Genomic DNA, 72,089 nt, shown 5'->3' on the forward strand with positions numbered 1-72,089 from the left:
ACGAGGAAGTGAAGGAATAGTGTTGCCAGGTGCAAAGAAAAGGAAAGAACCTGGGCTTCTCAAATTGAGATCGCACCTCTTGTGTGCTACTTGCACAGACTTGTCTGTCTCTGGCTGGAATTGAGACCCTGAAAACAGGAAGGACTGAAGGACTGGTCTCTTAGAAGAGAGGAGGAGGCTCAGAACAGGGTAGGAGCTGTGTCTGTTTACTGGGAATTGAGGTACCAGACACTTTTATGTCTGTTAGAACAACCCTGTGAGATAAAGGTTGTGCCCACTATACCTGCCCTAGCAAGGGTGAACTAAATCTGCGCTCGCTAGTAGCTACCATGTTGACAGGGGAAGCTGAGAGGGGACCAGAACTACTCCTGTGCTACCTGCTCCTGTGCCATCACGCACTCTACTCCCCAGCACAATCCTCCCTTCCCTCCCCCATCTACACCTTCCATCCCCCAATGCGCTACTCCTCTCAGGTACCTCCCCCAGATACCCACTGCCTTCTCCTATCTGGAATTCCCAATCACATATGTAGCATTTTATTATAAATGATCTAACTCTCAGATTCTTTGGGTTACCACAGTTGATTTGCACAGCCTTGCCTATGTGCAATAAAGTGCCTACAAGATAGAGAAACTCCTGTTTTTCTGAAAGTATTGTTAAAATTTAATGATCCCACAATACTATGAAGATAATCTATGCCGAATGTTTATTTTATTGTAAACAGTCTTAAATTTAAAATATACACTTTAAGTCTGCTAAACTTTTTTTCCCAGCCTATTTCTCTCCCAGCTCCACCCCTCCCTCAAAATTAGGACACACACTAGAAGCAAAATTTCCTACTTTCCTACTTAAGTGTGTTTATGAGGTTCATTTGCATTTCTGTTAAGGTGAGTTTATTTAAGAACAACTGTGGCAGCAGACAGGGTCCACAGGTGTCTACACCAAGCAGTTGATAACTAAAATGGGAGTGAGCTAAAAGACCTCTAATATACTTTACAAATTTAGAATTCTGTATCATTTGGACATAATGTTTTAATGGTCCAAAGCGATGGATCTTTTCTTTTGTGGTTTACTTTCTTTTGTAAAAAGTTTGCACACTAAAAATTAAAAAGAACAAAACTTCCACCCCTTACCGAAGTAAGCAACATGAAGCGAGAGAATGAACATTCACGTTCTACCCCTAGCACAGCCGAAGTCTGGCCATGTGCCCTTGGCAAGTCGTTTCCCCTCCCTGAGCCTCAGTTAACCCGTTTGTAAATGGCAGATTTAGACTAAACATAGACATGCCGCCAGGGTTTTACTGGATTCCGATTATGTATTTCATCTTGCTCAGTGTCTCTGGTCTTAAATGATCAATAACTCCTAGAGGAGCCTAAGGCCTTGGGACGCGATCCCCCACGCCGGTCCGAGGCGCGCAGGGGCGGCCGTTTGTTTGCTGAGTCGCCTGCTGGAGCGGAGAAGTGCAAAGGCAGTGTCCCCTTGTTGCCACGGGGCCGACGCTCAAGGCCAGAGAGGGCTTCTCTCTCCGCGCATTAACAAATCAAAACAATCTCTCTGCCCTGCTGACGCCACGCCGGGCTGGGGCTGGAAATCGATCTGCGATCTTTCTGCTCCAGCACAGCCTGGCCCCTGGCCGATGCGGGCGCGTGGACTCGCGGACGGAACGACGCCGGGCTGCGCGAGAGCGGCCGGCGGGGGCTGCTGACGGCGGGGAAAGGAGCCAGCTCCCGCGACTGGCGTCCTCTCCCCGCGCCTCCCGCCACCGCTACCCAACCCCTGCCGCCCCCGCACAAGACAGTCGCTGAGCCCACGGGGTTGGCTGAAGGGAGGAGGGAGACCCGCTCCCTCACCCGTAGAAGAGGAGGGGAGGGGGCAGGCAGAGCGGCCACTTCTAAGCCCAGCCCTCTACTGAGGCTCCGCCTGCACGGCTCACCAAATCCGCGCCCAGCTCAACCATCTTACAGATAAAGAGGCCAAAGCCCGGAGAAGGACAACAGCTGGTCCCCCAGGGGGAGCGGCAGAACCGAGACTAGAACCAGGGTCTCCTGACCCCTGCTAGTCCTCTGTCTCCAACAGGGTTTTTCAGCCAAAGGGCTTTTTCTTGGTTTCTTGACAACCATGCTTCCAAGTTGTTGTACTGACCTATCAGACTGATTAATAAAAGATCCGAGATTCGCACAGTTGAAACCTGAAGCCCATTCTCTGCTGCGGGGTTTACAGCAGACCTTCCTTGCTTGTTCTACCGGCCATCAGCTCAGAGTGTTTGCCACTTTCTCAGTGTCATCCTCTGGCCTGTGGTCACCCTGGGAGACATCAGAAAACGTCCTGATCATGCTCCCACTGTAGGAGTGTGTCACACAGCAATATCCACCCTGTGGACAGGATGCTAACTGCATCTCTAATCCAGCTGTTAGGTGGCGTGCCTGACTTTCTGTCCCAGTCCTGTCTCATCATCATACATGTGCTGTTTGAAGGTAGCTATGCTGTGGGTGAGCTAAACCAGGTGTATTCTGGGACCAGAGAGAAACAGCAAAGTAACCTTTCCGCTCAATTCAAGTAAGAGGGGAGAGGTGGGGGGCATTGCTATCATCATGTTAAGAACTAACTTTTATCTAGTATCTACTGTGTGCTAGGCTCTGTGATAAATTCTTACAAGATTATTTTAATGTAATCCTTACAGCAACCCCACTATCATTATTCTTGGGTTACAGATGAGATAACAAAAGCACAGAAATTATACAACTTGCCCCAAGTCACCGAGTCATTGTCAAAGCAGAGATTTGAACCCTGGGTTCATTCAGAGCCTGTGCCTTCAACTGTTATGCCCTGTTGTCTCTCATGATGGAATGAACATTTTGATGTTAGGATAAAGGATAAAAGATGGGGAATAAGGAAATTTAGCTTCCATTCTTGCCCTGCTTCTTCACGGAGGTAACAGAGAAGTACCTCTCCACAGGGAGAAAAACCTCAAATCACATAACCTTGCTTTTCAGGTATATGAAACACCTGAAACATATGGAATTATGTGCAGATGTGCATTTTTCTGGGAAGAGCAGACATAGTTTTCATCAGCATTTCAGAGATCCATATAAATAAGCTGTCTGGACTATCTCATCTTTATAGCCCTTTTTTTGCCAAACAGCCCACTCTACACTGTCTTTTAACATTTTAAATAATGATGCAATAGCAGCTTCACACTCTGGGACCTCTCTCTGGTTCAGGGATGTGAAGGGCTCCTGGCTGCATGCTGGCCTTTCCAGCACACCCGCATGTCCAGATAGTGATCACAGGAAGGACGGCATTGGGATGGGATCATCAAATTCATCCTCCACCTACTTGCAACACCTCAGCATTTTTGCTTTAGCCTGTTGTATTCTTTACTTGCAACCAGACTCTAAGTTTATATAGAGGCACCAAGAAAAGATTTCAGAATCCTTTTTTATTATTATTATTGTACTATAAAAAGAATTCCAGTGGTGGAACCTCCACCAGTCTTGGGGCAAAGTGTCCATTCATACTGAGGCTCTGCTATGTCCAGAGCATAGGGCAGTGAAAGAGACCGGATCCCTGACTGCCTGGAGGAGATTCAGAGGGACTAGCAGGGAAATGCTAGGAAGATGCAGAGAGCATTAGGAAGAGGGAGGCCTAGAGAGTCAGGAGGGGCTTCCTTGTGAGGTGATGGGATTTGAGCCAACCCTGAAGGATGAGTGGGAATGGATTAAGCAATATGTGCAGGGCAGAGTGGGGGAAGAGCATTCTAAGCTGAGGAAACAATTTGTGGGAAGGGCCTGAGACAATAAAGAACCTGGCCCTTGGAAGAAGTGAAGGGATGGGCAGACTGGAGCACAGGAAGGAGAGTGGTATAGGCTGTCCCTCCACCTACACAGTCCTAACCGGCAGTGTGATGTTGGCAAGGCAGGCAACATCTCTCTGATCTTCCCTTTCCTTAACTTAAACATGCAAGGTTTGAACTAGATGGTTTCTAAAGTCCTTTCTGGCTCCACTATTGTGTGATTTTGTGACTTTAAGGAAAGTGGAAAAGAGTGAGTCAGTGAGACTAACTGGTCAGAAAGAGAAAACTGGCTCTGGATACTGGGGAGCTGGGTGGTACTATCAGTGAGGCCTTGATGTTTTCCTGCTGAACATATGTAACTTCATAGAACATCACCATCAAACAAGACCACTCTGTGACTATGAAGGACAAAGACAGAAACAAAAGCACTCCACAATCATGTCTGAGCACAGATTAAAAAATAATAATACTAACATTATCCAAACCACAAAAACAACCAAACATCACCCTATCCTGGCTCAGATGGCTACTGCATCTTTACCAATTACAGCTTCAGCCTCATTCTGGTCTCCCTTCCCTTTAGACAACAGTCACTAAGATGCCTTCCCCCAAATCCCCTCACACAAGCCTCATCCTGTAGTTCTTTCTACTACCTTCTCTGAGATGACCCACAGTTCTACTTCTCTGTAGTGAGTAACAAACCACACTTGTCCGACCATAGGGCTGTTCCTCCAAAAGGGCCAGGACGAGGGCCAGCCACAACAAGCAGTGCCTCTCCCATTCTGCACCCTGGGTGCCTCCCTTCCCTCTGTCCTGGTGGTGCTTGGCTGAAGAGCATTGACATAGGTCCCCTCTCCTTCCAAAGCTCTCTAATCTCACCCTACTCTGAGCCTCAGGGTGTTGGGAAGAGGAGCTGTGAAGTGGAGGAGAAGAAGAAAATGAGAGAAATCCAAGAGGACAGCTTCACAGGGGAATTTGCATCCATCAATGGTAAGAGCAGAATGAAAGCAAACATTTCTTCTCTCTCTTGAAGTGCTGGGCCTCCTCCTTTCAGGCCTCCACCCCGCCCAGACCATGCATGGGCTACATGGGAGGTAGTGGTATTTCTGTTTCCCAACCAAACCACACCAATCATACTCTCCCTTAAGGTCATCTTCACAGGAAGGTAGCCGGTTCCCAGGGAACTGACTCATTTGGCAGCATCAAAGGGGGTAAAAATTGTTGCTGCTGGTGATTCAGCATCTCAGCTTGGACTTCCCATCTTTAGCTAGTTTTTTCACTGGGGGGAGTCCCCACCACACAACCCACTCCGTTCTCTTCATGTGAGAAAATGGCAAACAAACAAGACCCCTGATGACTCCTGAGTCAGATGGCAACCAAGGAGAAGAAGTGACCTGTTTCTCTGGTCACAAAACAGGCTGTTGGACTCATTGCTCTAGTTGAAAAGGCTAATGGAATCCGCTCTTTTTAACTTGCAGAAACCGTTCTGCACACCAGGCACATTAACTATTTCCAAAGCTGTCAGCGTACAGTCATAACAAAGATGGAGTTTTCTCTGTGTTCAGTTTAATTCGGGGGTCAGCAAACTTTCTGTGTAAAGGACCAAATAGTAAATATTTTAGGCTTTGTGGGCCAATGTCTGTTGTAACTACTCAAATCTGCCCTTGTAGCACAAAACCAACCACAGATAATACGCAAGTGAATAGGCATGCATATATTGCAATAAAATGTTTACAAAAATAGGTGGGCCAAATCTGATCATAGTTTGCCCCCTGGTCTAGTATAATCAGCACATGGGCATAGCTAAATAGGAACAGGAATAATACCATTACTTTTAAAAGAGCTTGTTTCTCATGATAGAGATTGGGAGAAATCTTAAAAACCAGTTTGGAAACTTCTGAAAGACAAAAGAAAGCAAAAGAGGGAAAGAAGAGAGAAGAAAATCAAAATAAAATAGGATTTCATTTCAAAAGAGGAATGGAGGCATCAAAGTGGAAAGAGCTCTTTGTAAGGCCTCTGTGGCCTCCTCTTACCCTGACCAGGTCTTCGGGAGCCTCTAACAGGCTCAGGACTGGGCAAAGAGACACTGAGAGTGCCCTGGATAGCCATAGGTTGCAGAATGTTCAGGACCATTCCAGCTCCTGAAGAAGAGGCCTTTCTGAGCCCCCAGAAGGGCTGGCAGAGAGAGCAGAAGAGAACAGGGGGTACTGGACAGAGGGGATTTGTGAAAGAGACTTTATTTTTAAAGATTTTATTAATTTATTTGAGAGAGAGAGCATACAAGCACAAGCAGGGGGAGGGGCAGAGGGAGAAGCAGACTCCCTGCTGAGCAGGGAGCTTGATGTAGGGCTCCATCCCAGGACCCTGAGATCATGACCTGAGCTGAAGACAGACGCTTAACCAACTGAGCCACACAGGCGCCCCTGTGAAAGTGACTTCTAATGGTCACGTATAAACAGGATGCTGGACCTTCCTGTCTGGAGCTAATCCACTGGTTGTGAGGAATATATATCCATTTGGCAAATTTGAAAGAGGAATTTAGTAATGAAAGATTTCAGTTTAAAAGTAGAGCTCCCAAGATTCTGCCAGAGAAAGGTAGAAGAGAATGATCACTAGATAGATAAATCCCCTGGCTGGGAGAGAAGGCAAGAAGTGGCCAATCTGTGGTTGATGGTCATTTTCTCTAGTTCACAAATCATGCGTACTTTTTATAGATTCAGAAAGTTACCCTAGCTACAGAGCAATGATTTATGAACTATGTTTCCTGGAATACTGGTGTCATAAAATGTTATCAATTATTACATGAGAAAAATTTCAGAGAAACTGAAGAATAAATTGACAGGAAACTATTGTGTATGTGCTCCAATGTATTTTTGCCTTGCTAGGTTATGCTTAGAGAAAAAAAGTGACAGTGTTGGGAAAAAAAGGTTCATTTTGAAATTATTCTTAGGAACCAGATTTTTTAGAGCCAAGAACAGACTAGTAAACTATGCCAATGCAGATAAAAAAGAATTGTTAAGATATGAGTATATATTAGATACAGAGCTTGAGTATATATTAGATACAGAGCTTGAGTATATATTAGATACAGAGCTTGTTAAAACCAGATTGCTGGACCCCACCCCAGAGTATCTAATTCAGTAGGTCAGGGTGGGATGCAGGAATTTGTATTTCTTTTTTTTATTACGTTCATTAAGCCACTGTATAGTACATCATTAGTTTTTGATGTAGTGTTCAATGATTCATTAGTCACGTATAACACCCAGTGCACACCACAACACAGGAATTTGTATTTCTAACAAGTTCCCAGGTGATGATGTTGCTGGTGGTGGTAGTCCAGGGACTTGACTTTGAGACCCACTGCCCTGTACCCAGCCGAGTGCCTGACAGATGTGAGAATCTATTCAATAACATTACGTTTCTGCCTGAGATTTACCACATTGCAGGAAATGAATTGGATGGGTTTCCACCAGGTGTGAGGGTATGTTGGATAATCCAGCTTCAAAGTCAGGTTTATGGAAACATACATGGCTTTATTTAGGGGAAGGGTTACTGTACTTTGAGATAGTCTTCCTTCAGAACAGCTGCAAGGGCCCAGTGCAGAGTCTTCTCATGGGGGCAACTGAATGCAGCATGTTCCAGGATTTATGTTTTTAAATGATAATTCATGAGTCTCCAACAAGTACAAAGTTGGATAGGCCAGTTATTTCCTGACATTTCTTGCCAGGGGGATGGGGTCCTCCAAAAATGGGAACAAAATTCAAAATGAATTTAACGGGGCAATAGTTCTTCAGAAATAAAATTCAGTTTGAACAACTGCAATGTGATATATCTGGAGATTTTTTAAAATACCAATACAGGTTCTGAAAGGACTGTGAAAACAAATATATATTAGAAAAACAAGCAGAACCTAGATGACCAGAATGTTGATGCGAGTCAGCCAAATTATAGCGTGTGGATAAAAGGCTACAAATATGTCCTGAAATCTGTCACAAAAGGGTCGGGACATAATGCATCTCAACCTCAAGTCAGTCTCAAGCATGGTCCCATTTTTGTTAGCATACTCTAAAGAATGACATGAAGAAGTTAGAAAAAGTTCACAGGATATTAACATGTATCTCTAGAAAAATATGAAATAGCCCTAAGCAGAAAGGTGTGAAAGAAATTTGGATTGTTAAGCCTGGAAAAAAAGGAGGGCAACTCTATGCTACCTTTAAATGAATTAGAGTTTTCTGCATCTGGTCTTTTGCTGCAGTGATAATGTAAGCAAAAAAGAAATGGCCCTAATTTTTAAAATATTTGTGATTTTGGTTAACTTTAAGGCAGAATGTTCTTTAAAATAGGATGGTGGGGTATGTCATTTTGGGCCTTGGATTTTGCAAAAGGCTAACAGCAGTCGGGAATTTCATAGAACTCTTTCATAATTCCTGCACAGATGGGAGCAAACCTGAAGGAAAGACCTGCCATTATCACTGAAACAGCCCAAATGCCAATCGACGGGAAAGTGCATGAATAAACTGTGATCTATTCACACAGTGGGCTATCAGCAATCAAAATGATGAGTGATCGTACACATAATAATATAGATGAATCTTACTAATATAATATTAAGTGAAAAAAGTACGTCTCAGAAGATTACATATAGCGTGAGGCCCTTTTATAATGTTTAAAATTTTAAGGCTTCTTAGGACTACAGGTAAATACAACATAACCACATAAAAGGAAAACAAGAGATGACTGCAGTGAAAAAGACTGCCAATATCACGGGTGGGCAAGGATATGGATCAGTGGAAATTCCCATATACTGCTCATGGGAAGATAAACTGGTTACAACCATTTGAAAAACTTTTTGGTATTACCTACTAAGTTAAACATACACAAACTCTGTGACCCAGCAATTCCACTTCAGGCATGTACTTAACATATCTCACAAAAAGACATATTCAAGAATGTTCACGGCAGCACTATTCATTAAAACCTCAAACTGCGGGGCTCCTGGGAGGCTCAGTCGGTTGCTTTCGGCTCAGGTCATGGTATTAGGGTCGTGAGGTCGAGCCCTGCCCTGGGCTCCATGCTCAGCGTGAGGCAGGCTTGATTATCACTCTCTCTCTCTCTCTGCTCCACCCCCAGCTTGCATGCTCTTTCTCTCTCTCTCTCAAAATGAATAAATAAAATATTTTTTTAAAAAAGATATCATTTATTTATTTTGAGAGAGAGTGAGCGAGAGAGAGAGAGAGCACGAGAGGGGGGAGGGTCAGAAGGAGAAGCAGGCTCCCCACCGAGCAGGGAGCCCTATGTGGGACTCAATGCCAGGGCTCTGGGATCATGACCTGAGCCGAAGGCAGTAGCTTTAACAACTGAGCCACCCAGGTGCCCCATGAATAAATAAAATCTTAAAAAAACAAACAAACAAAAAAACCTGTTCATTAACAGAGGAATGGGTATGTAATGTGCAACAGTGAGAAAAAACAAACCATGGTTACACAAAACAATATAGATGAATCTTGCAAACATAATGTTGGAAAAAAGAAGCCAGACACAAAAGAGTATATACTACATAATTCCATGTATATAAAGGTCAAAAACATGAAAAACTGATTTGTGATGGTAAAGGTCAGGCTACTGGTTACCTTAGATGAGGATAATGACTGGGAGGAGACATGAGTGGGGCCTCTGGGGTTCTGGTTCTATTTCTCAATCTAGTTTTTTGGATGCTGGTTTCATGGATGTGTTTACATCGTGAAAATTCACTTATGATTTGTGTATATGTCTTGATGTCTTATATTGCCATTAAAAGTTTGAGAGACAGAGAAAAGAGAAAAGGGAGGTAAAAATTTTATTAAAAAAATAGAAGATATGAAGTAGTAGTACCCATAAGCCTATGTTTCAAAATATATTTCAAAGTATATTTAGTATGACTAAACAGTAAAATCATTTTTGCAATGTTTTTCCTTCATGTTTAATGTTTATGTCTAATTACATAGCCATCCTTTTAAATAACATTTTACAACAACATCTTTTCTGATTTAAAAAATCATACATTTTGTATAATAATTTTTATTATATTATGTTAGTCACCATACAGTACATCCCTAGTTTTTGATGTAAAGTTCCATGATTCATTACTTGCGTATAACACCAGTGCACCATGCAATACGTGCCCTCCTTACTACCCATCACCAGCCTATTCCAATCTCCCACCCCACTCCCCTCTGAAGTCCTCAGTTTGTTTCCCAGAGTCCATAGTCTTTCATGGTTCATTCCCCCTTCTGTTTACCCCCCTTCTTCTTCCCTTTCTTCTCCTACCGATCTTCCGACTTCTTATGTTCCATAAATGAGTGAAACCATATGATAATTGTCTTTCTCTGATTGACTTGTTTCGCTTAGCATTATCTCCTCCAGTCCCATCCATGTTGCAGCAAATGTTGAGAAATCGTTCTTTTTGATGGCTGAGTAATATTCCATTGTATATATGGACCACATCTTCTTAATCCCAGTCATCTATTGAAGGGCATCTCGGCTCCTTCCACAATTTAGCTATTGTGGACAATGCTGCTATGAACATTGGGGTGCATATGGCCCTTCTCTTCACTATATCTGTATCTTTGGGGTAAATACCCAGTAGTGCAATTGCTGGATCATAGGGTAGCTCAATTTTTAACTTTTTAAGGGACCTCCACACTGTTTTCCAGAGTGGCTGTACCAACTTGCATTCCCACCAACAATGTAGGAGGGATCCCCTTTCTGCACATCCTCTCCAACATTTGTTGTTTCCTGCCTTGTCAATTTTTGCCATTCTAACTGGCGTAAGGTGGTATCTCAATGTGGTTTTGATTTGAATTTCCCTGATGGCTAATGATTTTGAACATTTTTTCATGTGTCTGTTAGCCATTTGTATGTCTTCATTGGAAAAGTGTCTGTTCATATCTTCTGCCCATTTTTTGATTTGATTATTTGTTTCACGTGTATTGAGTTTGAGAAGTTCTTTGTAGATCTTGGATACTAATCTTTTATCTGTAGTGTCATTTGCAAATATCTTCTCCCATTCTGTGGGCTGTCTCTTAGTTTTTTTGACTGTTTCCTTGGCTGTGCAGAAGCTTTTTATCTTGATGAAGCCCCACGAGTTCATTTTTTCTTTTGTTTCTCTTGCCTTTGGAGATGTGTCACGAGAAAAGTTGCTGTGGCCGATGTCAAAGAGGTTGCTGCCTATGTTCTGCTCTAGGATTTTGATGGATTCCTGCCTCACATCGAGGTCTTTCATCCATTTGGAGTTTATCTTTGTGTATGGCGTGAGAGAGTGGTCAAGTTTCATTCTTTTTCGTGTAGCTGTCCAATTGTCACCGCTCCATGTGTGTCCCTCCCAAAGCTGCGTGCTTCGTCAAAGAGGACAACCTTTCCCGATAGAGGAGGACCGTTCTTGGGTCAAGGGTATACAAGTAGCTGCGCTCCCCTGCTAGAACCTCCAAAATCATACCTTTTTTTTAGTTTCAAAAACAAAGAGCAAAACAGGGAAGAAATCCATAATTCTACCACTGAAAACAAATCACTCAACATTTTGATGTGTATCCTCCCAGTCTTTGTTATGATTTTAAAAAAAAATTTTAAAGCATGGTTGGAGGGGGTGGAGAGGAAAGCAAAGAAATGATGAACGTGTGGTAAAACTTCTCATCACAAGAAAAAAAATTTGTAACTGTGTGTGGTGATGGATGTTAACCAGACTTATTGTGGTGATCATTTCACAATACCCACAAATATCGAATCATTATGTTGTGTACCTGAAACTAATGTAATGTTACAATGTCAAGTCTATCTCAATAAAAAAAGTAAAAATATCTCCAGACAATACTAGAGAATCAATGAACAATGGAAGTAATTTAAATAATAAAAGAAGTCAGTAAGGTATCAACATATGTAATTAACATAAGAAAATCAACAGCTTTCATAAACACAAATAATAATCAGCTAGAGGATATAATGGTAAAGAAAGCCCCATTTATAATAGCAACAAAAATAAATACTTAGGAACAAGTTTAACAAAAATGTGCAAAACCAATGAGGGGAAACACTCTTGAAAGACATGAAATTAGACTTGAAACAAAAGGAAGTGCATCCTTGAAGTTCTTGGATAAGACAACTCAACACCATCAAGATGTCAATGTAACACAATCCCCATAAAAATATCTATAAGCTTTTTTTATGGAGCTGGATAAGTTAATGCCAAAGTTTACAAGGAAAAACAAGCATGCAGGAATAGCCTAGAACCCACTAAGAAATAAAAAAACTATAAATGTAGACTAGTCCTACCAGGTATTAAACTATACTATGAGTCCCCATAATTAAAACAGGGTGCTACTGGGGCACCTGCCTGGCTCAGTCGGTTAAGAGTGAGACTCTTCATCTCAACGTAGGTCTTGATCTCAGGGTCATAAATTCAAGCCCATGTTGGGGCTTCATGCTGGGTGTGGAGTATACTTAAAAACAAAAATAAAAACAGAGTGCTACTGCCACTGCCCTAAGAATAGCCATACAGACAAGAATAGAATAGATAAAGGTTGCATCTTCAACCACAGAAGCAAAGATGGGCTATTTCTTTACTTATTTATTTTAAGATGAGCTTTTTAAAAAATGTTGCTGGCACAACTAGGTAGCTACTTGGAAAACAAGGTAAAACCAGATCCATAGCTCATACCATACACAAAAATAAACTCCACACTGATCAGGAAACTAAATGTAAAAAAAAAACAGAATTAGATAGAAAGTAAATTAATAAATTAAAGTGGAAAAATATGTTGAACTCTTCTATAAACTCAGTGTAGGGAAAAGCTTTCTAACATTAATTCAAAATCCAGGGGCAATAAGGGAAATAAGTCACAAATTTGACCACATAAAAAATGTTCTTTAAAGTAGCGTGGTAAAATAAAGTCAAAGAGCTGCCAAATTTGATGAAAATATTTGTAGTATACCTCACACCTTAAGGGCTAATATTCGTAATATATAAAGAACTCTTAAAATTGGAGGGGAAAAAGCCCAAAACTGATAGAATAATGAGAAAGATAAATGAACAGAAAAAATTTTCATAAATTAAAATAACTTAATAAATAAAAATGGAACAGTCACGGACCAATGGTGAGGATGTGTCACCAAGCAAGGATTATGATTAATCCAACTCTATACACCTAAGGGCCAGTTAAAACTCCAGGAATTCCCATAATAGATTTTATGCTGAAAATGAAACTAAGTTTAGTCTCCTAAAAACCTAAAATGCTATTACTAAGTCACACTAGGGGGCACTGACAAATCAGAGGAAAAAAGAAAATGACTTCCCTTCCCTTCCGTTGCTGAATCTCACACAGTTTTTTCCATGAGTTCTGAATTCCAACTCCTACACTTGATAAGAGTGGCCACCATGATACAATAATTGAGGTGTCAGAAGGTTTCAGTGTGAACAAGTTATGCTTCCCAGGTCCCTTCTACCTCTAAAATTCCACATTTTATTTTTTATTTTCTTATTATGTTCAATTAGCCAACATATAGCACATCATTAGTTTTTGATGTAGTGTTCAACGATTCATTAGTTGCATATAACACCCAGTGTAGATTAATGACCTGGCCTCCCAAAACAGCCCCCTTAAATCTACCAACTCAGTTACTGAGGCAAGAATGGCTTTCCCAGACCCCCTTCTTCTCACTGTACAGGGAGTCTTCTCTGGGGACATTTCTTATTCCCCATAGCAGAACCCCCAATATATGTTTTTGTGTGTGTTTATATCCCTATCATTGCTTATAAAAATAAAAGATTTAATAGGGTGAGGAAATGGGGGTGAAATAAGCATGGGAAGAAAAAGTAATACATTGAGTAATGTTAGAACACATAAATGCACTCTTTGGTTTCTATATTATCTGGAGCTGGGCCTCAGATTTGGCCTCAGCTTCATAGCAGTCAGAGCAGAGAAGGAAACAGGAGGAAAGAAAAGATTCATAATAATGTCCATAAAATAATTGGGGCCAGTTTTTCCAAAGACCAGTATTTCCATTTGCTTAGAGCTGTGTCCCAGAAGTATGTTGCAACAGGCTTCTACCAGCCCATGAGAGCCAATGGTTAAATAGCAAGGATTTTTGCAAGTTGGCTATGAAATCACTGGTAGCCTGAAATCTGCCATGGAGGGAATATTCAGCAAACACTACAAATCAGGTCATTTTTTCTTTCATTTTTTTCCTTTTCTCTCTTATTTTTGCCTCCAGAGAGCCAGTTTACCAGAACGCCCCTGCATGTTCCAAAGATCCTTGTGGGGGAACACTTCTAGGCCAGAGTTGCTGCAAGTAGGAGGGAGAAAGGCTTGCTGTACAAGCTTGCTGAGTGCCGCAGAGACATCCTGCGGAAGAAGAGAGCAGGAACACCTATCCCCGAGATCAGAGAATGACTGGAGTATGCATCAGCATACCCCACCCCTCAGTCCTTTCTTCTTTCCAATCTTACCCTTTGGAATTTCATTCCTGGGATTACGAGAAATGCTATGCCCAGTGAGGGACGGACATACCTCCCCATTCAAAAATGCATCCAGAGAGAACGGGTAGGCTCCAGGGAAGGATTGTATACTTTCCATGAGGTTAACATTTCTCAAGCCTGTGTTTCACAGCACTGTTAACAAAAGTCCCATGCTGAAATAAATTTGAGAATGAGTGGGTTAAAGTTATCTTTACTGCAGGACTTCTCAGAGCCTTTGGGAGGCAAATATGTCCTTGTGGCAGAGTGTACATCAATTCCCAAACTTACTTTACCCAAGGACACTGCAGTAGCACATCTTGGGACACCAGACTGAAAAACACCTGGCTAATCAGGGTTCCTTGCAGTTTTGAAAGGACATTATTGCACAGAAATATTTTTTTCATGTACGACTTGAACCTCTCGCATTTTTCTTTATAAAAACATGAGTTGCGTGTTTTTGCTTTTCACCTCAACCATTTCATTAATTCCAGAGGTGTCCACATATCCATCAGCAGAGCTTACTTAAGGCATGAAGGGAATCATTTCAGGATAAAAAAATTTCTTAACTCCATGGCCTGTGTCCCCAGGAACTCACTCCGTCCTGTTGTGGAAACCAGGCATTGGCAATGTCAAAGCCCAAAGCCAGCACACATTTCAACTCATAAGATTCTAGAGCAGAGAATGAGCATTTCTCATCATTTTTTAACCTTGAATTTTTCACCTTCCCTCAACTCCCATTCTATTTCTTTTTCTCTTTTTCTTTTTGTTTCCTTCTTCTTGAGATGGCTTTATAAACTCCTAAGCTGGTTTATGGGGATGTGGGGACCCCACGTATATATATTCACTCACCTAATCATTTACAGAGCCCCTCTGGGTTCTGGGCCACAAACGGGACAGACCAGGCCATGTTGCCGAGGGCTCATAGTACAACATTAATGGATGTTCATTTCCTCTCCTACTTATCTCCTTTATTTGCTTTGTCTTGGCTCTTTCTCCCCATATTGCTTGACACCCCACGCTGTTCCTCCCCACTCTTGTTCATCCTTTCTCCTCCCTTCCTTGATAGTTTTTTCCAGTGACTAACAGGAACCCAGCTCAGCTGGTTTTTATCACACTCCTGTCCTTGCATTTTTCCGACTCAATTAAGCCATTACCAGGGCTAAATGAGGCATGGACTCTCCAAAAGTCACACCTGTTGTCAGGGAGATGGAGGGTAGGAACCTGTGCAGCTGGCGAGCGAACAGCAGGCAGGGCTGGAGGGAGGCAGCCGAGTGTGACTCGGCAGCTCATGTTCCCCCAGTGCTGACAGAGGGCCCTCATTTGAAAACAAGATGTCCCTTGCTTTAATACAGAAGGAATGAGGTCTGACACAGACCTGAGGATTGTCACACTAATGATGACAGATAAGATGTCCCTAATTCTTTAGCAAATGCACACCAGGTGCATATAAAAACCCACATTGGGGATGTGTCCTCAGCAAAAGGTAAAGAAAGCTGTAACCAGAGCCAGGTACACGGGTTTTGTGATATTGGTTGAAGTTTCTCAGGTTTTTCCCTATTCACCCTCCTTAAAATGTATGTGTTTCACCTTTATGCAATGGTGGCTTTACACCTACTGTTACTATTCTTTATGATCAGTATGACAAAAGAGGGCAAAGATTATAGTACAATAAATCACAGACAAATCAATGTACTCACCCTATGTAGATAAATGATTTCTGCTGGAAATCGATTTTGGGTTCATAACCACCTTTTCTCTAGGCAACCTGGAATTTTTATTTCTGCAGGCTAGGAATTAACAAATTGTAGTTTTTGGGTTTGCCATGCCTCTAATTTACTGAGTGGTTTTATGTATGTATGTATGTATGTATGTATTTCTTTTTTGTTTTGTTTTGTTTGTTTTTGTTTTGTTTTGTTTAATGTTTTTTTGTTACATTATGTTAGTCACCATACAGTACATCCCTGGTTTCTGATGCAAGGTTCGATGATTCATGAGTTGCGTATAACACCCAGTGCGCCATGCAATATGTGCCCTCCTTACTACCCATCACCAGTCTAGCCCATTCCCCCACCCCCCTCCCCTCTGAAGCCCTCAGTTTGTTTCTCAGAGTCCATAGTCTCCCATGCTTCACTCCCCCTTCTGATTACCCCCCTTTCTTTATCCCTTTCTTCCCCTACTGATCATACTAGTTCTTATGTTCCATAGATGAGAGAAATCATATGATAATTGTCTTTCTCTGCTTGACTTATTTCACTTAGCATTATGTATGTATTTCTGAGTGGGTCTATGTTTAGAGGTCTATGATTCGGTTTTGTGTAGCTGAAACATAGGTAAAATCACTCTTGAGAGACACAATTTCTGGAAATATTAAAGCCAAGGGACATGAGTCAAGATGGTTTTTACTTTGATGGAAATTGAAATGTTGCAATGTTTGTTGCCTTCTAACCTTGCCCTTCTATCTTCTGTTAATTCAGCCTTGACTCTGGAACTTTTTGGACAAATGAAAGTTCAACATATTTCGATAACTTTCAGCACCAGGTTCGATGTTCAGTGCTGGGAATGCAACTGCGATCATGATGAAGACCCTCCCCTCAGGAACCTTTGGTCTTGTGGGGTGACCCCTTCTCTGTTCTGTCCTACAATTGCCCAACCAACCCCTGGTTTTTACTGGTCATGCTTCATTCATTCATTCAGCAAATATTTGTGGAGCACATACTAAGTTGTGCTGAGTGCCAAGCTACAGTGATGAGAAGAGACAGGCCATACCCTCGGAAGCTTCTGGTCTCCACTCTGAATTAATTCTCTTGGCAGCATCTGCCTCTGTACTCCCTCAACACCTACTTCATGCCTCTTTCTAGTGCTTGCATCACTGTACTTATAATACATATCTTTGTCTCCTTTAAAACCATGAGTACCTTGAAGGTAACAATCTCAGCTTTCTCTCCTGGGTGTCTCACACTCCCTAGTGTCTAACACATAGGGGAGCTCAATAAATGTTTTTGAATGAATAAATAATTGCATGAATTTACAAATTAATGAACCTATGGAGCCACAGATCAACCCCCCATGCCACATCTCTTGGATTAGGAACTCAGTGATCAGTCATCTGTTAGTACTGAAACACTCCTCATGATTTCAAGGACTTTCTGAACATAAAACCAGCTGGTACACGGGTCATTTCTTCTTCCAAATATATTTGCCATTGAGATAAAGAACAAATACTAGCTTCAGCTTGTGTTTACAATACTTTTTTGCAGGAGGGCAAACATGATTATATATGATTTACATGGAATGAACTTATAGTAAGGAAAACAAATGAGTTTACTTGCAACTCTTGGATAGATACTGTTAATATAGCTACAGAAAGAAGAAATATAATAACAATGGCTTAAACAAGCTAGAAGCTTTTTTATCTATCATGTAAAAGTCCAGAAACTGTCTGACATAGAGGTTCTGCTCCATGAAATCATCAGCTCATGGTACCATCATTCCCTAAGATATGGTGCATGGTTCAAGATGGGCTCCAGCTGTCACCTATATCTCCATGCTGCAGAATGAAGGAAGAGGGATGAAGGGACAAAGGATAAACCCTAACTCTTAAGCAGTTTCTTGGAGGCTGCCACAGGCACTTCAGCTTACATCCCATTGACCACATATGATTATTAAGGAAGTTGAGGGAAGTGGCTTTTATTTTGGATAACCACATATCCAGCTAAAAAAAATTTTAGTGTGGCATAAAAGGAGTACAGACATGAAGGATACAATCAGATGTCTCTACTGCAGATACTGCCACTGAAATATTAGTGATTATTCCAGAACTACTGTATTCTGATTACTGCAAGCTGAAGTCACAATGATGAACTCCAATTGTTAATCCACTGTGCTATGATCACAATTGGTACTGTTCTGATTGCCACTATCAATGACAGCAGGAGTGAGATAGAAGGAAAAGAAAGCCTTTGCAACAAGGAAATTGGGGGGCAGTGGGAGTCTGGGTAAGGCAGGGCAAGGGCAATCGAAAGGAGAAGACAGGGTGGAGAAAGATGGTAGAATCAGCAGGACAAAGTGGTTGGATATTGGAGGAAAGGGAGAGGGAGGATCTAGAATGATTTAGCTTTAAAACAAATTAGACCCTAGTAATTGGACTAAACAGGGCGGTTTAGAGACTGCATTAGACTGGGGGAGTTAACTGCTGCAAAATGACCCCAAATCTCTCCTTGATCTATTACTTCACGCCATGAATTTTCTCTTGAATGGACTAATGAAGTTAATAAATTTCTCCAAGTAGTTAATCTTTCACAGGAAAAATTTAACAGGTCTTAGTGACCTACCTTAACCAGTCATAATGTACCCTCTCCTAATTCAGTACACTACTTCGGACTCCTTAAAATTCTCAGTTCTTGAGGCATTCTTAATTCAAGTGCCAGAATTTCTCACTTGAGTAAGCTGAATATATAGAGAATCTATGCCCCCATCTAGAAAGTGGAGCTGGTACTGCAGTTGTGAAATTTAAAATACACTGGATGTTTAAAGGACCTGACACAAGGCCTGGTTCAATAAATGCTAGTTTCTGTGTCCTTCCAAAGTGCTTTCTTTTTTTATACATTCATTCAACATTTATTCAGCAGTTACTATTTCAGACACTGAGCTAAGTGCTGGGGAGCATAGCTGAGTTTAGTTCTTGAAACCAAAGTTATAATATTTTTTTTTCACTTCTGAATGTTGAGGTAAATTCTGATCCTCTACACCAATGTACCTGGCTACTAGACTGGGAGCTCCTGAGGGCAGGGAACATGCATATGTTTGTTACCTTTATATTCCCAGTTCTTAACACATGTACTTATTAAATGTATGAATCAATGTATGACCAAGGTCCAAAAAATGAAGCCAAAAATCTAAATGCAGGACTGGGGTCAGAGAACTACTACATGGTAGTTCTGGATGGATCATGGGTGCTTAGATGTAAGGTCATGGGCATGTTCAGACATTATTGGAGACAATTCCATGAATGCTGAGAGTCTGTGGGAGTACTCCTTCCACGTGGGGGCCAGTAGCCTCTGCTAGAATAGCTATTGGAGGAGGTGGGTTTCCTAAAGGGCAAGAGGCAGCATGTGACAATGATTAAGGGTTCGGGCTCTGGAATCAGACATTATGCATGTAATTATAATCAAGTATGAAAAATCTCCCAAGAGGAGAACTCCAAGATCCAAGATGTAAAAGACTAAAACACTTGGTGGTTGTTTGAATATGAAAGGCAATGATGAGAAGAGGGATGAGGCTAAGATGACTCCTTATTTTGTGTCTTTGTGGATGATACATCATTTGCTGAGATTAGAAAACAATGAAGTAGCAAGAAGTTTGGGAGGAAGGTGAGTGTAGAGCCTGTCAAGTTGGAAGCACCTGTCATCCAGGTGGAGATGGCCAGCTGACAGTTCAGTGCTGGCCCTGAACCTCAGGAGAAGCTGTATAGTTGCCCAACATCAACGTATCGTTGGTAGTTGACCCAGAAAGTGGGTGAGAGAGTGTAGAGAAGAACGAAGATTTCCTAGCAGAAGGACTTTTCCCTAGATCCAGCTGTTGAGCCTTATCAGCATAATCTGACCTTCGATTTAGCTGCATCCTTTACAAGAACCATTTCTCAAAGGTTTATGGAGTGTCATATTATAAACTGAAACAGATCTGTGATAAGAAGGTACAAAAAAGGGAATCTACCATAATAAATGGCCTATTCTGACATTTTTGTTTGATTTAAAGACAGATTTAAACTAAAATATGACTCATTCTGTATTTTCTATAAGGACATAGGTGCTGAATAAAATATCATTTATATTACAATAATGCAAGGAACTGCTTCTACTAAGAAAATTCTATGCATTATCCATGCAGAAGAATGAACGAATTAAAATCCAGCAACAGCATCAGCGGAGGCCTTAGCTTATCAATGACTTCTTTAAAGGGTGGCCTCACACCTGAACACAGTCCTTCTCCAACATGAGCGAGTAAAGTTTTCTGTATCTTCACAAAGTGCTATAAAAATGAGACTCTAAGTCATGCCTTCCTTCCTGCTACCCCTCAGCCTCTCTAAATGGAAATGCTAAGCCATGTCAGTTGCAGTCATCATAACAAGATAGGATTTAGGTTTAGCTGAATTCATTTTGTTTCTCTTTTCTTTTAGAAAGCATCACAGACACCCTTCACATGATGTGGCTTCTAAAGACTCAAGGACCACCCACCTTACTAGTCTGCAATGGGAAAGTCAGAAATGGATATTCAAACACCACAGCCTCCGTTCTGTTATTACTCACTCTGTAGACATATGCCCCCACTACAGGGAGTGAACTGAACCAAGGGGGAAAGTTCCAGGGGCCCCCACACCACCAGCACTCTTGTCTCTCCCCTGGAGAGAAAGCAGAACTATGGCATTTTATAGCTGCTGTTTAACCCTCTTGGCAATTACCTGGTGCACTTCTGCCTATGGGCCTGACCAACGAGCCCAGAAGAAAGGGGACATTATCCTCGGGGGACTCTTTCCTATTCATTTTGGAGTAGCAGCCAAAGATCAAGATCTAAAGTCAAGGCCGGAGTCTGTGGAATGTATCAGGTAAGGAGAGGAGCCAAGTCAGAGTCTCTTCTCTGCTGGTGGTTGTAGAAAAACTGTACCAAACCCAAAGTAATTTTTTCAAACTTGGTTTTCTCTTTTCAAAAATGGTGACTGGTAGTCATTCTGAAATTATTCCATCCCCCTTTTTAAAAAGAAATTTTTCAAAAAGTAAAATGTCAAAAATATTGAGTAGAAAAATCCATGGCCTATTGGGAGTCTGTGCCTGGTCACTTGGTAACTGAATCATCACCGTTCATCTGGCAGGAGTGTTGCCGAATGAAAGACTGCGAACTTAGAAGGAAATTTCTTACAGGTCTTGCAAACTTTAGAAAATCTCCCATTTACCTTAAGTGCCCCAGCTATTAAGGTCAGTAATACCTGAGTGTTGGCTGCCTCTCACTTTTTTTTTTTTAAAAAGGATTTTAAAATTCATCTTCAAAATGCAGGCATCTTCAAAATGCAGCCCACAGGATTCTGGAAGTCCTTCTTATAGAAGGCTAAAATCCTGCTGCCTATCACCCATGGAGAAAACATAGAATCCATCCAAGTGTCTCACTGAACTCTCTCTTCAGCCATCGGAGGACAGCTAACACGTCCCACTGAATCGCTTCTTTTCCAAACTCGTCTCTGCTTTCTGAACAATTACTTCATGACATGATTTCCAGACCCCTCACCATTCTCATTGCCCTCCGTGTAATGCTCCTTAATTTGTCATGACTATGATATGGCATCTAGAATTAGGCACAATTCCTTCAAACAAGATCTGACTTCTGCAGAGTAGAATGGACTGTGTATCACCTCTCTTCACCAGGGTATCGGAGACCATGACTGTACTCCAAGTTTTTTCCCAACTTCTAAGAGAAAATACCACTTTCTCTCTAAGACTTGCAACGTTCAGAAGGGATCCAGCATTTTTTCCTGCTCTTCTGGATTGCTGGAAAATTAAAATGAAAACTACAATTGCTCCAACAAAACTGGATTTTGTTCATATTGTAATGAAAGTTGGAAAATTAACATTTTCACATTTTCCTCATGAATACAGAAAAACTAAGTACAGAATTTCAATTATGCTGATTACATCCCTCACATAACCCATGTGGACAAATATATCCTCTTTGCTGTGACCTCCTGGACAGAGTTGTGCATGTGCTATGTATATACTTAAGATCAAGCACGAAGACCTGAAATACTATATTTTTAAAATTATACTAAAGAAAGATAGTAAAAGCAGTATAAGTGTTTTATGTAAAGAAATACTCTGTAATCTCTCCTAACGTTGCAGGTTTAAAACAAACAACTAAACAAAAAAAAATGACTAGGAGAAAAACGTCATATTAAAAGTTAGGAACCTAAACAATACAGTGGAGCGTAGCAAACTGTACTTCTTACCTCCCGTCACTGAGTTCCTATAACCTACCGCATAAAGAAAGAACCTGCAGACTTGTTACATTTCTTCCTTTGGGCACTGATACACTGATTCAGCACACTTATCTAACCCTCACTCTGAGCCAAATCTTGGGAGAGTGAAAACTATGTCACTCACCCTACTTCTCTTTGTTTAATTTGCTTGATATTTATTTAAAATAATGTTCTTTGAAAAGCAAAGCATGCTCATTTTTTAAAACAGAATATATAAACAAAACAAAAGCCCACAATTTAAAAACCCATCACTCCACCACCCAGAAATAACCAGTTTGTAAACAGTCCTTCTGTATATGTTTGTTAGTTTACAAAGATGAGACCCATCATTTCCCTTTCCCCTCTGACCTCCAGTAATGTCATAATCTAAATTTGTGACTTTGTAAACCTGAACTTATTTTTAGGCTCTCACCTATTAAAATCCTAATCTTATTTATATTTTCCTTAGTCCTTTTTAAAAAAAATCTCTGTATTATTTTTAACACTTCACATCAGCAACTTCAAACTCTTTGCTGAATGAAGCAGATACAAATTATTCATTCTATTAGTTACAATAATCTTTGCTATCATTGCTCCCTCTGTGTAAAGCACCAGGCTGAGAATGTTGCATAATTATCTCATGTTCACAGCCACCATGTGAGGTAGGCACTGTGCCCATTTTACAGAGAGGACTCTGAGTTTCAAAGAACACATCATGAAACCAAAGAGTAACAGAGCCGTGATTCAAACCCAGGTTTACCCGGTCCCTACTCTCAAGTGATTGACCAGAAAGCCTCCCATTTTCTTCCATTTCTTCTTTCTTCCAGGTACAATTTCCGTGGGTTTCGTTGGTTACAAGCAATGATATTTGCCATCGAGGAAATCAATAGCAGCCCAGCCCTTCTTCCCAACATGACACTGGGATACAGAATATTTGATACTTGCAACACTGTTTCTAAAGCCTTGGAGGCCACCCTGAGTTTTGTGGCACAGAATAAAATTGATTCTCTGAACCTTGACGAGTTCTGCAACTGCTCTGAACATATCCCCTCTACTATCGCTGTGGTGGGAGCAACTGGCTCGGGCGTCTCCACGGCGGTGGCAAACCTGCTGGGCCTCTTCTACATCCCCCAGGTACACGCGCCTTCTTAGATGGGGCAGCAGAGTAAGCAGGGATCAGGACTCAAAGGGCTGCCATGCCCACTGTCCATACAGCTCGCTATTTTCCTACCTAAGCTTTACCTTAGCATAAAAGACCTTTTAATTAGTCGGGGCACTGTACCATGACCATTTGGGATTTCTGAGACCCCCATGTCAACCATGTCAACTAAACCTTCACAACTCTTCCAAAATTCTTTTAAACATACCATGTATAAAACTTTGTCTTTTTTTATCAAAGTGTTCAGTTATTTACTTTTCACTCCCTTCCTTTAGTAAATGCCCATTCTTCTGTCTTTACTGAAGGGAATGAGACCATGAGATGTAAACCCCAGCTTTCAAACTCAAAATATCTGTCCCTAATCCTATTTCCTTAAAAGTCTACCTCTCTACCTTCTGGTTGACAGTTTAGCTCAGGTGGAAGCAGAGTATACTTTCTCACAGAACAGGAACTTAACCATTGTCTTGCACATTCTAGAAATGGAAAATACTCCATTTCATTCAATAAATATTTATAGAACACATATGAATAATAGTGTCCACCCTGCAGGAACTCAGCCTAGGTGAGGAGATGTCTATATTTTCAAATACTAGTGAACAGTTCACTGAAACAAGTGCTATAATACACATTTATTCAAAGTTGCATATTTTTCGCCTATGAAGTAAACCTTTTTTCATGTTAATATTCATAGATCTATGACATCATTTTATAATAGTGAAAAATTGGAAACAACCTAAATGTCCACAGATGGGAGAATCAGTTCAATTGTGAACATCCTTTATAACAATTTCTAAATTAAATTACAAATGATAATTGAATTTACCTTTTCAATGTCTAATATTTAAAATTTGTAAGAGTACCTTTCATAAATTCATATTTATATGTTGGGAGTCTCCCTTTCTTTGGTAATAGACATTATCCTTTTATATACATGTGGCAACTAAAAAAGTTTTGTCATCATTTCCCGAATCCTTACTTCAGGGAATTAAAGGTGTTTCCCATGGGGAAGCCCTGACTCTATAACTTTTGTGCAAAATGATCTAACAATGCCCTTATCAGTAAATGTGCTGGGCAATATGCAAATATGCATCTTAAAATTTTGGCATATTGTACAGAATTTTTTCAAAATGACAGTTAAAGTGAGTTGTTGTAGCCAGGAGGCACAAGATATAATTGCCACCAAGTAAATAAAGAACCCAAAGTAAAGGTTTTAATTCTTTGTGATTTGGATGAAAGATGAGGCTAACTGAATTTGAACTAGAAAAGCGAAGACTATACCAATTCTCAGTCAAAACAATGTTAAATGTATCTACAGCAGTGGTTCTCTGCTGTGACTGAATGTTGGAATCACATGGGGAGCTTAACACTACATCAAAAACCAAGGATGTACTGTATGGTGACTAACCTAATAAAAAATTATTATTTAAAAAAAAATGCCGATGTTTGGGTCTCACACCGCAGAGATTTGGGTTTAACTGATCTGAGAGGCAGCCTGGGCGGCAGTTTTGAAAGCTCCCCAGGTAATCCTAATCTGCAGCAGAGTTGGGAGCCGCTGCTGTGCAGGTGGGGGCAGAGGCCCTGTGGTATTTCTTATACCACTCATGCCACCAAGTGGATGGAATAAGCGGACCAGCTAGAACAGTTGTGGTTAGAAGTTTTCTGAATCATTCATGAAATTCTCCCCTCTTACAATAAAAAAAAAGTTTTGTGTTTTTCAGGGTTTTTTGTTTTGTTCTGCTTTGTTTTGTTTTTTGGTGGGGAGAACAGGTAATGAAGTAGTACTCATCCCCACTTTTCTAGTTTCTTTAAAAAAAACTGGACAAATATTATAAATACACTTTAAGAGAACCATATCCATAGTAGATATGTTTGTTTGTAATTTTAATCCTTTTAAAATGTTTTCCCTGAGTAGGTTTCTCATTTGCAAAAGTCTGATTCAGAAGCCTGCTGTTTGGGTCTGCAAGTAGAGCTCCATAAAAACAATAACATCTCAACAAATTACTTAGTCTAAACTACCTACACCTCATGAACTCTCGTAACAACAAGAAAAAATTGTCAATTTCATATTATAACTTCCAAAATCAAAGCTCTTATCAGAAAAATCATGCCCCCTTACCAAAGTTGGCCTCGGTCTTTTTTTTTTTTTTTTTTTTTCTTTAGTAGTGGTGGAGAGGGGAGGGCAGAAGGAGAGGGTGAGAGAGAATTTTAAGCAGGCTCCACGCCCAGCACGAGCCCGACCCAGGGCTTGATCTCACAACCAAGATCATGACCTGAGCTGAAATCAAGAGTCAGATGCTCAACTGACTTAGCCACCCATGTGCCCTGGCCCTGATCTTTCATACACCAATGTCTTTCATGTTTTTGGTGTAGAAACTATTCATTGATAAGAAGGAATATATTGGAAAATTCAAGGAGGGCACGTGAGGTGGTGAGCACTGGGTGTCATATGCAACTAATGAATCATTGAACACTATGTCAAAAAGTAATGGTGTACTGTATGTTGGCTAATTGAATTTAAATTTAAAAAATATCTAAAAAAACAAAAATTCATTTTAAAACATTGAACATAGAAAACTAATTGTTTCAACTGGTGAGAAATATTAAAAAAACATTCCCCCCAGTTTTTTCAACTTGGTTTCCTTTAAAATCTCTCTAGAAAACTGGAGAACAAGAGACATTAAACACTCTTTCATTACCAAGAGAGAGAATAACTGGAGACTGGAAGAGAGAAACTAGGAAGAATAGGAAAGAAGACCTTTGGGTCTCCTCTGAAGAGCCTTAGGTTTATAACCCACAGGGAACCTCATTCCTTCCAGAAGTGAGTCATGGACAAAGTGTTCATCACTATAAAGGGGAAGCTAAAACGTTCAGATCAGAACCTGGACCTAACGGGAAAAAGATGTGTACATGGATGTATTATAACCATGTACCAGAGGAAGTTAGGAGCAACTATGGAACAGTGGATGAAGACTGCCCTTGAAAGGTTAAGTAGATTCTACTACTGAGTTGACTTTATGGCCAGACCCATTTCTGAAGGTAGCATTGTGAAGAATCACCCACTGGGAATTAGAATGCTCCCTGAAAGACAGATGCTTGAGTGTTCACAATGGAGAGGAACAGATTATGGCTGTCTTCACCCTTTCATCCCATCTGCCGTGAAAAGCATGTTTGATAAATTAAATTAGTGAATGCTCAAAAAAGCACCTATGCACAGCCTCACTCACTGGTACCTCACTCATTCATCCTGTGTTCTTTGCAGGTCAGCTATGCCTCCTCCAGCAGACTCCTCAGCAACAAAAACCAGTTCAAGTCCTTCCTCCGTACCATCCCCAATGATGAACACCAGGCCACCGCCATGGCAGACATTATTGAGTATTTCCGCTGGAACTGGGTGGGCACAATTGCAGCTGATGATGACTATGGCCGGCCAGGGATTGAGAAGTTTCGAGAGGAAGCGGAGGAGAGGGACATATGCATTGACTTCAGTGAACTCATCTCCCAGTATTCTGATGAGGAAGAGATCCAGCAAGTGGTGGAGGTGATCCAGAATTCCACAGCCAAAGTCATTGTTGTTTTCTCCAGTGGCCCAGACCTTGAACCCCTCATCAAGGAGATCGTCCGGCGCAATATCACAGGGAGGATCTGGCTGGCCAGTGAGGCCTGGGCCAGCTCTTCCTTGATTGCCATGCCCGAGTACTTCCATGTGGTTGGAGGCACCATTGGATTCGCTCTGAAGGCTGGGCAGATCCCAGGTTTCCGGGAATTCCTGCAGAAAGTCCATCCCAGGAAGTCTGTCCACAATGGTTTTGCCAAGGAGTTTTGGGAAGAAACATTTAACTGCCACCTCCAAGAAGGTGCTAAAGGGCCTTTGTCCATGGACACTTTCCTGAGAGGTCACGAAGAAGGTGGTGGCAGGATAAGCAACAGCTCCACTGCCTTCCGACCTCTTTGTACAGGGGATGAGAACATCAGCAGCGTGGAGACCCCTTACATGGATTATACACACTTACGGATATCCTACAATGTCTACTTAGCGGTCTATTCCATTGCTCATGCCCTGCAAGATATATACACATGCTTACCTGGAAGAGGGCTCTTCACCAACGGTTCCTGTGCAGATATCAAGAAGGTTGAGGCCTGGCAGGTACATCCTTCACTTAGATAACAGTTCACTGTGTATTAAGGCAGAGTCGGGCGGATCCAGGCGAGACAGATAAAGTGGTTACCTCAAAAAGGCAATATCTAAATGACGTTGCTATATGTAGCTTTGGACTCAAATTGCCTTTTCAAACATCTGAGCTACTGACTTCTGCAAAATTAATAATCATTTATTTTGATTATCTGTTTAAAGCCTTGGATCAACTGTTCTTTAGTCCAATGGTTCAGAATACCTAGAGTATGGCCCCTATAAGTTTTTAAATATCCTGGAACAGATTTAATATTGTGTGGAGTATTTTTACAATGCTTGTATTACAGATATTATTCCCTTATAACAAGTATTTGTTGAGTACCTATTATATTCCATACACTAAGGGGCATAAAATTAGTGTTACTGTATTTAGCCACTACTTTTACCGTAATATTATTCACAATATAATGTGCTGCACCACCCAGTAAGCCAACTAAGCTTAGGACACTAGCAAATCAAGGGCGCAGGAAAAAAACAAAAAACTCTTCTTAAAAAGATTTGATATTGGATATTTCAAAAAGAAACACTGAAGTGGTTATCATAGAAAATGATTAGATGAAGGTGGAATTCCTACTCATTTTATGGTTTAGTCTTATGTTGTATTTTTTATTTGAATTACACATAAAAGAGCCATCATAATCTTTTTCATTTCATAAAAATTCTGAAGATAAAAGTCTGCCTGACTTAAATACTACATAGTTGTTCATGTCTTGCACAGTACCTTGATTTTTCAACCAAACCTTGTTTTACACTCCTTTTGTATCTTCCTCGGCTCCAGACTGACCTATCAGACAGTGCATGATTATTAGGGAAAGGGGAAGGCGACATTCCTGAACATGAGCTGAATGACCCAGACTCCAGCTTCAGCTCCAACTCCCCCAAATACTAGCTGCATCATTTGGGGGATGGCAAGCCACTGTAAGTCAATCACTGGCAAGCCCTGGCAAGCCACTGCTTTAAGTCAATCTCTTCATCTGCAAAATGGCCCTAATATCTAGCCTACTTTCCACCCCAGGTTCTTTTGAAGATGAAATGTGATGACATATGTGAAAGCAATTTATAAATTTTCAAGCTCTAAATGGATGATGATTATTATAGTAGTATTTCAATATGCCTCTAATTAAGCAATCAGGTTAAAAATGGTAACTACAATAACTGTGTATGTACAAACCAACTACCACAAACCCCTGGGAAAAGATACCAAGAAACAAAGAATGTACAACCTATGTCAGTCTTTAGAGACTCTCATGGGATCAAAACAGACTGTCTAGGGTGGCAGAATGAGCCAGGACCGCAAGTACTTCTTAACCGTTCTTGTGTAGGGAAAATCTCACTCAGATGTCATTGTTGGCTAAAGTTTCTCATCTCTATGAGGTACTTAAAGTCTCTTTCCTTGCACTGCACCATCCCCTTCCTGCACCCCAGCGGGAAAAAAAAAAAAGAGCGGTTCTAATGACAGTCAAAAACAAAAAAGACTTCAGGAGCCATAATAATAAGGAGGGGAGTCTTAAGAAAGAGGAATAAAGGTACAATATTTTAGTAAATACTGTTGTGTTTCCTCCCTTCCCTTCCATGTCCCCTGAAAGAAAGACTCCAGCTCTTGAAAAGCCTACAGGACGAGGGTGAGGTTGAAGGGGAAAGAGGCTTCCAGTGTGTAGTTTCACAGTTCTGTTCTTCAATGGCTCCTCTCCAAACAAAGAATTAAGATCCAGATGGTCAAGACCAGAGCTTGGACATATGCGAAAAAAGCTGTAAGAAGGAGGCTATAGTCAAAACTGGGACTTTTAGTTCCATACGGTAGAAAACCCAAACCAAATTGGCTTAAGCAGAAGAAACTCATATTATTGCAGCTCGTAATGCTGAAAATTGGAGAAGTATTTTAGATACAAGTAGATGCTTTCATCTCCTCCTCTGTTCCTTATTCCTCAGGGTTAGCAGTTTTCAGCCTCTACAGTAGCTTCAGGCTCACAGAATCTTTACTGTTAGGCTCTTACTTCCCAGGATCTCCTGTAAAAGTTCCAGAACCCATGTTGATTGACCAGTCCAGGATCACATATCCATCCCTGAAGCTAGGAGTGGAATCCTTTCAAACTATATAGACAGAGAGTAAAGAGGGGGAGTGGATCCCCAAAGAGAAATCAGGATGCTGTTACCAAAAGGAGGGAAAAAGAGAAGCAAAGCAGGCAAAATAAAGATCCACCACACAGACACCTCAGCTGACAGGTTAAGTACAGGTTAAGATGTGCCCCCCCACCCCCGGCTCACACACAGTCTGGAACAATTCATCCAGGACAGGAGACAGATAGGAAAATAGGGTCGCAGCTCTAGGGAGGAATAATATGTGGTCATTGGCCAAAACGTCCCGTGTGCTAGCTGTAATACTCCTTTAAGCCTCAGGAACATAGGCAGTTGGGTGGGCATTCTGGAATTTAATGATATTGGCCATGTCTTTATCTATCAGGAGATGGACCAACAATTATTCACTCTCATTATGAAGACCTACATGGAAACCTATCACCTGTAGAGTACACATAATCTAATCCAAAGATCTCAGCCTGGAATTCCATCCCCATCTTCTCTCAATTCTCTTATAAGCCAACCTGCCTGGCACCTCCCCACAAAAGCATCTATGAGGTTTTGGCAGAGCATTTTGGCTTAGATCACATCCCACACCTGAAGGGCCATCAATTTTTGTTTCCTGTATCCACTGTCCACCATGAAGTTTTAACCCTTTTTCAAAACTCACTTTCTCCTAGAAGTCTCTGCAAGTCATACTCCCACACACACTCTTTATGACCACTCTTTCTTCCTCATTTTTGCCACTTATCTATTCAACTTAAGCTTCTATAACTCTTCAGTTGACTGAAATAGATTCTTATTAATTAAACTTCTAGTTAAATTAGATCACAAGTTTTTTCTTTTGTTGACTTTTGCCACCCCTAAAATTTGTCAATCAAGTCATATGCCTTAAAGTATCACTAACAGATAATTTATGAGCACACAGCACACAATTCCCTCCTGACATCCTCAGAGACCCCAAGTCCTTCTCCACTGCTCCTCAGCGCTCTCTTCACTCTGACTCCTCTAATGTACTTTTCAGCACTATGTCCAGAACACCCGACACCTGAGTATGTATAGAATAAACGAAAGAAAGAATAGAAATCTAGTTGATTTGGCCTGACAACTAGAGTCCTTGCAGAAAAGTGTTCAACCCAACAACCCATCCTTGAGTCAATCACTCTGGTCCAAGTACTCTAGACTCTGATTAGATAAGCCTGTGTCACATTCCCAACAGCCAAATTTGTATGGAACACTATGTAAGGAAGTCTGGAACCACCTTCTTCCTTCTCTCAGGATGATTATACATAAGGCATGCTTCCTACTTTCCCCCACCTTATACCAACCACTCACTAGTCAAAAAATAGGTATGCGTAATGACAGAACTACGGTGATAACAGAAGTCAAATGGAATTGCTCTCCAGGAATTGTGAGTACTGTTGGGATTTGCAGAGGGAGTGAATTGGGGTTAAAACCAGAAGAGACGGAGGGTAGATAAGGAAATATGGCTGAGGTTAGAGAAGGGAACTGGTCCTGGATCTTCCCAACACTCTTAGTATAGGAAGTGGGCAAGAAACAATAGTCTCCTTATCTGTGTAAACCAACCCTCATTCACCCCTGTGTGGATGGGGTGCTTTGTATATCCCATCTTCCCTCTGTGCTGTGATGCCATGTGTAAGAGCTGGAAATCCTAGACAATAGTGGGAGGTTTCTAGTCTCTAGTCTTTGGTTTATTTCAATTAACCATTAGAGTATGTGCCAAGAGATGGTTCCCATTTATGCTTACAATGAGCAATAGTTTGACTTTAAAATCCTTTAGAGGAAATACCCTAAAAGGCCACAAGATGGAAATAATACCACATAAAAGATAGTATATGACCATCTCAGTGTGTGCACATTTTAAGTACTTGTCCCTCTTTTACTGTGTCTTTCACAGTGTTTAGTTTCTTTATGAGCCTGTCAGTTTCTTTGTCTGTATATTATTTTCATATTTAAGTCTTTCCATTAACTGTTTTCCTTTCTCTTCCCCTTCATTTATTCTTATTTTCCTCATATTTATCCCCAAGTAAAATAATTTAGAAGCATATTACACTGGATTGTAATCTCAAGTAAAATTTTATATTTTCTTTTTTAATGGAACTATTAGTCCCGTCTTTTAAAATTCCAAAAAGAAGAGTGTTCTCTCTGGGGAAAATATCTAAATTATTTTGTGATGTATGTTGGCTCTTTTGTAGGTCAATGATTATCATTTAAAGATTCCATACCATTGCTTTTAAGGGTGAAACAGTTTCCATCTCAACCTTCCCTGTTATGCAAGGCATTAATGTAGAAAATTAGGTGTTCAAAGCCAAACTTGAAAGTCAATATGCCAAAGAAACATTAAAGATCTCTAAAAGGATGACTTAGACATATGACTTAGAAAACAAATAATTGACCATTAATGGACAAGGTACAAATTTTGACTAGAAAAATTCAGTACTCATGATTTTATTCATACACCTGCTGTGAGGATGAAACACTACAATCCTATGCTGGTTAGGATTTGAAATAAGGACGAAAACAAAAGATATCATCTGAGATGGGCCTTGAAGGATGCACAGGATTTTTGGAAAGGGTCTATTCCCTGGAGAAAATGTCAAATTCAAAGGCAAATACACAACATAGGTAAATCCCCAAAACATCATGCTAAGCAAAAAAATCCAGACTTAAAAGAGGCATTCTCTTTTATTACTACACATTTATATGATATCCTCTCTCTAATGATAGAAAGAAAACAGATCCGCTTTCTCTAATGATAGAAAGAAAACAGATCCACAGTGACCTAGGGCTCCAAGTGGCGGTGGGGACTAATTTGGAAGGGACATCTGGGAACCTTTTGAGATGACAGTAGTGGTGGTTACACAGGCATATTCACCAGAACTCAGAACTATACTCTTAAAATAGGCATATTTTATCCTATGTAAACTATACTTCAGTATAGCTGATTAAAAATATAAAACAATGAAAAGTCCCTGGAGTGGGAAAGCTCAGGCCATGCATGGAGAAGGATGTTGTTCAGTATGGACCACTTTTCCAATTAAGGTCTCTTGTGTTGCCACAAGCATTATACATGTCTCCATGATCCCATTTTAAAAATAAGCCTATCTTCTCAAACTAAATTTTACACCAGTTAACCTGTTGTAACTAGCAATAGACAATGTAATAGATAGACTACCTAGTCTGACTCCTACACCTGAGTAGACAGTATATAGTATAATGGTTGACAGTTTGGACCCTAGAGCCAAACTAACTAGATCTAAATTCCAATTGCTACTTAACAGTTGTATGACCTTGGGCTGTCACTTAATGTGCCTGTGCCTCACTTCCCTCACCTGAAAAATGGAGATAATGAAATGTATAAGTTCATTATAAGGATGACATTAGTTAATATGTATAAAGTGCTTAGGATACTGCCTATACATAGTAAGTGTTCAGTAAATATTAGTCAAGTATTATTCTTTTGCAGGTGAGGAAAATAAGACCTAAAGAAGCCAAAATGATTTGCCCAAAGTCATATGTCTAGCCAGTAAGAAAGCCCACATCTGCCCCAGGCAGTCTCTTCCCCTGATGACACCAAGATGACTGTTAAAAGAACCATGTACCCAGTTGTCCCTCCGGGCACATGCTTTCTAGCTCCTAAGCAGCTGCAGGGTCAGCCAATAGTTTCACAGTGAAAACCTGGGTTTCATCCTAAACCTAGGTGATCACCAGAGGAAACCCAACCATCCTGAAACTAATTCATATAAAGACACAAAGTACAGTGTGCAAATAAGTAAGAGTGGACACAACTGACCAAATTAGAGTAATACCAAACATCCCTTTGTCCATATTGAATATAACTGTATCTCTTGTCACTAAAAAAGTGCCCGTTTGGCCCATATTAGGTGCTTAATAAATACTTGTTGAATGAACAAAGAAAGAGAATGGGACAATGGTAGATACTGAGAGAAGACAGTTCTTAAGTGGATAACTACAAAACAATACAGAGACATAGGCATAGATTAAAGAGAAAGTGAGTGGTCTGAAAGAAGTCAGCATAAAATGCTCATGTAAAAAAAAACATAATAATTCTGACTTCATAAATGTGGGCTGAAACTTACCTCTTCATTAGCAATGAGATAAATGATGGGGAAAATACCACTTCAGTAATGATTTTTAAGAGTATTAAAAAAATAGAGTACAAACAGGATTATTGAGACATGAAGATACAGAAACAATTAAATTTTGTTCTTATTTTTAAATGACACAGACTTCCTAAGAATCAGGAACAATTTTTAGCCTACTTTGTACCAATGAATATCCCTAAAAGGAGAAGAGAAACTTTTAAAAAAAAAATCTATCTTGGCATTCTTTTTTATTTTTAAAAGGGGAGAGGGGCTCGTCCTTCCTTGCAATTAGTTTGAATTACTTTATCACAGCTAACTGAATAATTCTGGTTCTCTCTCTATTAAGGGACTGTCAGTCCTACATTTCAGGTGTTAGCTGCTCCCTTCATCTTCTGGCATACTCTGTCATCAATCTTATATGGAACAGTTGTTTGGGAGACTTACCTTTCTCTTCAGGACACTCCCAGCTGTTACACCAATATTACAACATTATGGTGATTCCAACTTCCTTTTTCCTCAAGAAAGTGGTGAAAGTTTTATAATCCATTTTTTCCACGTTTTGAATGTTTACTCAGAATTAAATGTATGCCTGTAACCAAAAACATGACATGCAAAATATAATATTTAGCTTCAGCTTTCTAAAAAGACATCAAGGGACATAGTCCCCTAGGGGGAAAAAATAAGGATCTTTTTCCTCTATGGAAAGGTTGACATTTTATTCTCTGAAAACTAATTCGTCCCTACCACTGTTAAGTAAAATCTTTTAGCACATTTTAAAACTAATTCTAATATTTCCCCATTCACTTGTGTGCCATTTTTTGTTTACTTCTTTAAATCCAGAATGTTTTTCTTTTTAATTCAAAATGTATGAACCTAAGTTAAAGTTACATCTCAAAGGGAAAAATTGTGTTGGCCCTTCATCCTGTAGTATAATTTTAAGTATTTTGCTTTTAAAAAACAGGTTTATGTTACAACTGATTATATAAAAGCCTTAATTTTAATGGTCTTCAATGAAGTTTTTCAAAAAGTGAATCCTAAGTCTTTTCACCTTTTTGAAAGTTCTTTTGTTTGTTTGCTTGTTTTTGTTTGTGTTTAGAACTTATCTTTTCAGTCTGAATCAGCTGAATTCAGCCCAGCTGTACTGGCTAGAACCTCCATTCCATAGCTACAGTGTATAGCCACAGTGAGAATGGACATTCTTGTCTTGATCCTGACCTTAGGGGAAAAACATTCAATCTCTCACCACTAAACATAATGTTAACTGTAGGTTTTTCATAGATGTCCTTTATAGGATTCAGAAAGTTCCTTTTTACTCCTAGATTATGGAGTTTTTTTTTTAATCTTTTTTTTTAAAGATTTTATTTTTATTTATTCGACAGAGATAGAGACAGCCAGCGAGAGAAGGAACACAAGCAAGGGGAGTGGGAGAGGAAGAGCAGGCTCATAGCGGAGGAGCCTGATGTGGGGCTCAATCCCACAAAGCTGGGATCACGCCCTGAGCCAAAGGCAGAGGCTTAACCGCTGTGCCACCCAGGCGCCCCAAGATTATGGAGTTTTTATCAGGAATGGACATTGGATGTTATCAACTATTTTTTCTATGTTTATTGAGATGATCATATGGTTTCCCTTTTGTACTATGTTAATGTAGTCAAATGTTAAACCAACCTTGCATTCCTATGATAAACTCTACTTGGTCACAGTGTATTTTGTAGATAGTTAACATTTGGCTAAGAAATTTTGCTTCTGTGTTCATGAGAGATATTGGTCAATTGTTTTATTTTCTAGTAATATCTGGATCTGGTTTTGGTATCTGAGTAATATTGGCTTCAAAGAATGAGTTAGCAAGTGCTGCCTCCTTTTCAATATTCTGAAAGAGTTTGTGTGGAACTGGTATTACTTCTTCCTTAAATATGTGGCAGAATTCATCAGTGACCCCAGCTTGGGCCAGTTTTCTTTGTGGGAAAATTCTGAACTGCAAATTCAATTTCTTTAATACTTACAGGGCTGGGACACCTGGGTGGCACAGTCAGTTAAGTGTCCAACTCTTGATTTTGATTCAGGTCATGATCTCAGGGTCATGAGATCAAGCCCTGTGTCAGGTTACCACTGGGTCTGGATCCTGCTTAAGTTCTCTCTTTCTCCCTCTCTCTCTGCCCCTACCCCACAGCTCTCCACGTGCATATACATACTCGCTCTCTCTCTTAAAAAAAAATACTTACAGGGCTATTCTAGTTACCTTTGAAGACAGCTTTGATAGTTTGTCTTTCAAAAACTGTCTAAGTTGTTGAGTTTATTGGCATAAATTTGTTTAGAAATTGTTTATTAAATTGTTTACAATATTCTCAGACTATCTGCAAGATTTTTAGTGATGTTACTGATCTCATTCCATTTTTGGAAATATGCATCTTCTCCTTTTTTTCTGATCAATCTAGGTAGAGATCCACTGATTATATTGATCTTCCCAAAGAACCAACTTTTGTTTCAGTGACTTTCTATTTTTCTGTTTTCTATTTCACTGATTTTTTGCTCTGATCTTTATTATTTCCTTTCCCCTTCTTTATTTCAATTTACTTCGCTCTTCTTTTTCTAGTTTCTTAATTTGGAAAGTGGGGTCATTGATTTGAGACCTTTCTTCTCCTCTAATATAGTAATTTTAATGTTACATATCTCCCTCTAACTGTTGCATTAGCTGTACTCCCAAATTTTTATATGCTATGTTTTCATTTTCATTTAATTCAAAATACATTCTAACATTCGTTTTCATTCCTTCTTTAACCCATAGGTTATTTGGAAGTGCGTTACTGGTTTCCAAGTACCTGGAGATTTTCCAAGTATCTTTCTGTTATTCATTTCTAATTTAAATCCTCTGGAGTCAGGGTCTCCTGGGTGGCTCAGTCGTTAAGCGTCTGCCTTTGGCTCAGGCCGTGATCCCGGCATTCTGGGATCGAGCCCCGCATCAGGCTCCTCTGCTGGGAGCCTGCTTCTTCCTCTCCCACTCCCCCTGCTTGTGTTCCCTCTCTCACTGGCTGTCTCTCTCTGTCAAATAAATAAATAAATAAATAAATAAATAAATAAAAATCTTTTAAAAAATAAATAAGTAAATAAATCCTCTGGAGTCAAAAAACATACTTTGTTTGAATATTTTTAAATTTATGGAAACTTGTTTTATGATCCAGGATATGGTTTATCTTGGTAAATATTCTATGTGCCCTTGAACAGAATGTGTATTCTACTGCTATTGGGTTGAGTGTTCTATAAATATCAATTAGGTCAAGTCTGTTGATCACGTATCATTCAAGTCTTTTATATCTTTATTGATTTTCTACCTACTTGCTCTTTTAACTAATACAGAAACCATGTTGACCTTATTTTTCTTATTTATCCTCAGACTGGTGAAAACCTCATCATGGTTTGACATTACCTGACAAATGCAACAGTGTTAGTTTAATGCACACACTATTAACCAAACATTCAACAGACAGTTTGAGTATCCATTAAAATTCAGGCCCTCTACAAATCACTGGGGATACAGAAAGGAATAATTCTTCTTTAGAGGAAATTTGTCTAATCTCAGGTATAAAATTTCTAGCCACAAAGATTCTGGGTACTTCCTTTTTTGGATAAGATGTTTGTACTGCTCTTACCTTCTGCATATCCTTATCTCCCTGTCCCATTTGAGGCTAGAATTGCTATGTCTCATTAGTAAATTCTCAACACCAAGTATGCTCAAGGTTACCTTGTTGTCAAGGTCTCTATCTGCTGCTAAATATCAGCTCCACCAAAGAAGTCATATTTGGATATTTGAAATCCCTTTCCATACCTCCTCTTTTAAACAGCTTTATTGAGATATAATTCACATACCATACAGTTTACCTATTAAAGTGCTTTTTAATATATTTGCAGAGTTGTGCAACCATAACCACAATCAATTTAGAACATTTTCACCACATCAAAAAGAGACTTCATATTCTTTAGCTATCACTCCTTCCCCCCTCAGCCCCCCATTACTAAACAACAACAAATCTACTTTCTCTCTGTATTTGGATATTTCTGGACATTTCATATAAATGGAATCATAAAATATGTGGTCAGTGTGACTGACTTCTTTCACTTCGCATGTTTTCAAGGTTCATCCATGTTGCAGCATGTATCAGTACTTCATTCCTTCTTATGGCAGAATAGTATACCATTATTCAGATAGAACACTTTGTCCGTTAATCCAACTGATGGACACCTAGCTTGTTTCCACTTTTTGATTATTATGAATAATGCTACTATAAACATTTCTGTTCAAGTTTTTTTAATTCAATTATTCAACATATAGTACATCATTAGTTTCAGATGTAGTGTTCAAAGATTCATCAGTTGCATATAACACCCAGTGCTCATCACATCATGTGCCTTCCTTAATGCCCATCACCCAGTCACCCCACCCCCCTCCCCTTCTGCAACCCTCAATTTGTTTCTCAGAGTCAAGAGTCTCTCATGGTTTGTCTCTCTCTCTCTGATTTTTTCTCAGTTTTCCCTCCCTTCCCCTAGGATCCTCTGCACTATTTCTTATATTCCACATGAGTGAAACCATATGATAATTGTCTTTCTCTGATTAACTTATCTCACTTAGCATAATACCTTCCAGTTCCATCCATGTCAATGTAAATGGTAGGTATTCATTCTGATGGCTGAGTAATATTCCACTGTATGTATAAACCACATCTGTTCAAGTTGAAGGACAACTTGGCTCCTTCCACAGTTTCGCTACTGTGGACGTTGCTGCTGTGAACATTGGGGTGCAGGTGCCCCCTCAGATCACTACATCTGTATCTTTGTGGTAAATACCGAGGAGTGCAATTGCTGGGTCATAGGGTAGCTCTATTTTTAACTTCTTGAGGAACCTCCATACTGTTTTCCAGAGTGGCTGTACCAGCTTGCCCTCCCACACAGTGTTAAGATGGTTCCCCTTTCTCCACACCCTCACCAACATTTGTTGTTTCCTGTCTTGTTCATTTTAGCCATTCTAACTGGTGTGAGATGGTATCTCGTGGTTTTAATTTGTATTTCCCTGATGACAAGTGACGTGGAGTATTTTTTCATGTGTCTGTTGGCCATTTGTATGTCTTCTTTGGAAAAATGTCTGTTCATGTCTTCTGCCCATTTCTTGACTGGGTTATTTGTTTTTTGGGTGTTGAGTTTGATAAGTTCTTTATAGATCTTGGATACCAGCCCTTTATCTGATAGGTCCTTGCAAATATCTTCTCCCATTCAGTAGGGTTTTTAGTTTTGTTGACTGTTTCCTTTGCTGTGCAGAAGCTTTTTATCTTGATGATGTCCCAGTAGTTTATTTTTGCTTTTGTTTCCCTTGCCTTTAGAGATGTGTCTTCCATGAAGTTGCTGCAGCCGAGTTCAAGTTTTTGCGTGGATATGTTTTCCTTTTTCTTGGAATGACACATAAGAGTAGAATTGCTGGGTTGAGTGGTAACTCTATTTTTAACTTTTTGAAGAAGTGTCAATGTTTTCAAAGGGTCTGCACCATTTTACATCCCCACCAGCAGTGTATGGTGGATTCTGATTTCTCTATATTCTTATCAACCCATTATTATCTAGTCCTGTGCCTTTTATTCTGAAATCTAGCCTCTTTGCCTTGGCTCCTCTTTACCTATCTACTTTATTTCCCCTTGTTCTCTAGCACATATACAAATTTTAAGAAGCTGGTTTCTTTACTGCCCCCGTAACACTTCATGTTTATTCCTAACTCGATCTTTGTCGATGCTATTCCCACTGTTCTTAACACCATTCTTCCTTCTGTCCTTTGCCAATCCAAATTTCTACCATGCCTCAAGCCTGCATTGACCTTTTCAGCCCTTTTTAATTTCCATCTTTCCTGAATTTAGCTGTATTTAGAGATGATACCTCATAAGCTAGCCCTTCACTATATTTTATCTCACATGATTTGTTATTTCATCCAATATTTATGTCATTCCTTATCTCCCTAACCCATTTGTAAACTCCATGGGGACTATATTACTATGCCTTATACTACTGCAGCCTAGTTCAGAACACATAGTGGATAGTCTATAAATATTTACTTGTTGATTGATTCTAACAGCATACAAATCTCACCTTGTATTTACAATGAGTTTTTTAATGGAAACTTTAAGAGGATGGTTTTAGATTAGCTCCTTGTTCATTCAAATTAAGATTATGGTAGAAATCTCCATCCCATGCCAATAGCAATGCAAATAGCCAGGGGTGATCTTTGAGTCACTTTTCTGCCCAATCTGACCAATGTAGAAGAAAACCATTTAATTATAAAATGATTGTCCCTGTTTCCTTACCTATTCACCCACTGATGCCTGAAGAGTTTCACTGCAGAAAACCCACAGACAGAAAAAAAGGATAGAGGGAGCTCGATGCCTGGCATATTGAGAACCAAGGAATTAAACCTGAATAAAAAGTAAATTTATGCTAAATACTCTAGCTTTACTGCTATATATGCTTTTTAATGGAGTTGTGAGGATTAAATGAGATATTGTGTAAAGCATTAGTACAATGCCTGGAACATAGTAAGTATAAATAAGAGGTGGGATGCCTTGGTAGCGCAGTCGTTAAGCGTCTGCCTTTGGCTCAGGGCGTGATCCTGGCGTTCCGGGATCGAGTCCCACATCGGGCTCCTCTGCTGGGAGCCTGCTTCTTCCTCTCCCACTCCCCTGCTGTGTTCCCTCTCTTGCTGGCTGTCTCTCTGTCACATAAATAAACAAAATAAAATAATCTAAAAAAAAATAAGAGGTAATTCCCTGCCTCTCCACTCTTCATCTCCTTTACACACATCAAAGACAGAGTTAGCACAGTTGTGGAAAGGACCATGGAAACTGTACAATTAGGATAATAAAACCCTTGCACTGAAAAGTAATGGTGGGTATGTGGGACCAAAGTATGGAAGATTTTGGAAGCTACCTAGAGAAGTTTGAAGCATATTTCATCTGAGCCATGATAGGTCCCCAGCAGGATGAGGGAAGAGCGTGATTATGGAATGGAGAAGGGTAGACTGAACATGTCAGAAAGGTTCCAGAGTGGGTGGGAGGAATGAGGTTCTAAGTGCTGCAAGAGAGGGTCAGCCTTACTGTAGGTTCCTCTCAGGGAAAGGAAGCTGTGTCAGGACAGGGATGCATTGGGGTAGAGAAAAAAGTGACTCCACTCTGTACAGGAGGAGGCCAGATCATTCCGAGAGCAAGGAGGAAAAGGAAGGAGAACTGGAGGTATAAGGAAGGAGAGCTGGAGGTATAAAAAAGGAGCATATCTGGGGCACCTCTCTGAAGACAGATTTAAGAGCTCAGTAAAAATGAAGGAAAAAATGTAAGATTGATGACCACTGAGGAAGGCTCTGGAGAACACAGGTGGCATGAATCCTTAGTAGGATTTATTCTCCATCTCTTTTGAGGATAGCTCAGCAGTTCTGGTTGCAGAACAGAACAGAGAGCAAGGAGTGAGGCACCCCTCCCTTCCCCCATAGGTCTGGGCAAAAGTCAAGGCAGCCAGAGTCTACCAAGGTAGCAGTGAGGACACTAAAGAAGTAAATCACACACAGAAGGTTAGGTGAGGCATCCAGCGTGGTGTGTTTGTGTGCATATGTGGTCTGCCGTAGACTCTGTCCCCAGACTTGTCCCAGAGTTGTTTATGAGCAAATTCAGGTAACTCCTTTTCCCCATTGAATTTTCCTTATAATAAATGTTTATCTGAAAATAATCTCAATACCAATATATATTGTTAAAAACCAGTGTCAATTCTGGAATGGAATGGAACACTGAAGGTGCCCTCAAGGAGTGGAACATTAAAGGTCTAGCTCAGTCAGCTCAGTTTGTCATACACATTAATATGGATAATGGGTGCTAGGCCTCAGTAAGGACATCCATTAGACTCAACCCAAACTTTTCCCCAGTGTCAGACTTGATGTTGGTTTTTTAGGTACCTTAAAAATAATGATAAAAGGGAGAGATGCCTCTAGATGTACTTCTGGGACCACCAAACCACAGAACAGGAGAAGTCCATACTAGAGTTTGCAGAGACCCTGCAGCCTTTCTGGCCCAGCAATCTCCTTTCAAAAGTGGGGAAATATGCTCAGAGCTGGAGAGTGATAAAGCCCAGTGACTTGTGAGGTGCAGCAGAAGCAAGCATCCCTACATTCATAGGCTGGACTGTGTCTTAATCTCTTTTGGTGGCTCAGTGACCCTGGCACATCCCACATGAAAGGGCCTGAGTGTCCACTGCCTCCTCCTGACCCATGTCAGGGGCACACGGGAAGCAAAGCCAGGAGCCTAATTATGCTAAAACAGAGCACAGCCATTAAGAGCACAGGCTTTGCACCACTTGCTAAATGCGTGACCCTAAACAAGATACTTCCATTTCTATGCCTCGCTTTCCCCACCAATAAAATGGGGGTGATAGTACTATTTGTTGTGAGGATTAGATAATGAATATAAAGTATGTAGCATCTGTGCCCAAAATGTAGTAAAATGACTAATAAGGTTTAATAATTATTATCATTACTTTTTTGTACAAGAGCTATGTGACATATAAAACCCTGTAACAATTAAGGGTTTGCCATGACTATTACAACAGTGATAGTGAGGTCTCCACCCACAGCTTCATTTCTTTCTTCCTTCTACCCACCTCCTCTGTGATCTTGGCAAGGCACTTCCTCAGAGGCAGTAGCACAAAGATGGTGCAAATCATAAGAGTACTTCATGCCTCCACTCTTTCCCCAAAGACCATCTCAGAAGACACCACAAATGGCTCTGGCTTACAAACCCTGCACCTCCTGGGGCACCACCAGTTGATGATGTACCTGCAGAAAACTGGATTTGGCCAGGGGCCATGGTGAGATGTACCCATTTTACTTTCCTGACTTCAAGAAGGTGTTTCCTACCTCAGTTACAATTTGAATACCAAGTAAAGCCCATGGCTTACCAGGGCTGCTGCTAACACATGCAAGTACCTTAGTGTAAATTAGAAAAAGGTGCCTCTTCCTAAATGTTATGTTCCTTCCACTTTGTTAGAACAAGATAGTTTACTGTCCTTGTGCAGTACACAACATATTTAACCATACATGGCAGTCCTGTGGCTTGTACTCAGAATCTTTGTTCCTCTTTAGGTCCTGAAGCACCTACGGCACCTAAATTTTACCAACAATATGGGTGAGCAGGTGACTTTCGATGAATGTGGTGACCTGATGGGGAACTACTCCATCATCAACTGGCACCTCTCCCCAGAAGATGGCTCCATAGTGTTTAAGGAAGTCGGATATTACAACGTCTATGCCAAGAAAGGAGAAAGGCTCTTCATCAATGAGGAGAAAATCCTGTGGAGTGGGTTCTCCAGGGAGGTATGTGCTGTCCATCAGAACAACAGATGCCTCCACCATGGGCAGGAAATTGTGCTGAGCTTTGGGAGGGCCTTGGACTTCACCACTGGACTTGAAAACTGATAAGTCCACTTCCTTCAACTCACTAACTCTGCACTGCCAAGGTTCCTACCTGTGAAATCCAACAGTGTTTCATGTACAGAGGAGAATCCTCAGAACCCGAGCCCCATACTTACTATATTTGAAAATCTGTTATTCTTCATAAATTTGTTATTCTTCATAAAAACTCCTTGGCTAAATGGCTAACAATTTCCTCACCTAAAACTTTCCCCAACTAGAGCAAAATATTTAACTAAACATAAATATTGTTCAAGGCAGGGCCTGGACAATTCACACAGAGTTAGTTCCCTATAATCCAAATAGCTCAAGGCAGACCTATAAATCAAAAGGACAATTTCTTAGAAGATCAAATGGGTTGGTAACTTGGGAAAGATAAAACCTCTGAGAGTACTGTGTTACTATGGTTGAGAGTGCTAACGTGTACTGTCCTTCACTATTTCTTTTCCTTCCTTTCCCTCCCCAGGGTCCCAAGAAACTTAGAAATCATCAGGTCCAATACTGCCCTTTCTCTCTCTCTTTCATTAGAAGATAATGCCAGTCATCTGCAAGTTTTTAAAAAACTCCTTGTCAAACCAGTTATTTCTTTTCTGTTAGACCAAAGAAATTATTTTATTGCTTTCCATGCATTTAACTTTGTAAGATGTCTCAAATAAAGCAGGTAAGTGGGAAGAGAAGGGAAGAGTCTTATTAAAGAGACATTTTGCAAATAGTATGAGCCCTCCATGTTATCTGACATGAGACAGAAGTAGAGCTTCTGAAATGGTGAAGCAATAAATTGGACAAAACTGTCAAAAACAATTATTTAAGGATCTGGCAATCAACCAAAAGCAAACAAAAGGCGAAGTGTCAATTTTTAAGAAAAACTAATGAAATCTGGGTAAGAAAAGCTCATGGCATTTTAACTTGGGGCAGCTCCCCCAATTATTTCTAATAATTGGGTTGCTGTTTCTTTTAAGTTTTCTATGTGAACAATCATATCATCTGCAAATAACAACAGTTTTATTGAGTCCTTTCCAATATTTATGCCCTCATTTTTCTTGTCTTATTCCACTAGCTATGAACTCTGCAATGTTTAATAATAGTGGTGATAGTGGGCATTCTTGTTTTAAAAGAAATGCTTTTAATATTTTCTCATGTAGAATGATGTTTACCTAAGAATTTTTTATATTACCCTTTTTAGTTAAAGATATTTCTTCCTAACTCCTTTTTCTTTTTTTTTTTTTTTACTTTTCTTTTTTAATTAATGATTTTTTATTATATTATGTTAGTCACCATACAGTATATCCCCGGTTTCCGATGTAAAGCTCGATGATTCATAAGTTGCGTATAACACCCAGTGCACCATGCAATACGTGCCCTCCTTACTACCCATCACCGGTCTATCCCATTCCCCCACCCCCCTCCCCTCTGAAGTCCTCAGTTTGTTTCTCATATTCCATAGTCTCTCATGTTTCATTCCCCCTTCTGATTACCCCCCCTTTCTTTATCCCTTTCTTCCCCTACCGATCTTCCTAGTTCTTATGTTCCATAGATGAGAGAAATCATATGATAGTTGTCTTTCTCTGCTTGACTTATTTCACTTAGCATTATCTCCTCCAGTGCCGTCCATGTTGTAGCAAATGTTGAGAATTCGTTCTTTCTGATAGCTGAGTAGTATTCCATTGTATATATGGACCACAACTTCTTAATCCAGTCATCTGTTGAAGGGCATCTCGGCTCCTTCCACAATTTAGCTATTGTGGACACTGCTGCTATGAACATTGGGGTCTTCACTACGTCTGTATCTTTGGGGTAAACACCCAGTAGTGCAATGGCTGGGTCATAGGGTAGCTCAATTTTTAACTTTTTAAGGGACCTCCACACTGTTTTCCAGAGTGGTAGTACCAACTTGCATTCCCACCAACAATGTAGGAGGGATCCCCTTTCTCCACATCCTCTCCAACAATTGCCTAACTCCTTTTTCAGTTAAGTTTTTAATCATGAGTTTGTGCTGAATTTCATCAAATGCTTTTTCTTCATCTACCAATGATCATATGATTTTTCTGCATTAACTTACTAATGAAGGGGATGACCTTTATAGATTTTCTAATGATAAACTTGCTTGCATTCCTGGCATAAACCAACATGATCATGGTATGTATTGTTTTTTATGTCCTTTGAGTTAATTGTTTTAGTATTTTTCATCTCTCTTCAAGTGGTAAAAAATAGTTGTACTCTTTCCAGGTCCTTTCAGATTCCTTATACTTTGTATATGCCTCCAGGACTTCTGTATATTTTTGCTTCCGATAACCAGAACTCACCACTCTTTTTCAGGAGACTACCAGCAGGCTAATGGAACCCACTTTGCCCACAGGCTCAGGGAGGCAGAAAAGCCTAGGAATTTACATTTCCTTAAGATGACCCTTAACAATGAGTGGTGCAGAAGTATGAAAGCCCTGGCTCCCTTTTCCTCAGGTCAGGACAGCTCTGAGGAAAAACTTACAGTCCAGAGTTCTCCTGTGGGATCAGGCAGAAGCTACTAGAGAGTCTTTGCTCAAGATCACACCCTTGCTGTCTTCTTCCCTTCTATGTCTGACTTGCTCCATTCTCTTCCTGGTTCCCTTGAGAGAACTTTCTTTATAAACTCCTTGTACACAGATCCTCAAATCAGGTCTGCTTCTGAAGATAAGTTAAAGTAGTGAGATGGGCCTGTAATTTTTTTTTTTCTTTTCCATACTGTTTTTGTCTGGTTTTGGAATCAGGGTTACACTGGCCTTATAAGAATGAGTTAGTGAGTGTTCCTTTTTTTTTTTTTTTTCTTTTAAACCTCTGCTAGAGTTCACATAAGATTAAATTCATCTGTTCTTTGAAAGTTCAGTGTAATTCGCCTGTGGTAAACACAGAACAGTGGTCATCTCGGGTATGAATATGTGGTGGGGGAGGAAGCAATGGTGGAGGAAAGCATGCAGTTAGGTGTAGGTTATTGTTCTGGTCCTAGCTTTTGTTTTGGGTGGTGGTCATTAAAAACGACTGACTAAAAGTGACTGAAACATGAATAAATGATGATGGGGAGAAAAACAAGGATTATGATCAAATTCCATGCACCTGAAGTCCACTAAGGAAATAAATAAGTAAATAAATAAAATCTCTGTTATCTGAAATTAATGTAAAGCTATTGCAGATTTCTTTTGGATAGTAATTCCCTGACATATCTTTCTGATCCATTTATTTTTGACCCTTCTATGCCTGTCCTGCCTGCCTTGCTGAATGGTTGCAAGATCTCAGAAGTCTCCCTATAAAGCCTAAAATAAAACTGCAGGAATTGCAATCCACTGCAAAGTTCAAAGTCTCATTTTCAAACAAATTTCTCATCTCAGCATATCCCCTTGCAATTGTCCTTCTGTGTGTAGGTCCATGTTCCTGTATCTTTTAGTTTGTCTTAAACTTCTATTTCTATGGAAAGTAAACAGGTGTCCCACTCTGGGATTCGGAGGGAATGGAATGGGGGATTATTTAAGGAGGATTTTGGTCACCGTGTAGAGACTCAACAACTAATCTTCCCAGAATCCCATGAGTGTGTGTGTGGGGGGGGGGGGGTATGGGTGGGTGCGTGGGTGTGCGCGCGCACCTGCGTGCGCATTGGCCAATGGACATCTCTCCCTTTCATAGATAACAGGAACAAGGATCTCTGGAGCTTCCTCTGCCTGGAACGGGCCTGAAGTCTGTCGTACTGTCCTTGTGCACAAACTCCTCCCCTGTAATTATGCCAAAGGAGCTGTGAAAGTGATCCCACAGCTGCAGCCCTTCACTTTTGTGCTCTCGGTTCTCCAGGTGCCATTTTCCAACTGCAGCCGAGACTGCCTGGCAGGGACCAGGAAAGGAATCATTGAGGGGGAGCCCACCTGCTGCTTTGAGTGTGTGGAGTGTCCTGATGGGGAGTACAGTGATGAAACAGGTAAAGGAACATGCCCTCATGGACACCATACAAGATTTGGTCCACTTTCAGGCCCTGCGGTCAGCAAAGTCCCTGGAAGAGATAGGCTGAGAAGGTACTTAGCATAGTTTCTCATTTAACAAGGTATGTCTGAGAGTCATGCTGGGCCAGGCACTGGGTGAGGGGATAGAAAAGAAATATTAGATGTCTTGTAATACTATAAAAGCTTAGACATCTTTCTTTTACTTTGATACCACTCTCCAATATTATATTCCTTTTCTTACAGCTCAGTAGCCCTGAATAGACAAAGTTCTATCTGTTCCAGACCACAGAGTTAATAGGCTATGATATATTGCCTGCTGGGTGCCTGGCATTGTATTTGCTGTCTTATTTATGTTTTTCCTGTGCCTCGGTTTCTTCATCTATAACGTGGGAATAATAAGCCTATTTTATAGAGTTTGGTGGAATTAAATGAGTTAATATTAATATAGCACATGGTAAGTTCTAGATAAATGTTAAATAAAAACCTTACCTGACATATTGGAGGCACTCTATAAATATTAACTATAATGTTATTGTTATTATCTCATTTCATCCTCACCACAATGGGATTATTGCTTTCATTACACAGAATAAAACTGAGACTCAGAGAGGTTAAGGAGCCTGACCAAAGTCACACAGCTAGTAAATGGCAGAGCCAGGATTTCCATCCAAATCTCTGACTGAAAGCCCATGCTCCTTTCACGCCCCCAAACTGCATGATGTTTGAGACATAGCAGAGACTTAATAAATGTCTACTGGCTGAATGAGTCTGCAGTCTCCCTCATTGGAAAGCCATGGATGTGGAGTAAGGAAGGCACAGGTCATTTGTGTGGGATACTCTGCCTTGATCTAAGAGGAATTCTGCTCTGACAGAAAAGCCCATCCATATATCCAAAATGAGACGGGCTGAGTGCGAATCACTATGGAAAGTTGATGAACTATGCTAGACCCCTAGTGCGCAGGTAGCCACCTGTCCAGCAAGATTGATCATTCTCTGGTATAAACCATCACTAAGTAGTGCTAAAGGAAACATGTAGCACTACCCTCCACGTGTACAAAGGAAAAAAATAATAGAACTATTATAAATACATGAAATTAAATAAGTATATTAAACATAAGTCAGAGTTCTATGTGTTTGTAATGTAAAAATCACAATTATGTCATCAACAAAGAAAATTTAAAGTGACCACATCCAATAACCTGTACACCCTTAGCACCACATTCACACTCACAAATTATAGTCCATGCCACACAGTAACTAACTCTTCCCTGGAATAATTCACAGATGCAAGTGCCTGTGACAAGTGCCCTGATGACTTCTGGTCCAATGAAAACCACACCTCCTGCATTGCCAAAGAGATTGAGTTTCTGTCCTGGACGGAGCCCTTTGGGATTGCACTCACCCTCTTTGCCGTGCTGGGCATTTTCCTGACAGCCTTCGTGCTGGGTGTCTTTATCAAGTTCTGTAACACACCCATAGTCAAGGCCACCAACCGAGAGCTCTCCTACCTCCTCCTCTTCTCCTTGCTCTGCTGCTTCTCCAGCTCCCTGTTCTTCATTGGTGAGCCCCAGGACTGGACATGCCGCCTGCGCCAGCCAGCCTTTGGCATCAGCTTCGTGCTCTGCATATCATGCATCCTGGTGAAAACCAACCGTGTCCTCCTGGTGTTTGAGGCCAAGATCCCCACAAGCTTCCACCGCAAATGGTGGGGGCTCAACCTGCAGTTCCTGCTGGTCTTCCTCTGCACCTTCATGCAGATTGTCATCTGTGTGATCTGGCTCTACACCGCCCCACCCTCAAGCTACCGCAACCATGAGCTGGAGGATGAGATCATCTTTATCACATGCCATGAGGGCTCACTTATGGCACTGGGCTTCTTGATTGGCTACACCTGCTTGCTGGCCGCCATCTGCTTCTTCTTTGCCTTCAAGTCCCGGAAGCTGCCAGAGAACTTCAATGAAGCCAAGTTCATCACCTTCAGCATGCTCATCTTCTTCATTGTCTGGATCTCCTTCATTCCAGCCTACGCCAGCACCTACGGCAAGTTTGTCTCTGCCGTGGAAGTGATCGCCATCCTGGCAGCCAGCTTCGGCTTGCTGGCCTGCATCTTCTTCAACAAGGTCTACATCATCCTCTTCAAGCCATCCCGGAACACCATCGAGGAGGTGCGCTGCAGCACTGCTGCTCACGCTTTCAAGGTGGCGGCCCGGGCCACACTGCGCCGCAGCAATGTCTCCCGCAAGCGGTCCAGCAGCCTCGGGGGCTCCACGGGATCCACGCCCTCCTCCTCCATCAGCAGCAAGAGCAACAGTGAAGACCCCTTCCCACAGCCCGAGAGGCAGAAGCAGCAGCAGCCACTGGCCCTGACCCAGCAAGAGCAGCAGCCACAGCAACCCCTGACCCTACAGCAGCAGCCACAGCCACAGCCGCAGCCCAGATGCAAGCAGAAGGTCATCTTTGGCAGTGGCACCGTCACCTTCTCACTGAGCTTTGATGAGCCTCAGAAGAGTGCCATGGCTCACAGGAATGCCACGCACCAGAACTCCCTGGAGACCCAGAGAAGCAACGAGACCCTGACCAGACACCAGGCATTGCTCCCGCTGCAGTGCAGGGAGATAGACTCAGACCTGACTGCCCAGGAGACAGGCCTCCAAGGGCCTGTGGGTGGGGACCGCCGACCAGAGACGGAAGACCCTGAAGAGATGTCCCCAGCACTTGTAGTGTCCAGTTCACAAAGCTTTGTCATCAGCAGTGGAGGCAGCACTGTCACAGAAAACATACTGCATTCATAAAATGGAACAAGGTGGCCAGTCCAGGGAGGATCCAGAGAGGTTTCCTGGGATCATGTTCGATGACAAGGATGAGGAATCTCACCCCCCCAGATTCCTTTCTTCTGTGGAAGGAGGGATGACACACCAAACACCTCAAACTTAGTTGCACTGTTTTAAATAACAGTGAATTGACTAATGCTCCCTTTAAAATTAAAAAAAGAAGGAGAGCCATGTGATTCTGTGGTTAGATATGTCAGAGTATTGAGAACACCATAATCAGATATGCTATGTGTCTCTTCTCTGTTCTCCTCCTCTGTTCTATCCCACCCAATAGCCCAGAGATGAAACAAGGCTGTAAGCAACCCACCTGTTCCCTCTTTTTTTTTCTTAACACTGAAATGCCTGCTCTGAACATTGCAGACGCCCTGGCCCAGAGACAAGAGTGTGCAGAGTGACAAAACATCAGACTGGCCACCACTAGATTTAAGAGTCTGAAAGACAGAAAGTCACCAGTGCTGTCCAGCACCTTGACAATGGGAAGAACTTCAAATGTTCAAAATAGTAAGGTGAACATGTCCCCTCCTATTTATGAAAACGTAAGATATTTGGTCTCCTACTTGCTGCTGCTATCATGGGACATCTAGAAGGTTAGCATCCCTCCTGTACCAACCGCATGTGGTCAAGAATGTGATAATGATGCCATGTTTAGATTTCAGGATCACAAGAATCATCTCAAATTGTTGGGAAGGGACTGCATGAATCCAATGAGCTGTATCTGTAATTAATATTGGTAATATGTAGTTTTAAATACTTCTGTTACAATAGCTCATGGACAATATAAACTGAAAACAAATGTCACAGTCTGGTTAATACAAGGCAGTATTATTGAGCTCCTTGCCCACCCCTTGCCCACCCCAACCCCCTCACCTCCATGAGCTAAGCCCAGGTGAGTCCCAGGGATCCAGAAGTTTCCCCCATCCCTGACCCCAAGGCTTTCTGAAGCCAGATCCACACCTGACCCTGTGTAGAATAAGCTTCCAATTGTTAGCCCCTACCGGTTGCTGGGGTAAGAAAGTGTGATTCCAAGAGAGCTCTCACAGGACCTTAACCTAGCACTGCCCCCCTCCCAATGCCATACCTGTATTCCCTCCAGCAGCGGGAATCTGCCCATGGGTGTGAAAGTGGTTGAATGGCATACTTCTGAGCATTCAGGCTCTGGAGCCAGAGAGACCTGGGCTCAAGCCAGTCACTTGCAAGTTGGGTGACCGTAGGCAGGGAATCTTAACTTTGCTAAGCCCCAGTTTCTTTGTCTCTAAAATAGAGGTAATAATCATTCTTTTCCCTCAGAGCACTTATGTGAATTAAAAGAGATAATGTATGTAAAGTACCTTAGCATGGTGCCTAGCACATAATAAACACTCAATAAATGTTAGTTAATATTATTACTGATATTGCAATTATTTTTTTTCACTTGCTTACAATATAAAACAAACCTTATTTGTTTACCATTTGGATTTTAATGACAAGCCCACTGATGACAAAAACTTTCTTCATAATAACCCCAAGAACTCTGGGACCCAGTTCAAGGGGTCAGTCCTTGGAACACTGGCTCCTGGTGACAACCAAAAAGTCAATCAGACCCCCAGGGGGGGTCTCTGGTTCTAGCACCAAGGGAAGAATGTCACCAGTCTGGAAGCAATTTCTCAGATCACTCTAAATGCTGCTCTTACGCAAAGCCAAAATATAGCAATTAAGTCTGTGTGAGGCCTCAACTTCACAGCTCTTGACGACTTCTTCCTCTGACCACTTTCTTCAAAAGGGCTGCCTTTCCACGATTTTTTAAGTAACTTGTTGATGTGAATGGTTGTTAATTTGGATGAAAAGGCCCTCAAGGGCACCATGTGGGTGTGCCACTGTAAGACACAGAGGAGGTCTCCCACAGGAAGATGTTGGTGAGGTATCTGCTCCCCAAGCCAGGAAGGGCGCTGGCCTCAGGCCCCACCTGCTTCTCCTGTCCTCGTCATACCTCTGAGCAAGGCACAGAGCTGAGTGAAGATTTATATTTGACATTTAACCTCACCTTAAAACAAAAACAAAAAAGGAAGTTGAAAAGTTTGAGGGCTTGGTTTTTATGTGTCAAATAGCCATGTAGAAACACAGTTACTCTGTGCAAAATGTCACACACTCATCCTTCAACATGCAGCTCACCCATGGTGCTGACCTGGAGGAGGCTCATCAAGGAAAACATCCAACATTTACGTTAAGCTCCATTTCACCAAGTGCTCACGAATACAGAAGTATTTCCCAATAGTCTTGTCAGAATGGTAGACTCAACATCATTGTCCTCATTCATATGTTGCAGGCACAACTCTCAGACAAAATCAGGAGTGTAAAACATGAGCTTTATTGTAACGACCTAGTTTCTATCTCAAATTCCCATTCAGCCTAGTGACAGGAAATTCATCTTAATTAAATTGGGGTTTTTCAGTAACTTCAGAGTTTTCTGAATCAATCCAGATTTCTGGGGGTCAATTCAAAGGTTTCTTCCCTCCCCCTTCCATGAGGGTTTTTAGTGAAAAGGAACATGATGTTCCTCAACCATCAACTCCAACTGACATCTCTGAGAACATTCTTGTCTGGCCCCAGTGATTATAATGCCTCCACACTGGCATCCTCTGAGGACTCGCCTCCGCATAAGGTCCCCAGTCATGGGATCCATGGTGATTTTCATAGCTGCATTACTTTGTCCCAACTGCTAGGCTCCTCCCAGGCCTGCCAGCTTTCTCATGAATAGAGAACACGGGGGACTGGGAACTGCCAGGCAGCTCTCAGGCCCCTGCCTCCTGGCCTCTACTTCACTCTGCCTCCCCATGCTGGCATGGAGAATTCAGGGAGACTAGCTTTCAAGGCGCTAGAGGGAAAACAGGGCACGTTTCTCCAAATCTATACAGGAATTTGTTGAAGGCTGAATAACAATAAAGATGCCCACGTCCTAATCTCCAGAACCTGTGATGATAAATTCTGTGGCAAGAGTGAATTATGGTTGCAGATGGGATTAATGTTGCTAATCAGCTGACCTTGGGGGGGAGATTATTTTGAATTATCCAGGTGGGCCCCATGTCATCACCAGCTCCTCAAAAGTGGAAGAGGAAAGCAGAAAATCAGTGTCAGAATAACGTGATATGAAAAAGACTCCACAGATCATTGCTGCTTTTGAATATGGAAGGGAACCAGGAGCCAAGAGACACAGGCAGTTTTTAGAAGCTGGAAAAGGTAAGAAAACAAGTTCTCCCCAGAGGTCCTAGAAGGAACCAGTCCTATCAAAACCTTGATTTTAGCCCAATGAGAGCCTTTTTGGACTGTTGGTATCCAGAACTGTAAGATAATAAATTTATGTTGTTTTAAGCCACTAAGTTTATGGTACTATTACAGAAACAGCAGGAAACTAACACATTTTTACTGTCCTCCCTTTCCTGAGCTTTTTCAGCTCAAGGCCAGGACCTTTCTCAGAGATCCATTTGTTCTCACTCTGATGCTCTCCCCACCAACTAGCTCTGTCTCTCTCCTCCCAAAAGAAAGTTCTGCCCTATATACTATTCCTTCAAATCTATTTGGGGAAGTAGAAACCTTGTGTTCTTGGTCTTTCTGGGTTTCGGTTTTAGATAGTTAACAGCCATTCGTTCTCCATTTATTATCTGTTAGTAGCAGAAACCTGAAAAACAGTAGTTTTAACAAATGAGGGTTTGTTTTCTCTTGTATAAAGTCAGTCAAGAGTTTTTTAAAAGATTCTTTAGAGTCCACTGGCAATGGAAAACTGTTTATCTTTCTTTTGAAAATAAAAATGAATTATATAGTTATGAAGGATTTTCACTCAAATGAAAGAGTTTCCTAGAAGATTTTAAAAATTTACACTAGAACTTCACGGGTAACGATCAGCATGTAACATTATCACTCTGAAAGTCCCTATGATCACCAAAAGTTGTCTAACTGTGTTAGTTTCAATTCTGAGGAAATCAGACTTCCCTCCATCTTTCTCCTAAAGTTGTATTTCCGGGCAATGTTATTTCTCCTTTGGGCCTGGCTTAAGTCCTAGAAGCTGCGGTCTAGCTATGCACAGAGCCAGTTTTCCTGTGTTATCTCCTGCATTTGAACACATCTGGGCTAGCATTGCAGCAGAACATTAATAAGGGGTGCTGTTAGTCACCCCTCGTCTGAGCCTGGATGGTCATTTTAGGAGTCCAATGGAGATAAAGGTGGATCTTGAAGGTGGGTGGAACTGGGGTAGGTGGAAGAAAGTTGTTGTGATGAGATCACTTGTGTCCAGGAAACCCTGGCTTTCCTGTCCTGGATCATGGGGAAATACCAGCAGTTGGTTGAGAACTTTGCTATCATGCAAGAAGTGAGGTAGAGGTCAGGAATACAACAAGTACAGGGTAGGATGAGTCATGGGAACAAAGGTGCATTCCAAGGACAGGGAGAAGAGTTTCAGCCTTGAAGGGAGCTGCTCAGCTAGTGGTATAAGTGGAGAACTACTAGAAGAAACCAAATAGGGGCAGGAGACTGGGCAGAACCAGCAGAAGGTGTATTTACAGACTAGCAGCACAGCTGTGACCCAGGCATCAAGCGGGCAAGGGGGACCACCTCCTCTGTTGGAATGACCACCACATCTGTCCCCTCCCCTGAATCAAGCACAAGAGTGGGGGGAGTTTGGAGTGGAGGCAAAGATACCTGTTTATACCAAGAGCTAGATTAGAGGAAGTGGGTAGGAGAGCAACAGAGATTATTACCAGATGTCTCCCTCTGAAATTGGGGCATTAGCTACCTGGATAACTAGCCAGAGTAGGAGGCTAGAACCAATAAAACAATTAACTCTAGGACTGAGTTCACAGAACATAGAGTACAAATCTTTGTGAGTATAATGGAACTAGGTAAGAGATCAAAGCCCAAGAATAACCCTCAGAGTCAGTACAGGATTTGATCCCTGACAGAAGTATCAGGAAATGTTTTTGGAAGAATGTGTTGTTCTTGACACCAACCCAAAGATGTGGCTATTGCTCAAAACCTCCCAATTTTCTTTAAATGTTTTGTTTCTATCTGACCTATGAAAACATTCAAATAATAGACACTGCTGCTTGTGGTGGACTAATCATTTCCACTTCTTTAGAATTATAGCTCACAAATTTTGTACATTAAGCACAAAAATATACCAGAAAAATTAAGAAAAGAATTTAAAATTGCCACGAGTAAAGTTTTAAATGGATAAGCAAACTATATTAGATAAGAATCACTCAGTTAGGTCAGTTGCCACTCTTATGAAGTTTTGCTAGCACTATAATTGGTTCCAGGACTCTTAGGGACTATTTTTTATTGTTAGTCATGAATAGGTCGAGTATTGGAGTAGTGAAACACCAGGAGTGGAATTCTAAACAGCGTAACAGATAAACTATATGTCCTTAGGTGAGGTAGTTAGTGCCCAAATTCATTTGTCTCGGTTTCTTATATAAAGAAGATACAATATTACCTGCCATAACTGGTTATTTGCTAAATAAAATAACTGATGTAAAAGTATCCCCCCTTTTCAGGAGTATAGGAAAAATATAGAAAATCATCAAAACCACAGATGGTTAAAGTCTGCAGGTTTTGCTTTTAGAATCTCAAGAAGTGTCCTAGAGTTCAATAATTTCTTCTATCAAGTTTCTTAGTTGGATGCAATAAAATTCATTCTAGCTAGTTTAAGCAAAAAAAAAAAATCTGTTACAGGATATTAAGAATATGAATTATGATAACCAAGCTTGGATGCTACACAATCAGGAACAATGCAACCAGGAGAAATATTCAATCCCTCCATGGGGTTCTTCTGGCAAAAACCTCACTACTTCCCCTGCCTTCCACTTAGCACCCATGGCACAGGGAACTGGACACTAGACTCTTCATTGCAGCTGGAGGAACCAAACCCTTCTGCCACTGTGCTTGGCCCCATTCACATCAACTTTCCAGGCCTCCCATTGGCTATGTGCAAAACCCAAGCTGCAAGGGAGTCTGGAAATGTGGCTTTTGCTGTCCAGCCTCTACAGTATAGGATGACCTGCTAGAAGAAGGTCAAAGTGGATGATGGACAAGCCAATCTGCAGTACATGGTGCCCACAAACAAAGCATTTTTAAGATCAAACACAAAATGGAAAAAAACATTCTCCTGAGAAAAAGCAAGAAAAAATAGGATTCACTTTCATCTTAGCTGTGATAGATAAGGAAGTACTACCCTGAACACAGAGCTGCGGCTGGCCTTTTGCCATTAGTGGTTACTAGCAGATAAGAGAGAGCAAGCAGGAAGTACTTCAGGCAGGGAGACTGGAGGGGATGGGATGATGGGAATTATGTGCTTGATTATAAGCCCGTTAGTACTATTTGATTTTCTAAATGAGAGGCATATTTTATGTGTATCTGTCTGGGTGTATCTGTGTCTGTTTAACAGCCTGGAGAAAAATACATAATCATTAAATAGTGATTGTGTCTGGGTGTTAGAATAATGAGTGATTTTTATTTTCTTTTTAATATTCATCTGAGTTTTTCCCTTAATTTCTTTCCAAGAATATGGTTTATAGTAAAACAAGAAAAAACTGTTCTTGGATTTTCAGATGTGGTATTATCATGGTCATGTTTTTTGTTTGGTTGGGTGGGGGTTTTTTGTTTTGTTTTACTTTTTATTTAGAAATAATTTCAAACTTACAGAAAATTTGTAAAAATAAGTACTACAAAGACCACATATATCCCTTTACCCAATTCGCTTACTGTTAACATTTTACTCTATTGGCTTTGCCATATGCACTGTGGTCATTTAATAAGTTGTGATGTAGGGTGAAGTATTTATGGGTGAAATCATATGATGCCTGGATTTGCTTTAAAACATCACAATGTGTTGGGGCACCTGGGTAGTGCAGTTGGTTAAGCATCTGACCCTTGGTTTCAGCTCAGGTCGTGATCTCAGGGTCACGAGATCAAGCCCCTGCATTGGGCTGTGCACTCAGCATGGAATCTGCTTAAGACTCTCTTCTCCTTCTGTCCCTCCTTACCCCCGCACTCATGTGCTCTTCTCTCTCTCTCTCTCTCTCTAAAATAAATCTTTAAAAATAAATAAATAAAATAAAACATCACAATGTGAGGAGGAAATAAGTATATAGGGAGAAAAGAAAGAACAACAGAAAGTTAATGGTTGGTGAAGCTGGGTAATGAGTATATGGGGCTCCATATTTCTACTCCTTCTATTTTTGTTAAGTTTTTAAAATCTTCATAATAGAAAATGTTTAAAAAATCAGCCAAAAAAATAAAGAATTCATCAGCCAAAAAAATCACACAATAGAATTTCAGTGATTTGACTGGCCCCAGTTTGTCACAAGAGAAGTCAGTCCACCAAACACTCAAACAAAGAGAATCTGAAAGTCCGCAAAGCAGTTAAAATTTTAATCAAAAAGCAAAAATCTTTAAATAAAATTAAGATCTTTAAAACAAAGTTCAAAAAGTAATTCCTTGAAGCCTATCAGAAAGGCCTTCTTGGAGACTGATGAAAGACCAGTCCCTCGGGATCTTCTGACGTCCTCTATTATGATCTATCCTTAGATAAACTAACTTCAGGCTGGTTCATTTTCTGTATTGTCCTTTGGCAAAAGGTTTAAAAGTTTTTATAAAGATCCTTCTCAGCCTTTGTGCCAATGATTTCTTTTATGTATACACTCCCAAGGAAATAATCCAACAGGTAATGATTATTTAGCAGCACCATGTTCCAGCTGCATGAGAACCCACCAGGGCCTCATGCCCAGAGCCTGCACCCATGGGGGCACTGACACACGACTGAGGGTCTGGGATACAAACAGGGAAGAATCCAGATGCCCAACATCCAGAGCACAGCTAAGGAACTTACACCATAATCCCACTGTGGGAGAGCCCACAGACAACAGGTATGACAAGTGTGTGTACCATAGCAAAACACATCATCAAGTTTAGAAGTAATGCTAAGGGGGAGAGCAGGACACAGAATACTGTGTCCACACAGAATAACACAAATGAAGCTTCACTGAAAAGGAAGAAGAGAAAATACAGGGAAGGAAAATAAAGTACTGTCTGCCCTCTTTCTTTCTTTTGCAATGCTATATAACATCATTGAAAGAGGGAGGGAAGGAAAGAGGGAGGGAGGGAAAAAGAAACACAGCCTTACCTGTGGTATTTTAGCTACAATTTAAGGACTAGTAAAGCCAAGATTATAATGGACAGTAGATGAGAAGAAATCATTTGTGGGCTCTTGAGCTAAATCCATCAGAATTCTTGATTGGATAAGCTATGGAGAGTGTTAATCCATTTCGCTACATCTTGGCCAATATAAAGGGACCTTAAATAAGTTGGGAAGTTGCGGTGCCTGGGTGGCTCAGTCGTTTAAGCATCAGACTCTTTATTTTGGGTCAGGTCATGATCTCAGGGTCGTGGGGTCGAGCCCTGCGTGGAGCCTGGCATAGAGACCCTCGAGGAGTCTGCTTGGCATTCTCTCACTATGCCTCTGTCCCTGCCCACAAGCTCATGCTCTCTCAAGAGCTCTTTAAGAGAAAAAAAAACTTAAGGGTGCCTGGGTAACGCAGTCAGTTAAGCACCAGCTCTTGGTTTCGTCGTGGGTCATGATGTCAGGAACGTGCAACCTAGCCCCATGTCAGGCTCTGTGCTCAGTGCAGAGTCTGCTTGGGATTCTCTCCCCTTCTCCCTCTGCTGCCCCTCTCACTTGTGTGTATGCACTCTCTCTTGCTCTCTCTCTCTCTAAAGATAAATAAATAAATCTTAAAAAAAAAAAACTTAAAAAATAAAGCGGAAGGTAAAACATTCAAAGAATAATTTTAAAACACACTTTCTTTGTTATACAGATGTGGGTAAGTAAACTTTAACCCAAATAATATTTGGGTTAAACAAAATATTATTACCATCCCTCAATCTCTTTTCCAGTCTCTTGACCTTTCCCCTCTCCCCCAGCATGCTAATTAAGGCACGAGACATCTATGTCCTGAACTTTCACAACTGTAACAATCCTATCAAAAAAGCAAAACTCATGGGATATAATCCTAAAGTAACTTTATTTTTGTTTCCCCATCCACCTAAATCTGCTCCATGGGCCTAGTTCTCTTTTCCCTAAGTGGAAAAACTCGGGTATCACTTTTCTGGTAACTATTAGGTCATACAAGGTCCTAATCAGTAATTCAAATGTCTAGTTTCTTGTTACAGTCAAGCTCTTGGCTTAATTTAGTCTCCCTCCTTTTCCCTCAGCTCAGGCCTACTGCAGAGAAAGACGCCATTAGTCAGGAAAGGGGCTATGGTCAGCCATTTCCCTATTTATCCCACAGGTGCTATGCCCTCTCTTCCCTACACATATGGCAATCCTCTCCAAGAATGCAGCACAGAGAAGAAGAAAAAGTAACCTGGGTAGGAAAGTCCGCATATTGACTGGTACCCAGCAGGTGTTTATAGATTACTCTCGCGCATGAGTATTTACATGTGTTCCTTAGAGACCCCCTCCACTGCTGGGACCTCTCTCCTGCAGGTTCCTTAATGTGGGTGATGCACTCTCCTCACTCCCAAATATTCTGCAGTATCTCCAGTTTCTCTTTTCGCTCATGCAGGTGGCCCTCTTAGACGGGATCTAAGAACATGCTGAAGAATAAGCTCTAAGTTTACATGGCCCTGAGGTTCCTTCCTAAGTAGCAATGGCCACTGCAAAGAATAAATAACACAATGTGGATACACAAAATCACTAATTTACTTTCCCTGGCACAACCACTTTGGTGGGACATTCAACATAGCTGAGGTTCCCAAGATGTTCTTGAGCTCACAGGCTTGTATAATCACTATTATTTGGAATCCAAGACCACGCCCTCAAAATCACTGCCTCGGTCTACAGCACAAGCCCCTCCCAAACTGCTTCCAGACCTTGCCCAAGGTAGAGGGTGTGGATTTTCCCATCATAAAATCATTAACTCACAGAGTAGGACTCATAATCAGGGCACCTGAGAGCAGAGATTTTTACTTAAACTGAAGCCTCTTATACACCTGGTTCAACTCTAAATATTTTCTTGGCTCAAGAAACTATTGTATACCCAAGATTCTGTCATTTCTTCCTTCTTATTTTGTCTGACTGCACCCAAAATCCACCAAAATTCACTAACTTAAAACATTTCACTCTACTAACTAAAACCTCATCATTTTCCTTTCCCTAGATTTCTCTACCTGATCAATAATACCCAACAATTTTCATTTGCCATTTCAGAAAAACCCCATCAACATTAGTGGGACAGATTTTATTGCACTTAATGAGACATCAATGAGTCTGATTTTTTCTTAAGTCTGAGGAAAATATTTGAGCCAGAAACAATTTCTATTGCATTAGCAGTTATAAAATTATCACAAGAAGTCAGCACCCTGTGTACGCTAAGTGGCCCTAGGCCATACCAGAACTTCAGCTTTTGGTAAAATACTAAGTCTTGACACTACATGAGTCTGGATGTCGATAACATGATCCACTTCCGTTCTGATTTGAACAAATAACCCAGAAGGAGGTATATGTGACCCACCTATGTTTATGGATTCTTTCACCATACCCTGAAGTGACAGAAGAAGAAAACTAGAATTTAAGAGGTTGAGTTGAAGTGAATGACAAGATTTGAGCCATTTAGATCCTCCAATTATAGTCAAAGAAAACACTTAACTTCCTTATCAAAACAAAAGAAAACTAACAAATGAAACTATCTCATTTCAGATGTATCAAGGTTCAACAAAGGATCACCTTTTACTGAATTCCAATGCAAAATAAGCATGTAAGGTTGCAGTGTACTGAAAAGACTCTTGAGAGTAACTTATAAATCCTCGTCAGGTCACCTCCTGTCATAGGCAAAATAGTGGCCCCAAATGATGTCTTTGTCCTAATCCCTGGAACCTCTGAATATGTTATGTCACATGGCAAGAAAGAATTAGTTTATATATGGAACTAAGATTCTGATTATCTGACCCCGGAAAAAGGAAGAGTATCCTGGATTATATTCAGGTGGGACCAGTGTAATCACAGTAGTTTTTATAAATGGAAGAGGGAAGCAGGAAAGTCAGGGTCAGGGTCAGGGTCAGAGAGAGATCTGAAGCCAGCCAAAGTGCTGGCTTTGAAGATGAAGGAAGGGACCAGAAGCCAAAGCATGGCCTAGAGAAGCTGGGAAATGTGAGGAACAAAGTTAATCTTCAGAAAGGAGTGCAGCCCTGCCACCACCTTGATTTTAGCCGAGACCCATGTTGGACGTCTGACCCCCAGAACTGTAAGATAACAACTCTGTGCGATTTTAAGCCACCATATTTGTGGTAACTTGTTACAGCAGCAATAATAATTATCTATCATACTGAGCCTTTCTGATGTGTCAGTCGGAGTGGGCTCTCCTGCTCTGACATTCTCTGGTTGCAAGTCTTCCAGAATGACAAAAGAGTCAATAAAATCATTTTGTGGCTTCAAACCACTGCAACTTCTGAAAACTTTCACATAATAGGAATTGTTGTCATCAAATTAATTTGACTATATACTCTTAGAATCAAGTGACACTATAAAGAAAAGTTAGACAAATCCAAAATATTGGACATTCTATAAGACAACTGTCCTCATCTCTTCAAAACGTCAGTATCATTATTTTTTTAAAAAATGCTTTTAAAACTTTCTAAATTATAATATTCTAAACAGCAACCCAAAGTAATGTGTAAAACTTGAACTTGAGGGAAATCTGGGAAATGTAAATATGGACTGGTTGTAAGATAATAGTAAGGAAGTATTGTTAATTTTCTTAGGGGTAATAATACAATTATGTAAGAGAATGTCCTCATTTTAGGGGATGTGACTCAACTCTACTCTGTAAATGGTCACAGTATCTGCAATTTTAAAATGTTTCACCAAAAAAAAGATATATATTTAAATACGCGGCAAAATATTAATTATTTAATCTGAGTGGTGGTACGGGGTATTTATTGCACTATTTTTCTGAATGTTTAAAAACTCTGTAATAAAAACCTGGGAATTTATTTTTTAGAATTGTTTATAAATGTTTGTTGAACTATCGCTCAGAAACTATACATTTTGGCTTAAAATGCCCTTTGTGTGTAGAACTTTCTAAAATTATTTGTAGGAACTCAGAGTTGTGGCTAGGATAAGGCAAGATAAGTACTATCATATGTAAAGTAGTTTAAATGAGTTTCCAGTTAGAAAGCTGATGAGAAAAAAGTGATGTCATTCTATGAATCAGTGGAAAATTACTGCCCTCTAATTGAAGAAAGTAATCTGGTGGCATGGGGATTTTTGGTCTCAGCAGGTCAGAGATTTTCATTTCTTGCTTTTGCCAATAGAAGGGATAAAAATGAAACTCTGAAAATAAGAAATGGAAACTTATGGACAAGTAAAAAAAAGACAGACACAAAAATTATTCCCTAAACCCCAACATCCTAGAACCAGTAGCAGAGGGAAACTGCAATAAATTTGTGTTATCCAATTTAACTGAAGTCTCAGAACTGTGCCAGCCATTTCCTATTAACATATTATTACAAAACGACATCAGAAGGAATTAAAAAATATCATTCTAGTCAGTCTAGAGATAAGAACAGGGTTAGTTAGTAATATAATGAAAAATATTTCTATGTAGTTTGCCTCTTAGACTTTTTAAAAAATATGTCTGATCAACATTTCCTATTTGTATTAAAGCAATACTTACAAGTTTTTAAAAGATGGAAAAATATTCCATGCTCATGGATCAGAAGAATTAACATAGTTAAAATGTCCATGCTACCCAGAGCAATCTACACTTTCAATGCTATCCCGATCAAAATACCAATGACATTTTTCAAAGAACTGGAACAAATAGTCTTTAAATTTGTATGGAACCAGAAAAAGCCTCGAATCGCCAAGGAATTGTTGAAAAGGAAAAACAAAGCTGGGGGCATCACAATGCCAGATTTCGAGCTGTACTACAAAGCTGTGATCACAAAGACAGCATGGTACTGGCACAAAAACAGACACATAGACCAATGGAACAGAATAGAGAACCCAGAAATGGACCCTCGGCTCTATGGGCAATTAATCTTTGATAAAGCAGGAAAAAACCACCGGTGGAAAAAAGACACTCTCTTCAATAAATGGTGCTGGGAAAATTGGACAGCTACATGCAAAAGAATGAAACCTGACCACTCTCTCACACCATACACAAAGATAACTCCAAATGGATGAAAGACGTCGATGTGAGACAGGAATCCATCAAAATCCTAGAGGAAAACATAGGCAGCAACCTCTACGACATTGGCCAAAGCAATCTTTTTCATGACACATCTCCAAGGGCAAGAGAAACAAAAGATAAAATGAACTTGTGGGAGTTCATCAAGATAAAAAGCTTCTGCACAGCCAAGGAAACAGTCAAAAAAACTAAGAGGCAGCCCACGGAATGGGAGAAGATATTTGCAAATGGCACTACAGATAAAAGACTGGTATCCAAGATTTACAAAGAACTTCTCAAACTCAATACGTGAGAAACAAATAAACAAATCATAAAATGGGCAGAAGATATGAACAGACACTTTTCCAATGAAGACATACAAATGGCTAACAGACACATGAAAAAATGTTCAAAATCATTAGCCATCAGGGAAATTCAAATCAAAACCACACTAAGATACCACCTTACGCCAGTCAGAATGGCAGAAATTGACAAGGGAAGAAACAACAATTGCTGGAGAGGATGTGGAGAAAGGGGATCCCTCCTACATTGTTGGTGGGAATGCAAGCTGGTACAGCCAATCTGGAAAACAGTGTGGAGGTCCCTTAAAAAGTTAAAAATTGAGCTACCCTATGACCCAGCCATTGCACTACTGGGTATTTACCCCAAAGATACAGACGTAGTGAAGAGAAGGGCCATATGCACCCCAATGTTCATAGCAGCATTGTCCACAATAGCTAAATCATGGAAGGAACCGAGATGCCCTTCAACAGATGACTGGATTAAGAAGTTGTGGACCATATATACAATGGAATATTACTCAGCTATCAGAAAGAACGAGTTCTCAACATTTGCTGCAACATGGACGGCACTGGAGGAGATAATGCTAAGTGAAATAACTCAAGCAGAGAAAGACAATTATCATATGATTTCTCTCATCTATGGAATATAAGAACAAGGAAGATTGGTAGGGGAAGAAAAGGATAAAGAAAGGGGGGTAATCAGAAGAGGGAATGAAGCATGAGAGACTATGGACTCTGAGAAACAAACTGAGGGCTTCAGGGGGAGGGGGTGGGGGAATGGGATAGGCTGGTGATGGGTAGTAAGGAGGTGCACTGGGTGTTATACGCAACTAATGAATCATCGAACTTTACATCAAAAACCAGGGATGTACTGTATGGTGACTAACATAATATAATAAAAAAACATTTTAAAAAGTTTTTATTAAAATAATCAAACGAAGGGTGCCTGGGTGGCTCAGTCGGTTAAGTGTCTGCCTTCAGCTCAGGTCATGATCTCAGGGTCCTGGGATTGAGCCCCATATCAAGCTCCTTACTCAGTGGAGAGTCTGCTTCTCCCTCTCCCTCTGCTGCTCTCTCTCTCTCAAATAAATGAATAAAATCTTTAAACAAAACAGGTCTTTCCTTAAAAAAAAAACTCAGATGATGTTGTTAATTTTTATTTGAAAAATATACAGCTAAAATCTACAATGAAATCTGAGCAAAAAATTAAAATTTGAGCTCATGGATAACATAACCAAGATATCTGCTGCCACCTAGGGGAGAATGACTGAATTACAGGAAAAGCCTGAGAGAAGTAGGTGGGGGAGATTATCAATCTCTAGTTTGAAGTACAGAAAATCCTTTCTGATGGCTGAGTAATATTCCATTGTATATATGTACCACATCTTCATCCATTCATCTGTTGAAGGACATCTAGGTTCCTTGCACAGTTTGGCTACTGTGGACATTGCTGCTATGAACATTGGGGTGCAGGTGCCCCTTCTTTTTACTACATCTGTATCTGGGGTAAATACCTAGTAGTGCAATCAGTGGGCTGTAGGGTAGCTCTATTTTGAACATCTTGAGGAACTTCCATACTGCTTTCCAAAGTGGCTGTACCAGCTTGCATTCCCACCAATAGTCTAAGAGGGTTCCCTTTTCTCCACAGCTTTGCCAACTTTTGTTTTTTTCTGTCTTGTTAATTTTGGCCATTCTAGTTGGTGTAAGGTGGTATCTCAGGATGAATACCCACCATTTGCATCGACATGAATGGAACTAGAGGGGATTATGCTAAGTGAAATAAGTCGAGCAGAGAAAGACAATTATCATATGGTTTCACTCATATGTGGAACATAAGGAATAGCACGAAGGACCACAGGGGAAGGGAGGGAAAACTGAATGGGAAGAAATCAGAGAGGGAGACAAACCATGAGAGACTCTGGACTCCAGGAAACAAACAGAGTTACAGAAGGGAGGGGGATGGGGGGTTGGGGTGACCAGGAGGGGGGGTTGGGGTATTAAGGAGGGCACGTGTTGGGATGAGCACTGGGTGTTATATTCAACTAACAAATCATTGAACACTACAACAAAAACTTATATGCTGGCTAACTGAACATAATAAAAAAAATAAAAATAGTAAAAATAAAGTACAGAAAATCCTTCTAAATTTTCTATTCCAGAATCTCTGTTTCTTATATTGATACACAAAAAAAATGTAACTTCTCCCACTATGGTTACCAAATACACACAGTTTATTGTACATTCTGAACACAATGGGCCACGTACTCAAATAGCTTTGCTTTTCTCCCATCCCTCACTGTCTTTGACCAGGCTTTGCTGAATCTTTTTTTCCCATCTCTTAACAATATTTTGGGCAGAATCTATGTCTTTCTTGTCACTTCTATTTATTAAAAATTTTAGTATTAGTAAAATTTGAATTTCAAATCCAATTTAATGATCACACATTCCCCTCATCCTATCAGCAGGCCAACTTTGGCTTGGGACTCAGAAACGGCTATGGTCTGTTCTTTCACTCCTACCCCTCTCCCTCTACTTGGTCTGAAAGGGGAAAGGAACAAGTGTCTATCTGGCCACTCTTATCATCCTCTCTCGGTTGCCTTTACTTCTCTGCCTATACTGATTGTCAATGCCCAATAAGGAAGTAATACGTGCCAATAGCATATACAGCCATCAGCTGTCCTCAGAGACAGGCCATTGTCTTTACCCCTGCCTAAGTAAAGAGAAGTCAGAAATTTAAGAGAGCCGATGGTTCATTTGGGGCGCCTGGGTGGCTCAGTCGTTAAGCGTCTGCCTTCGGCTCAGGGCGTGATCCCAGGCTCCCTGCTCCGCTGGGAGCCTGCTTCTTCCTCTCCCACTCCCCCTGCTTGTGTTCCCTCTCTTGCTGGCTCTCTCTCTCTGTGTCAAATAAATAAATAAATAAATAAATAAATAAATAAATAAATAAAATCTTTAAAAAAAGAGAGAGAGAGAGCTGATGGTTCATTCAAGTTCATACCACCCAGAGAGTGAGCCTGAGTCCCCAGATCTCCCAACTTGTTGGTACCCATGCCCTTTCTAAATAGTTTTTGTGGTAAGTACCATCTGACTACAGGGGCACCTAGGGGGCTCAGTCGGTTAAGCAACCGACTCTTGATTTCGGCTCAGGTCATGATTTCAGGGTCATGAGATCAAGCCCCCCCATAGGGTTCTACACTCTGGGATTCTCTCTCTCCCTCTCCCTCTCCCTCTGCTCCTCCCTCCTGCTCACTCTAAATAAAATCTTTTTAAAAATCTGACTACATGAGTAAAGATAATAGGCAAGGTATAATGTTACTTTAAATGACTACAGATTATTTCTTAGCTCGGATATTTAAAAAACAAACCTAAACACTATTAGCTTAAAAATTAATATAAAAAATATTAATTCAGTAATGTATGTCACTAATGTATACCATTAGTTATGAACCAATATATCATTTTAGAAAGATTAAAAATGAAAACAAAGAAAAGTTCATAGCTCTAAATACCATTCCCCACTAAAAGGAACCAGCACTCTTTAGAAAAATGGTTTATTCCAGTTCTGTGGTAGAAAATATACAAGATGAATCTATGACATCTTTTTGTGACAAAAAAGCAAAGAAGCTATCAAAGACTACTGAAATTCTATCAAAAAGATATGAGCCAACTTGAAGGGACTCCCACTAGCCTAAGGTGGCATAACATAAGCACCAATAAAAAGACAGCGACTGTAATTGATTGAAGCATTTCAAATATATAAAAATACATGAGTTCATAATAATACCTTTCCAAACCCCCCCCCCTAAAAAAAGGTGTTGGGGAGAAAAACTTCAGTTGTTACCAATGGAAGTTTCCAGGGCATCAAATCATTATCTGTTAACTGATAAATTAAGTGAAAGAATCAAGCATTTAGCTTGACTTTTCCTATATGAACTAACTGAATTTCAGGGTAATCTAATAGTTGATGAAGAAAAATTCTTCTTATAGAAAAATTTAGTTATCAATATATAATAATGTATTATATAATCATCAGTAAGTATATAAATATGTCAAAGCTAATTAAATTGTATACTTCAAATACATACATTTTATTACACATCAATTATACCTCAAAAAAACTATCAAAAAATAAATAGAACCACAACAACTAAAAACAACAAAAGGAATAGCAGGAAAATCATTGTTTTGCTACATCTACTAAAATAATAGGAAAAGGGTACAACATCAGTGGATGCTAAAACTATTACACAAAAGGTTGACAGTCAGGTTTATAATGGAGGATCAGGCTTACTCACCTAAACCCAGTGAATAATATCTATATCACTGAAGTGGAACAAGACATTACATGTTTCATGATCAATTGCAATGGGAAGTATATAGCATCCCCATGAAGTATTACTGCATAAAACATTAAACCTGAATTTAATCAAGCCTGAGGAGTAACTAGCAATTTACAGAAAATACAGAATATAAAAAAATAGGTTAAATGATAATGTGAGGAAGCAAGCAGCCAAATCCAAGATATGTAAGATCATACGAGATAAATGACAATGGAGAAAGAGAAGGATACTATTTAAAAAAAGATTTAAGATAACCACAATGTAATTAAACCAGACATTAATGGCAAAACCAAAAATAAAAAGGCCATTCCACCTTGAAGTTAAGAAGCCTTCTATTAAAAATAGCAGAAAAAGAAATTAAGAAACAAATCCATTTACAATTGCACCAAAAATAATGAAATACTTAGAAATAAACTTACCCAAGGAAATGAAAGACCTGTACTCCAAAAATCATAAAACACTGATGAAGGAAAAATGAAGATGGACACAAACAAATGGAAAGATATATACCATGCTCACAGACTGGAAGAACCAATATTGCTAAAATGTCCATACTACCCAAAGCAATCTACAGATTTAATATAACAACATTTTTCTCAGAACTAGAACAAAGAATAATAAAATCTGTATGCAACCACAAAAGACCCAAACAGCCAAAGCAATCTTGATAAAGAAGAACAAAGCAGGATGTATTACACTCCCAGATCTCAAGATAAACTACAAAGCTGTAATAATCAAAAAATCATGGTACTGGCACAACAACAGACACATAGATCAATAGAACAGAATAGAGAGTCCAAAATAAACTCACACTCATGGTCAATTAATCTATGACAAAGGAGGCAAGACTATACAACAAGGAAAAGATGGTCTCTTCAACAAATGGTGCTGGAAAAACTGGATAGCTACATGCAAAAGAATGAAACTGGATTACTTTCTTACACCATACAGATAAATACACTCAAAATGAATTAAAGACCTAAATGCAAGACGTGAAGCCATAAAACGTCAGAAGAAAACATAGGCAATAATTGCTTTGACATTAGCCATAGAAACATTTTTCTAGATGTCTCCTTGGGCAAAGGAAACAAAAGCAAAATTAAACTATTGGAACGACACCAAAATAAAAAGCTTTTGCACAGCAAAGGAAACCATTAAGAAAACAAAATTGGAGAAAATATTTGCAAATGATAAATCTGATAAGGGATTAATACCCAAAACACATAAAAGAACTTATACAACTCAACACCAAAAAATAAACCAAATAATCTGACTAAAATGAGCAGAGGACATGAGTAAATACTTCTCCAAAGACATCCAGATGGCCAACAGCCACAGGAAAAGATGATCAATATCACTAATGAGGGAAGTGCAAATCAAAACCATAGTGAGATATCACCTCACATCTGTTAGAATGCCTAAAATAAGAAACACAAGGAATAAGAAGTATTGGTGAAGATGTGGAGAAAAAGAAACCTTTGCGCGCTGTTGGTGGGAATGCAAACTGGTATAGCCACTGTGGAAAACAGTATGAAGTTTCCTCAAAAAATTAAAAAGAGAATTACCATATGATCGAATAATCCCAATACTGGGTATTTACCCAAAGAAAACAAAAACACTAATTTGAAAAGATATATACCCCTATGTTTACCTCAGCATTATTTACAAAAGCCAAGATACAGAAGCAACCCAAGGGTCCATTCATAAACGAATGGATGAAAATAATGTGTTCTATATATACTTAGCCATAAAAAATGAAAGAGGTCTGGCCATTTGCAACATGGATGGAGCTAGAGAGTACAATGTTAAGTGAAATAACTCATTCAGAGAAAGGCAAACACCATATGATTTCACTCATATGTGGAATTTAAGAAACAAATTTACAAAGAAAAAAGGAGACAAACAAAAACCTCTGAAGTACAGAAAACAAACTGGTGGTTCCCAGAGGGAAGGTGGGTGGGGAGAAGAGTGAAATTGATAAAGGACATCAAGAGCACACTTATCTTGACGAGCACTAAGTAATGTATAGAATTGCTGAATCACTATGTTGTATACCTGAAACTAATACAACACTGTATGTTTGAAAAAAGAAAAGAAACTTTCTATTAAACACCTTTTGGATGAAAGGAAAAATATTAATAGTTTTCCCTGAAATTACTGAGTTTGCAAAAAATAATAAGACTGAAACACCACATATTAGAATCTATGGGATCCACTTAAAAGTGATCTGAGGAAAATTCATAGTCTTAAACGTGGTAATTAAAATTAAAGAAAGAAAATAACTGAATTAAATTCACAACTCAAAAAGTTAGAAAAATACTGGTTTTGGTTAAAAGAAAGGATAAGGAAGGAACTAATATATCTAAAAGCCAAAATTAATGAGGTAAAGAACAGAAAAACTGCAAAACTAATAAATCAAAATTTTGGTTCTCTGAAAAATTTTTAAAAATCAGAAAAAGTAACAATAAATACCAAAAGGGAAATAACCATTAAAACAGAAAATATTTTAAATCATAAGCTAGTATTTTGTACCTCACTATGCAAATACATTTGAAAAGCTGGATGAAATGGATAATTTCCTACTAAAACACAGTCTATCAAAATTGACTCCAGCAGAGATAAAAAGCTTCAGCAGACCAATGTCAGTATTTTAAAAAATAGACAAAGTTGTCAAAGGACTACTCACAAAAAAAGTACCAGGCTGTTTCTCTTTTTCTTTTTTTTTTTCTTTAGTCTTTATTTAAACTTCAGTTAGTTAACATAGAGTGTAATATTAGTTTCAGGTATACAATATAGTGATTCAACACTTACATACAACACCCAGGGCTCATCACAAGTACACTCCTTAATACCCATCACCTATTTAATCCATTCCCCCACCACCTCCCCTCTAGTAACCATCAGTTTGTTCTCAATAGTTAAGAATCTGTTTCTTAGTTTGTCTTTCTCTTGTTTTCCCCTAGGACCAGTTGTTTTATTTCTTAAATTTCACATGAGTGAAATCATAAGGTATTTGTCTTTCTCTACCTCCATCCATGTTGCTGCAAATGGCAAGATTTCATTCTTTTTAGATGAATAATATTCCATTGTGTGTCTGTGTCTGTGTGTCTGTGTGTGTTTATATACCACTTCTTTATCCATTTATCAGTCAATGGACATTTGGGCTCTTCCCATAATTCGGCTATTATTGATAACGCTGCTATAAACATCACGGTGCTTATACCCCTTCGAATTAGTATTTCTGTATCTTTTGGGTAAATACCTAGTAGTGCAATTCCTGGATCACAGGGTAGTTCTATTTTTAACTTTTTGAGGAACCTCCATACTGTTTTCTACAGTGGCTGTACCAGTTTGTAGTCCCACCAACAGTGTTAAGAGGGTTCCCCTTTGTCCACATCCTCACCAACACCTGTTGTTTCCTGCGTTATTAATTATAGCCATTCTGACTGGTGTGAGATGATACCTCTCTGTAGTGTTGATTTGTATTTCCCTGATGATGGGTGATGTCGAGCATCTTTTCATGTGGCTGTTGGCCATCTGTATGTTTTATTTTAAAAGTGAGCAGCTTGGCCAGGACAGAGCCCAGAGGGTAGAGCACTGCCCCTGGAGAGAGGGTTGGCAAACAACCCAGACCAAGACTGCGGAAACGGCAATCTGAAAAACACCTGGGACACACACACAGGGAGATTATTTGCTCCTCTCGGTGTGCTTCCCTGACAGACAGCATACGCAGAGGTGCTTTGGGCCAGGAACAAGGGAGCTGGCTAGCACCATTTCCCTCTCCCACCCCTCAGGCTCAGTTTCAAAGGAAAATTCTACAAGTCTTCCAAGACCAGATAATCTTAATGCAACATAAATTGTTCTAGAAAAGAGAAACATCCAAATTATTTTCATGAACTGAAGCATAACACTGACTCCTAAACCTGACAAAAAATAGCATAAAGAAAATGACAGGGGCGCCTGGGTGGCTCAGTCAGTTAAACGTCTACCTTTGGCTCAGGCGATCCCGGAGTCCTGGGAGAGAGCCCCACGTAGGGCTCTCTGCTCAGCAGGGAGCCTGCCTCTCCTTCTCCCTCTGCCCCTTCCTGCTTGTGTTCTCTCTCTCTCGCTCACTCTCTCTCTCAAATAAATAAATAAAATCTTTATTTAAAAAAAGTGACAGAACT

At 40.3% G+C, this 72,089-nt stretch overlaps 1 protein-coding gene across 2 annotated transcripts; it reads left to right on the top strand.

The window, feature by feature from the left end:
• Positions 1-20,695: 20,695 nt before the first annotated feature.
• On the top strand, positions 20,696-50,052 carry CASR (calcium sensing receptor). Of its 2 annotated transcripts, none has more exons than XM_040621710.1 (6): positions 20,696-20,880; positions 23,106-23,412; positions 26,697-27,581; positions 42,975-43,205; positions 47,085-47,238; positions 48,545-50,052. In XM_040621710.1, the coding sequence occupies exons 1-6, from the start codon at positions 20,696-20,698 to the stop codon at positions 50,050-50,052; spliced, it is 3,270 nt and encodes a 1,089-aa protein (XP_040477644.1). The 2 variants fall into 2 exon arrangements, with proteins under 2 accessions (XP_040477644.1, XP_008706394.2); XM_008708172.2 differs by having other exon boundaries at positions 47,115-47,238.
• The last annotated feature ends 22,037 nt before the right edge of the window (positions 50,053-72,089 follow it).

Source organism: Ursus maritimus, unplaced genomic scaffold (genome assembly GCF_017311325.1).
Source record: "Ursus maritimus isolate PB19 unplaced genomic scaffold, ASM1731132v1 scaffold_4, whole genome shotgun sequence".
Classification (NCBI taxonomy): Eukaryota; Metazoa; Chordata; class Mammalia; order Carnivora; family Ursidae; genus Ursus; species Ursus maritimus.

Excerpts from the sequence above, each read along its gene's own strand:
- CASR (XM_040621710.1), top strand. The coding sequence starts at position 20,696 with ATGGCATTTTATAGCTGCTGTTTAACCCTCTTGGCAATTACCTGGTGC. Across the intron at positions 23,413-26,696 it reads GCCTCTTCTACATCCCCCAG|GTCAGCTATGCCTCCTCCAG; the intron begins GTACACGCGCCT and ends TGTTCTTTGCAG. Across the intron at positions 27,582-42,974 it reads AGAAGGTTGAGGCCTGGCAG|GTCCTGAAGCACCTACGGCA; the intron begins GTACATCCTTCA and ends GTTCCTCTTTAG.